Source organism: Lepus europaeus, chromosome 7, assembly GCF_033115175.1.
Source record: "Lepus europaeus isolate LE1 chromosome 7, mLepTim1.pri, whole genome shotgun sequence".
NCBI classification, from domain to species: domain Eukaryota; kingdom Metazoa; phylum Chordata; class Mammalia; order Lagomorpha; family Leporidae; genus Lepus; species Lepus europaeus.
In genome coordinates this window covers 62,252,759-62,320,574 of record NC_084833.1, presented here as the reverse complement: position 1 = coordinate 62,320,574, position 67,816 = coordinate 62,252,759, and the positions used below count along the sequence as shown (strand labels likewise).

At 63.1% G+C, this 67,816-nt stretch overlaps 1 protein-coding gene across 4 annotated transcripts; it reads left to right on the top strand.

The window, feature by feature from the left end:
* The first annotated feature begins 11,758 nt into the window (after nucleotides 1-11,758).
* PDE2A (phosphodiesterase 2A) lies at nucleotides 11,759-66,631 on the top strand. Of its 4 annotated transcripts, none has more exons than XM_062196665.1 (31): nucleotides 11,802-11,915; nucleotides 20,927-20,988; nucleotides 39,679-39,768; nucleotides 42,588-42,676; nucleotides 49,019-49,128; nucleotides 49,951-50,006; nucleotides 54,397-54,456; nucleotides 55,010-55,181; nucleotides 55,403-55,455; nucleotides 55,643-55,717; nucleotides 55,817-55,858; nucleotides 56,229-56,297; nucleotides 56,511-56,641; nucleotides 58,152-58,263; nucleotides 58,799-58,838; nucleotides 58,945-59,008; nucleotides 59,373-59,445; nucleotides 59,543-59,720; nucleotides 59,950-60,062; nucleotides 60,721-60,798; nucleotides 61,573-61,695; nucleotides 62,069-62,139; nucleotides 62,416-62,538; nucleotides 62,759-62,846; nucleotides 63,066-63,113; nucleotides 63,814-63,888; nucleotides 63,981-64,080; nucleotides 64,266-64,378; nucleotides 64,757-64,795; nucleotides 64,883-64,989; nucleotides 65,292-66,631. In XM_062196665.1, exons 1-31 carry the CDS (start codon nucleotides 11,897-11,899, stop codon nucleotides 65,500-65,502), a joined length of 2,784 nt encoding a protein of 927 aa, XP_062052649.1. In that variant the 5' UTR covers nucleotides 11,802-11,896; the 3' UTR covers nucleotides 65,503-66,631. The 4 variants fall into 4 exon arrangements, with proteins under 4 accessions (XP_062052646.1, XP_062052649.1, XP_062052648.1 ...); XM_062196664.1 differs by lacking the exon at nucleotides 11,802-11,915 and adding an exon at nucleotides 19,661-19,737 and having other exon boundaries at nucleotides 42,591-42,676; XM_062196663.1 differs by lacking the exon at nucleotides 11,802-11,915 and adding an exon at nucleotides 19,661-19,737.
* Nucleotides 66,632-67,816: the final 1,185 nt, after the last annotated feature.

Genomic DNA, 67,816 nt, shown 5'->3' with positions numbered 1-67,816 from the left:
ACAGCTGGATTGGACAGCTGTAGGACAAGCTGTAGGACAAGCCTCACGCTCCCCTCAGGGCTCTTCCTGGCCCTGGGCCCTGACGCTGAGCCTGCTGCCTTGGCAATTCTCCAGGTAGGAGGAGACCTTTGGCCCCATTGTCCAGATGCAGACACTGAGGTCTCAAGGGAGCAGGGACTGGCCCAGGTTTACGACAGGCCAGTGACTGGGCTGGGCCCAGCTGCCTGGCCCCCACCTTGTCTACACTTACCCGCCCAGCAGGCAGCTCCCCCCGCCCCCGCCTCTCTCCCGTCCTGCTGTGCAGCTTTGCTGGGCTGCCAGCCTTGATGGATGGTCCTGCAGCTCAGCCTCTCTCCCATTGCTCTCCGGATGCTGGGCTGTTAGCCTCTAATCACCAGCTCTGCCTGGTGGCCGCTGGAGCCATTCATCTCCCCCACACAGCCTCGGCCAGCACAGGTGGGCCTTGTGGGAAAAAGAGGATCAGCAGGTCGTTCCCCTCTGATGAGCTGAGGGTTCAGCTGCTGCCCCCACGCCAGGGGCCCTGTCACCCTTGCTGGGGTGCCAGGAATCCCTCCTGGGCCATCCAAGGGCACCGGTGCATGCACACATGCGCACTCACTCACTCGTGCACAGCACCACTCCTAAAGGCTTTGGTGGATGAATAGTATTGTGCCAGAGCTCTGCATGTGTGAGCTCAGTCCTCCTGTTCCTTGGGTACTGTTGGTACCCACTGTACAGATGTGGCAACTGAGGCTCAGAGAGGTGAGCTCATGTATCCAGGAGATGAAAGAGCTGAGGTTTGAACCCAGATCAGTATGGCTCACATTGTGTGTCAACAACTCCTGCTCCACCGACTCCTGTACGTGCATGGACACACAGGGTGTTGTATGTGTGCAGGTGCACTGCCCGTCCACCTGGCCCTCAGGAGCTGCGGAGGGGTGAAGGGTCACTGCTCAGTGTCCCCAAGCTGCCCTCAGACTTGCATCCCCTGGGGGGCTGCATGGGGGAGGCAGCAGCCTCCAGACAGTGGGAGGGGAGGCTGGGAGGCAGATCGATCCTGCCTTCAGCATTGCCTTCCAGGAACTAGGGCCCCGGGGAGCGTGGCGCGGCTGGTCGATTTTCTGGGCTGCAGCCCAGGCCCAGTGCTCGGGGGTGTGTGGGGTGAGCTGGTGTGCAGCAGCCCAACTTCCCTGTCTCCCCGCTCTGCCCCAGCTTGCCTGCCTTCTTGCACCTGCCAGCCCTGCACCTCCCACTGCTGCTCCACCATGGGGCTGCACATGCAGAGGATTGGACTCCTGGGTTGCTCCTCCTGCTCCTCCACCCGACCCCCACGGCAGATCTGGGGTGGGTGCCACAAGAGCCGCCCTGTGTGGATGGTGGGGGCTGGCAGGGAGGCCAGGAGCTGCTCCAGGGTGGGGTGGGGGCCGGCACTCAGCCCTCCGAGACCTCCACAGGCACGTTAATGGGATAATGAACGTAAAGTGCTTTGTGCCGCCAGGGGCATGCAGTAGGCGCTTAATTAGTCTTCGTCTTGCTCCTCCCATGGGAGTCTGGAGAGACCAATGCTGGTGGGGTTGGACGGGGCACTTCTGAGGGCACGTGGGCTCCTGGAGCTGCTGGCGGGTATGCTGACGTCGTTGGCAACCCCAGGGGTAGTTGGTGCAGAGCAGGTGGGGAAGGAGGGAGGGAGGGAGAGGTGTAGGGTGGGAGCTTGGGTGGTGAGGGGGGAGAGCAGCGCCTGATGGAGTCCATCCTGGCATGAGAAGAGGGGATGCCTGGAGGAGGGGTGGCTGAAGTGCGTCTTAAGGACACCCCAATATCTCCTCTATGAGGCCCCTGGCAGACCTCTATCCTGGCCGCCTCCACCCTGGGAGGCCCTCCAACTCAAGTTGGCCTCAAGGGAGCTGGGTTCAAGTCCTGGTTCAAGTGCATGCTGGCTGCTGGGGGTTTCCCCTTGGGTCCTTAGCTTTCAATTCAGAAATAGGTTTTAGTGAGAATGAAATGAGATGATGCCGAGGGGAGCCTGCCTGCCTGGCTCAGTCACAACCCAGAGATGGACAGCTGTGGTCCAACTCTCACCCAGGCCACCTGCTTCAGCCCTGGGTCACCAGTGTCCTAAGCCTGCTGTGGAGGAAGGAGGTGCAGACCCCAGGTCGGGAGCAGCAGTGCGGTCCAGTCTCAGGCTGTGTCATCAAATTCCATTTGGGAAGGGAGCCTCTGTGGGTGCCTCAGGTGGGGAGGCGTGGGGCGAGGCTCCTGCTGTTTCACATACTGTCTCATTGCTCGAACTTGGGCAAGACCTGTCGCCTGGGGGTAAGAGAGGCATGGGACCTCTGACCTCCTCTCTCTGTCTCTTTTTCAAAGGTTTCTTTGAAAGTCAGAATTATGGAGAGAAGAAGGAGAGAGAGAGAGAAAGAGAGAGAGAGAGAGAGAGAGAGAATCTACCACCTACTGGTTCACTCCCCAAATGACCAAAATGCTCCGGACTGGGCCAGGCTGAAGCCAGGAACCAGGAGCTTCTTCCAGGTCTCTCACATGGGTGCAGGGGCCCAAGCACTTGGGCCAGCCTCTGCTGCTTTCCCAGGCCCTAGCAGAGAGCTGGATGGGAAGTGGAGCAGCCACTGGGACCAGCGCCCATTTGGGATGCTGGCACTGCAGGTGGAGGCTTAGCCTACTGTGCACTGGTCCCTGACCGCAAGTCTCTGAGGTTCAATGCCTAGATGATTCTGGATTCCTGGGAGAGGCTGGGGTGGCTGTACAAGGCTGTCGATGCCCGTACTGTAATGGGCAGGCCAAGGACGGGCCAGGTCTGGGGCCAGCTCAGGACTCTGCTGGCCTTGCTGCCGTTGGTGTCGCCTTGCTGCCAGCTCGCTCCTCGCTGTCTGCTCCGTCTCCTGGTCCTCCACGCCCCACCTGCCTCTCCAAGTTCTCTCATTTATTACTGGCTCTGTACTGCCTCCCCGCTGCAGGCTTATCTCTTCCTGTCATGCGGCCATCCTTTTCTGTCATCCCCCTGCAGCTCTCCTCCACTCTCTGCAGCCCCCTCCCCCCGGGAGTCGGGAGTGGGTCTCTCCCTGCCACTTGGCTATGGTGTTTGCCCCTGGCTGGCTCTTGTCTGCTCTGCTTTCCTGCAAATCTCTCTTTCTCTCTCTGATGATGTCTCTGCCTCTCACTGTCTCTGGGCTCTCCTTTGTCTCTGCGTGTTTCTCTCTGCCCTTAGCTCTGACTCTTGTCTCTCGCGGTCTGCCTGGCCATGACCTCTCCGTCACCTTCCCCCCTTGGCAAGCACAGTCAGGGCAGCAGGTCCAGCCCTCCAGCCTGCCCTCCCTCTCCCTTGCTGGCTGCCTCAGCGGAAGCCCCCGACAGCGCCCTCCGCCCTGCACCAGGCCTTGTTGCTAGGCCTTGGGCTGACAGCACCTGGCTTCCATAGCGACAGGTGCTTAGAAACGGAACACCACATCTCCCAGTCCCAAGACTAGGCCGTCTGCGATGGCGACAATGGGAGCCTTTGTCATCCAAGCACCTTTCCATCAGTCAGGAGGTGAGGCTGGGCTCTAGGCTACCTGGAGCTAGGGGAGGCAGGAGAAGGGGGGACCATGGTCCCTGTGTTTGGATTCTGGGAAACGCTGGGATGGGACCCATGGCTCCAGGGTGGCCCTGAATCCAAGGAGGAGGCCCCAGACTCCTCACCCTGGAGTCAGCCTGCTGCAGGGGGCTGAGCCCGGGAGATGCACCAGGTGGGATTCCAGTTGCTCTTCTATCGTTTCCAGCTGTGTGGCTTTAGCCAAATAGCTCAGGGCCTTGGGCCTCAGTTTCATCAGCTGCAAAATAGGGTTAATAATCTCACGAAGATGTAAATGAAAGACTAGACCCGGAGGGCCTGGCACTTAGGAGGTGGTCCTGCGGGCCGCGCCCGCCCGTTCCCCTGTAAGATTTCACTGGCAGAGGAGAGGGGAGGGGAGGGGAGGGGAAGGGAGGGGAGGGGTCCTCAGGCGTGGGAACAGCATCCGCAGAGGTTGGACTGCACCACACCTGTGTGGGGCCCTTGGGGGAGGCGGAGTGGCCTGGCTGATGGCCTTGTGAGGCAGGGCCTGGTCCCCTAGGAGGACGCTCTTGCCAGTACCAGGGATGAGCTTGGCCAGCTCTCCAGCATTTAGGGCCCCCGGGCTGAGAAGCCACATTGGATGTCCCCTGCCCCTACCCTATCGTGGGCTTCAGCCCATTGGCATCCACTGGGCATCTCTGCCTGTCGGGCGTGCCCCGAGGGACCACACGGCCACACAGCCCAAATCCTGGGCTCATGGAGCCAGGAAGCTCCACGCTATCATTGCACAGATGTAGAAACTCATCCCGGAGCCCAGTGCGCCCCCCGTCAGGCCTGCAGGCCACTGGGGGAGATGGACCAGGAAGAGATGGCATTGCGGACAGCATGGGGGACAGCAGTCTCATGTGTCTTGGGCAGCCAGGAAAGGGCTCAATCTCTTGATGCCCAAGCCACCAGCCCTGGCGGCGCTGGACACTGAGTCCTGCTGGGTAAGGACAGGGAGCAGTGTCCCAGCGGCCCGGGGAGCCGCTCTGGCTTGCTCCTCACAGCCCCACAGCGGCTGATGTATTTAGAAGGGAGGCCCGGGGCTCGAGGCCTCAGGTCACAGGGTTGGAGAGGGCAGAGTTAGGCTGAGTCCTGCCCATGGCCCCTGCTCCATCCCCAGGGCTCCTCATTGCCCCCCTGACTCCCCCTGGGAGGGTGTGTCCCAGTCCTTAGGCTCCCCCAACCTGTGTTCTCATTCTGCTTCGATGCAGGCGATGCAGGCGCAGTGCTTGGCTGGAGGTCTCCTCCCACCCTGGTCTGTTATTCATAGAGGGGTGTGGAGATGGGGTGGGGATGGAGTCCCAGTGTCAGGGGACAGTTGGGTAATGTGTCCTGGGCTCCCGTGTTCTCAGGCCTTGGGACCTCACAGTCCCAGAACTTAGGAGCCACAGGTGCTTTTGGTGGGGCAATCTAATAGAAGCTGGTGCTTCTCAGAACCTTAAAGCCACAGCTGGGGGCCGCCCTGAATGGCAGTTCCCATTCGCATCGGGCAGTGGGCCTTCTGGCTTAGGTTTTCTTGCCTGGATATCCCGGAGGGGCTCAGCTCAGGCAGCCCTGGTGTGGGTGTTGGGGACCTGGCGTTGGTGACCGGTGGCAGCCCTGGAGCAGGTCCAGGGCGAGAGTAGCCGGCAGAGGAAAGCTGGGCAGCTTGTCCCGCTGCAGCTGGCCGGGCGGGGCTGTGCTGGGCCCTGAGCAGCACTCTAGGCCAGGACCAGTCTGCCCCATGGGTCCAGCCAGAGGTTTCAGAGGAAGCTCTCCACGTGGCACGCCTAGGGTGGAAGTCAGAGCTGCCCCCAGGTCCTTCCTATCGAAGGGCAGGAGGTGGCAGTGTGGGCAGGGAGGGGGCTTTGTATGGGCGGGGCAGGGGCATGGGGGTGAGATATGGACTGGGACTCAGTGAGGGGTGGGGGAGGGGGTTCAGTGACTGCTGGACTTGGCAAGGAGGGGATAGTCCTGGGGGTGGGAGGGCTGGGGGCTCCTTGGACGTTCCTGGAGAGTTGTCTGGGCTGTCTTGGCATTGCCCTGGGTTCTTGATATGGTGGGGGTGGGGGGAACCTGGGACCTAGAAGCGGCCTGCCTGTCCCTGGGGTAGGCTGAGTCCAGAGCACCGTTTCTCCCGCCTCTGTGCAAAGCTGGAAAGATTTGCAGAGCGGCAGAGAAGGCTGGGGTCTACCTCTCCTTTGGTTCGGCTTCCTTCCTGGTTTCCATGGCAATGAGTGGCTCAGAGGTGGACAGGGTGTTGATGTGGGAGGAGTCAGTGTCTGGCTGAGCCGCCCTAGACGGGAAAGAGTGGGCTGGGGAGGAAGTGAGCTCCCCATCCCCGGGAGCATGTAAGCAGGGCTGGATGTCCAGAGAGACTGCAGCAAGGGGTTCAGATGGAGGAGAGAAGGCAGTCTGCAGGCCTCTGCCCTGGGGACCGTCCCTCTTCCAGGCCCCCCTGAGCCTCTGAGGGGGTAACCAGGCCCTGGGCTGTGCCCCGGATCCCCTGCTCCTGCCATCTGTGCTGGACATGGGCGTGTACAGCTGACTCCGACCACGCCTCTGCCCCAGGGAGTCCAGTCTGATGGGGGAGGCACACAGGGAAACAAATACAGTCAGGTAGATCCTACACAAGGAAGTCTTTTGGGGTAATTCTGGGTCAGGATGAATTGTTAGATGCTGGGGACACAGCAGTGAGCAAAGCAGAGACAATTCTGTTCCCTGGGGCTGAGAGCATGGGGGTGGGGGGTGGAGGGAGTGACTCTGGGGTGAGGAGCAGTGTTGGAGCGGGGTGGGGGAGTGCGGCCAGAAGGTAGAGAGGGGGCAGCTGGACTGGGCTTCAGGGCCTGGAAGGCCCGGCCCAGGGCTCCTCTCACTTTATCCTGTGGGCAGTGGGGAGCCCTGTGGGTGTGGGTGTGGGCGAGGCAGGGTCAGGCAAGGGTTTATAGAAGATGACTCTGGCAGGTGTGGGCATGGACGAGAAGGTGCTGAAGTAGGTCCGCTCACCTGCGCCTCTGCGTGCAGGACAGTGAGACGGGTGCGTGTGCGTGCGCGTGCATGGGCGTGGGGCGTACCTGTAGCCAGGCTAGGATCCTGCATCTGGCTGTGTATGTAATCGTGTGGGCCTGGGGCAGACTTGTGCAGGGATCTCAGGGTCTGTGGCAAATGGGGAGCAGATATGGAGGCCCAGGCTTTGTCAAGGCTCGAGTCCCCTGGACCTCAGCCTCAGTGTAATCTGGCAGGTCCTGGGCTAGGGTCTTACCATTCCCTTCTTCCCGGGGGTCATGGGGCTGGCCATCTCCTGCCAGCCAAACGAATGTGGGTGTGCATAAGTGAAATGGAGCAGCCTGTGGCTGGCCCAGCCCACCACCTGTGCCCTTCCTGATTCCTAGTGGCTGCAGGCCCTGCCCACCCAGAGCCAACGAGCACACTGTCCCCAGCACCTGCCTGTGGTCAGATCCTCTTTTTGTGAGAGCCACTGCCATACCTGGAGCCGTAGCCCGTGGACACACACGGAGATGGACAGCGGTAGCACCTCTGTCAGGTGAATTTGGGCACACAAGTTTATATACTCACGCACTTGTGCACACATGCCTACATGTAAATGCACACACATGCCGTACCTGGACACTTGTGCACACACAGTGGCACCCACATACTGACATGAGTGCATCCACGCTCTCACACACACAATCTATGCACGCACACAAGTTCAGTTACAGTGTGAAGGTCTCCCATACCCTCACAAAGACACAATCCTACCCACCTGTGCCTACCCCTGCCCCCTCCCTCTCCTGCCCTCCCATCCGGCCTGCACACAGGCTGGGTGCAGAGCCTTCTGCGCATGCACACAGCTGCCGAGAGGCTGGCTCAGCCCTGCCCCGGGACACACCTGTGCTCGCTCTGGGCTGCAGCGTGGAGGACAGAGTCCAGACACGGGCAGAATCCACAAGATGGCAGCGTCCTCTCTGCGGATCGTCTGCAAATTGTCCCGTGGCAGAGCCCCTAGGATGGTGGGGCACCTCCTAATCCGTGCGCTCCACCCCAGGTCGTGGAGAGACCAGGGCACCCACACTCTTCCCCAAGGAGTCTCCCACACTGGGCTCTGGTCTTACTCAAGAGCTTTGAGCCTGGTGAACGGCAGGTGAGCTGCCTTCTGCTCAGCCAGGGCTGCTTGGATCTTGCCTGAGCCCGCAGAGAGCCAGGCCAGCTTCCCCAGCTTCTCTGGGGCCAGAGAGATCACCCAGGGAGGGTGGCTCGGGTTTGAACCTGGGCTTCCAAGGCTCTGGTCCATTCAGCAGGCAGGCTTCTGGAAGCAGGCAGGATATGTGGATTGGAGCAGATCTGGGGGTCTCTTGAGCCCCTGCTAGAACCCAGCCTGGGAGATGGCGAGAGGGAAACCACCGTGTGCTTCCCCACAACTCCCTGAGCTGGTCCGGGGTGCCCGGTGGGCACTGGGCAGGCTCCCTGAGCCAAGGCTGGGCATTGTGAGAAAGGAGGATCCTGGTGGCGGCTGCCTCTCCTTGGATGGCAGTTTTCTTCCTGTATCTTGAGAGAGCTGGTGCTTTTGACTTCTTTATGCTCAAGACCAGGCCTGGAGTTCAGTTCCCAGGGCGTATTTGCAACGTGAGTGGAGGAACAGACACACGGCACCGAAAGGCAGCCCGCCTTTGGAAGGGCGTTCAGAGGCTGAGCCAGGGCGAGGAGGTGAAGGGGAGCTCGAGGCTCTGGGCGCAGCGGACACTCAGGCCTGGCTGATGGCAGGGAGTCGGCAGGAGGAGGAGGAAGACCCAGTCACTGGGGGAGGAGCCTTGCGCGCCGGGGTGCTCAGAGGCTGGGAGCTCCCTGAGCGGCTGTGAACAAGGCCTGGGCTGCTGGGGGTGCCCTAGGCGCCTGGCTCACCCAGTACCCGCTCCTCCTTAGTGACAAGAGCACTGGAGTTAGAGTCCGAAGGCCTGGGCCCACTGGCCAGCTGCGTATTGCCGGGCAAGCGTCTGCACCTCTCCGAGCCTTATCTGCCTGCCTTGTAACGTGGGGCTACAGCCGCGCCTCCGGAGGCCCCTGGCCTGTCCAGGCTGTCATTATCATCACGAACAAGATAAGACCGGTTCCTGGACAGGACCCGAGGGCAAGCAGGCCCAGAATTCCAACCGACAGGCTTGGCTGAGTCACCTTTTCCCGAAATACCCGGGCTAGGGCAGCTGGGCCACTAGGCACAGGCCAAGTGGGTCCCAAGATGGGCGGGCAGAAGCGGTGGCTGCGGGAGCTGGCGTGGGCATTCCTGAGCTGCAGCTCCACGCACAGCTTGGGCCGGGCTTCCTGCTGTCAGACATGAGACCAGGGTTCACGGACTGAGCCGGGAGGCCTCTCGGACCCTGCCTTACCGGGGACGGAGGAAGGTCAGGGAAATCCAACGGTCCTTCCTTCCTTCATCGGAGAGGCAGGGTGGGACTGGAGGCACAGATCGGAGGCAGACAGCCTGGCTGGAGCCTTGGTGCCTCAGTTTTCCTTATTTGTGAAATGGGGCTGATAGGAGACCCTAGCTGTGATTGTTGAGGAGAAGACGAGGTATGAGGCACGGGGTGCTGCTCACGGTGTGCGAAGGGCCCCCAGCCCCAGCTGCGTGCACTCAGCCCTTAGGCGCCAGCTCCGACCCTCACCTGCGTGGGACCGAGCTCTTGGAGACGCAGCAGCAAGGTAGAGCCACGGGAACATTCGGGACCGTCTGAGAGGGAGGCTGGGGCATCAGGAGTTTTAAATGCTTCCAGGTGGTCCTCACGCAAACCAGCTCCGGGGTCACAGGGCGAGGAGGAGGTAGAGCGAGGGTGGGGCCCACGCCCCCACTGGGAGAGGTCATTGCCTCCTGGGAGGGGCTGGTTTTGCAGGGCTTGGCACCCCTGCCCCCCCAAGCTCCACAGGGAGGAACTGTCTAGTAGGGTGATGGTTCACAGAAGGGGACATTGAGGCAGAGAGGTTCAGGGGCCCGGCCAGAACCACGCAGTGGGTCTGTGCCAGAGGCAGCACTCAGAGCCTCTGCAGAAGCTTAAGTCTGGAGGACAGACACCGAGTGAGTCTCCCCAGGTGGGGACAGACAGAGAGCAGGCCCCCGGGAGCCCAGCCACTGAGCTGCAGGGGCAGAGGCTCAAGCGAGGGCTGAGAAGTAGCTCCTTGGGAGGTGAGTGCCATGCCACGGAGGCCCGGGGTTGGGGGGGAAGGGGGCGTGGTCGGCAGACGGGCCAGGCCAGGGGGCGGCCTCTGGGATGGACCCCCCGTCCCCCAAGAACCAGTAGCCTGGCAAGAGGCCATGACAGACACCGCCGGGCACTGAGCCCGTGACTCATGCTCAGGATTTGCCGAGTGCTTTGGGCACCAGGCACGGCGCTCAGACTTGGTTCTCACCACAGCCCTTATGTGGGCCATCTGCTGCCACGGAAGAGCAAACCGAGGTCTAAGGAGGAGAGAGGTCCTGTGTGGGGCCCGAGCCTTTACACCTCAGGCCACGCAGTGTTTTCCATAGCTAATGTAGCACTCCTGCTCTCGCCAGTCCCCGGGCCTCCAGGTGTGACTCCCAGGAAAGACCCAGAAAGGGCAGAGAGGACTAAGGTAGAAGCCCAGGAAGGCCTCCTGGAGGAGGAGCAGGCTGAAAGGGGGACTTTGGGGGCGGGGTGACCTGGACAACGGCCTGGATCTGAGTGGAGCAAAGAACCATAGAGTTAAGGACTGGTGGGGAGCAGGGAGAGTAGAGCCCACAAGGCAGGGCTAAGCAGCAGAGGGTGTGGCATGTCAGGCTGTGTTGGTGGCAAGGAGGAGAATGCCTGGAGAAGAAAGGTGGGAGAAGCCTGGCGTGGAAGGCCACCTCCTGCACTGTGGGGACGAACGGGACTCTGCCGAGCCTGTATGCCAGGTGCCTGGACTGTGTCCAGGACTGGGCGCAGTGACTCAACCTGGAGGAAATCGCTCCCCAGGGGGAAAGGGCTCAGATGAATCACCCAGTCGACTGGGGGGCTGGGGGCGCATTGACTCATCCTCCGAGAATTGGGGACGGGGGCAGGGGGCGCGCAGTGCAGCGAGAAGGATTCTGGTCAGACCACAGCGAGGGACACCGGGGGCTGGGGGAGCTTGGTTTCCTGTAGTCCCAGGAGGGAGATGGGAACTCTGAGGCTGGGGAGGGGGGATGAGACCAAGGTCAGGCGTTAGTAGCTGTCACAGCCCCGGCGAGACCCAGGCGCACCTTCCTGCCAGCCGCTCACAGGTCAAGGGGAGGCCAGAAAAGCCGGGCTGGCTCTGGCAGGGAGTGACCGGTCTCACCCCGAGCCCGGCTGCCCGCGATCGCAGCCGGGCTGCGCCGCCGCGATTGGACAGCAGGGGGCGCAGGAGCGTCACGGCTGCCGCAGGCGCTTGAGCGCAGAGGCCGCTCTGCGGACAAATGCGCTCTCAGCGCGCGGGTCCCACAGCGGAGCTGCGGGCCGCGCGGCCCTGGGGCTTGCCGCTCTCCGGCCTCTAGGGACGCCGACACAGATCTGCCCGCCCGGTGCCCGGAGCCCAGCGCTCCCCAGCCCCACTCCGGAGCGGCGCGCCCGTCCGTGTGCGCTCGTGTGTCGGTGCGCACGTGTCTCCCTTGCAGATTTGCTGGTGCTCAGGGCCTGTCCGTCTCCAAGTGACCTCTAAAATTCTCCCCGCCTTCCCGTACCCCTGCGGTGAGGAAACGGAGCAAGCCAGGGCTCCCGTACAGGGTCCGCGGCCTGCCCCATTCCCCCTTTCCCCTTCCCCTCCTCCGCCCCGCGCTCCGCCCCTCCCTGGCGCTGGTCTCGGCCCCGGGCCCCCGGGACTTCAAGTGGCGGTGTGGGACCGGATGTGATCAGACAGGTGGGGGGCTCTTAGAGGAGACCCCTGGAGGCCGGGTGGGCAACGGAGGGAGCGAAGGCTGAGAGCAGCTCCCGGGCCGGGGGTCCCCGGTCGCACATGAGTGGGAAGAAGCTGGGCAGAGCGGAGCTGAGGGAGGCGAGAGCTGGTGGGGCCGGTGGGGTCCCACGATCGCACTGGCCGAGAGGGTGCTGTCCACGGTTGCAGGAGGTAGGCGGGGCCGGGGCGGGCCAGGGGCGGGCCGGGGCGGGGCTGGGGCGGACCCTCGAGCGGACCCAGCTAGGCTGTCGCGCGGACGCGCTGACCGAGCGAGCGCAGCGGCCGGGCCGGCGGGCGGGCGGGCGGCCGGGCGGCGGCGAGCATGGTCCTGGTGCTGCACCACATCCTCATCGCTGTTGTCCAATTCCTCAGGCGGGGCCAGCAGGTCTTCCTCAAGCCGGACGAGCCGCCGCCGCCGCCGCAGCCATGCGCCGACAGCCTGCAGGTAGGGGGGCCCCCCCGCACTGGGCGCGAGGAGAACGGGGTGTCCTGCGAGCCAGGGCCAGTCCGCGGAGCGTGTGGCTACTGGCCGCTCGGTCCACCTGCCCCTGCTCCCTCCTCTGTTCCTAACCCAACTCCTGGGCCGGGACTGCAACCCCTATCCAGAGCCCTTCAGTCCGCAGTCGGATCCCAAAGCAGACTCTGAAGCCCTTCTGTCCCGGACTTCACCCCCAGCCCTGAGCTCCCAGTCCACCGGGACACCCCAGCCTGGAGCACCCTGCCCCCAGATGAGTGGGAGACCCCTAACCAAGCCTCTGAGCTCCACTGCGTGTTTGGGACCCCGGGAGCACCCAGACCACCTGAATCCCCAGTCCCCGGCATGGAAGCGCCTCTGAGCTGGGGCCTCACCCCAGTCTCCGCTGCTCCCCCACCCCGATTCCCACTCAAGCCTCTGGACTTCAGCGAGCGTGGAGCCTACCCGGCTCCTGACCCTTCTGCTCCTCAGGGATTCTGGCTCTCTGCCTCCCTCCCACAGAGGAGACCCCACCTAGAAGAGACCCCCTAGTCCTCTCCTGGGACCCCAGCTGCTCCCTGGGAGTTGGGGTCCCGCATCATTCTCTGCGAGCCTTCTCTGTTTCTCTCCAAGTCTTGAGCTCACTCGCTGTCTCCCTCTGATTTGCTCTCGCTTGTACCCAACCCTCTCCAGCCCATCTGTTTCCCTCCCTGGTTTCTCCAGGTCCCTCTCTCTCTCTCTCTCTGCTCAGGGGTCTCCCTCTGTGTCACCCCTTCCCCTTGTATCTGTCTTAGCCTTGAGGTGAGGAGAGGCAGCTCAGAGCAGACGAGAGCCCCAGGATCGCTGCCCCTCCTCATTCCCAGGCTTGGTGCTGTGGGCTCCGGGGGAGGGGGGGGTCTAAGCATGTGCTGTGCTGCCCTCAGGTGGCGCCCAGGGATCTCACAGAGGGGCACGGGCCTTGGGAACTGATAGCCCCCCACCTCCCCACTGTCTTGGTCCTGGCTCTGGTAGCTGGGGACTCAGGATGGGGGAGAGGATGGGGTCTGGCACCTGTCGGGGGAGGGAGAGTCCTGCCTCTGAGTGCCCTCGCGTGTGTACAGCAGAGCTGGGCTGTGCGTGTGGCCCCGTGTGGCGTGCCGTGGGGACTGTGGGGCGAGTGTGGGGATGTGGAGTCTCTGGCAGTGCGTGCTGAGTGGCTAGCCAGGCAGCGTTGTGGGTGAGCAGTGGTACTGGGCGTGTGACGACGGTGTGTGTGTGGTTGGATGGCAGCTTGCATGAGGGCTGTGTGTGCCCTGTGGCTGTTGCTGAGCGCTGTGTGTAGTCAGGAAAGGCCCCCGTGCGGTCAGGGTGGGGGAGTGCGGGGGTCTCGCTAGCTGTCTTGTCAGGAGCAGTTGGGGGCCTGAGTGAGTTTGCAGCCTGAGTGCCTGGCTTGGAGTCACTGTGATGCCTCCTGGGTTCACGTGGGGAGTAGATTAGGGGTGTGTGTGGGTGTTTGAGTGCCATGTATCTGTGTAGGGGGTGTCTGTGTGACTCTGGACAGGAAAGGGTGCAGCCAGAGCTGAGGGTGTGAGGCAAAGGACCTGTGGACCAAGTAGTGGCGGAGGAGGGTGTGGAGGCAGGGCTCAGGCAGGCTTGACTGTGCTAGGGGCTCTGTTCCCACAGCCCTGTGACATCCTGCTGTGATATTAGGTGTGCACATTATCCATGCAGGGTGTGTCTGCATGTGTCGCCATGTCTGGGTGGCGGTGTGTGTTGAATTTAATTGGATGCATGTGTCCGGGGCTGGGGAGGCGAGTGTGAGGGGTGTGAGATGCGTGGGGGGGGCCTGAGTGTGAGTACGGTGTGAAGTGTGGGTGTGTGATCTTTTCTCCCTGTGAGCTGTGTGTGTGCGCGCGCGAGGGGTGCACACGGAGCGAGGGCCGTGTGGGCTTGGGGCCGTAGTGTTGTGGGCGCTGTGGAGCATGCTTCTGGGGGCCGGGAGTGTGTGCCTAAGGTGCGAGGCTGGAGGAGCGAGATCTGCGATGCTTGGCAGGTGAGAGTGCAGCAGGTGCCCGTCGGTGTCTGTGGAGCGACGTGAGTGTGTGGGAGGGAGGCCCTGCCGTGCCTGCTTCCCTCCCCATGAGGTCCCTAGAGATGCCCCCCCCCCCCCCCCCCCGACTGCTCCTACCCTTTGCCCTTCATCCTGCTTGTCTTGACCAAAGCCTTTGTGTTGGGTTTCCTGCTGAGCAGGCGCTGGGCAGGCGGCGGGCGGGCGATGGCGCTGGCCGGGAACCTTTGTTCTTTTCCTCTTGCCTGTCTCGTGTTTGGGGCCGGGTTTGGAGGGACGGCAGAGGATGTGTGCGTCAGCAAGGTCACTGCGCTTACTACCCCCTCACCCCCGTCATGGCACTCTACAGAGGGCAGGGTCCTGGTGCACAGGAGGCCTGGGGCTGTCTCTGGTGCCGCCTCCTGGTGCTGCAGCAGCTTGGGCTGAGCTTGGAGTTGGGCAAGTTTGCTGGTCACGCAACCTCAGTCCTGTGGTGGCCCAGGGCCCTTCCTGGCTCCTGTCATTGTCAGGGGTGCTGAGCCGCCAGCCACCACTTCTGTGCGCTCACCTGGGCAGCGAGTCCTCAGTCTCTGCTGATCTTGACCCTGCACCTGATGAGAGTTCATACGGACAGCCCTGTCTGCTAGGGGGAGACCTGGGCGCACCGCTGGGCACCTCCTGGTCTGATGGGGGTGATTCCGGTCTGGGGGGGCGGTGCTCCAGGTGCTCCTCCTGGGAAGGCAACAGGACAGAGTCATCCTGCTTGTCATTGTCACCATCATCGTCATCATTTTGGGGCTGTTCTTTCCACATTCCAAGGTGCTTTCACAAATGTCTCATTCAACAGATGAACTCGTTCAGTTGTCTAAAAGCGTTCATTGAGCACCTGCTGTGTACCAGGCAGGCAGAGTTTGAATGCTGGGGTCAGAGTGGTGACCGAATCAGTCTGAGAGAGCCCACCTTCTGTGTCAGGCCCCAGCACGGCCCCTCCGTTCTGTGCACCTGGTTCTAAGGGGCTGGGTGTGTACATTCCCTGGTGCTGGGGTTTGGCTGCTGTGAGAGTGTGGGCCTGGGTGTCCCCTCTGCTCACCCCTTGTGTTCTGACTTGGGCTGCGTCAATCTGCAGAGGCCCTAGCTGGCCTCTAGGGAAACTGAGGCCCAGAGCAAGGAGAGGACTTCAGGCCTTGTCAGCTTCCTTTCACTGGCGTTCCCAGAGGCCGAGAGAGGGCGGGTGACTGGGCCCAGGTCTTGCAGCAAGTTGCCAGAGCCCGGACTAAGATCCAGCTTTCTTGGCCGTGAGGCTGGGCTCCGGCCCCAGCACCATGCTGGTCCCTGGCTGGCCTCCGTGCTGCCTGCTGCGGGTAAATGATTATTAATGACCCCCTTGGCAAAGAGACAGGAAACGCTTCCCAGCCACAGCTGGGGGCCTGCTCCCTTGCAGCCCCAGCCCTGCCCACCTGCCCTGGCCCTGGGGTCCTGCCGGTGTTGTCTGCCACCTGCCCTCCCCGCCTTCTCGCTCCTCCTGTTTGTCCACCACCCTGAGCTTGACCTGCCAGGGGCAAAGCACGAGAGGACGGAGCTTTCTTGCCCACGTCCCTGTCCCTCAGCTCCAACGGACTCCAACCTGACTCACCTCTGTACTTCCTGGTGCCAGATCAGCCAGAAGTAGCCCCTTCTCCAGGAAGCCTTCCCTGAATGCATGGCCAGTCCCTCCACTGCCACTGCCCTGAGTCTCCCTCATGGCAGGCTCAGTCCCACTCATGATTTGCTCTTGTGGCCATAGGGCTGGCCTGGGCACTTTCTCCGGCCTGTTCCCAATTGCCACCCAGGGATTGACATGGGAGGAGGCACTCAGACACCTCCTCCAGGAAGCCCCCAGCCCACCCTGTCTTTCCTCTGAGCACCCTGCTTTGCCTGTCCAAGCCGCATACTGCGTGGGGCCAGTGGACATCAGAGAGCACCCACTGTGTGCCCAGCAGGGAGGGTCGGGGGAGAGGAGCAAGTCCTGGGCCTCGAGATTCCCCACTAGGTCTCCCGCAGCTGTGCCACCTGCGGCAGGGAGCACAGGCCCCCGTGCAGGGCTGGGGCCAGGAGGGGCACAGGCAGAGTGTGTGGTGAGGGCAGCGATAAATTCGGGGCTTTGCTGGGACCTCCTCATTCATTCAGGGGCAAGTGGGGCAGCTTCCAGGAGGAAACAAGTCTAAGCTGAGAGCTCCAGGATGAGCCAGGAGAAAGTTCTGGATGAAGAGAGGGAAGCCTGCAGTCCCTGAACCCCGACTATCAGGGGCCCTGGCAGCAGGGGTGGGAGGAGGCAAGCGTCCAGAGGTGGGACTTCTGCAGGGGGAAGCGGCGCTGGGGGAGGAGTGTCGCAAGGAGCTCCCTGGGCCATGTGGTGGGGGCCACAGGGGAGGCTGGTGTGCTTCAGGCAAGGGGCGCCGGGTACTGGACAGGGAAATGGCTGAAGGGTGGTGGCGATGGTAGAGAAGGGAGCTGGAGGAGGCTGTGGCTGCCCAGGCTGTGTGGTGGGCGTTGCGCAGTCCGAGGCGCCACAGGGCTGAGCCCTGGTTCTGTCCCTCCCAGGACCAAGGGTCCCGGGATGTCTTCCCCTGAGGGCGTGAGCTCTGAGGCTGCACCTGGAGCAGGGGGGTAGGACGTGGCTCAGGGCTGCTGCACACTCACCTGTAGCTAGGGGAAGTGGAGATCCGCCCTGGACACGCGGCGCTCAGACTCCAAAAATCTCACACGACCCGTGAAGAAAGCTCAGATCCCAAAATGGCTGAGTGCTTTGCAAAACGAGCCGAAATGGAAGTTGATGAAAATGCGAAACATACGTGATCCTCCGGATGTAAATTGTAGCCTCAGCTGCTCCCTGAGCTATGGATCTGGCTCCCTTGAAACTGCTGCCTCCCATGTGGCTGCCCCCTGGGGCTCCGGGCCCTCCCTGCCAGGGCCCCTCCTCTGGGAAGCCTGCCCTCTGGCTGGTGGCTTCAGGAGACAGGCATTTTGCTTTTCCTCCCCCCCCCCCAAGGGAGCCAGCCATCCTGTGCACCCCCAATTCATGGGTGCCCCTGTTTGAGGGTGCAGGAGGTGGCAGGCAGGCAGGAAATGGGGCAGAGGGCCAGCAGCCAGAGCAAGGCGAAGCCAGGGCCGCAGGTACCAAACCCCTGCGTTTCAGAAGCTGGAGGTTGCGCGGTTCGCGGCATCCTTGTGTGCTGAGGTCGGGCCTGTGATCCCCGGGCGGGGCGCTGCTTCACTCCCACCTCTTGCCCAAGACCAGTTTCCCAGCTGCTCTCTCTCTGTCAGGGCAAAGGAGGAAGCTGAGGGTCAGTGTCGCCCAGGGTCACATGAGCTCCCGCTTGAGAGTCTGGGCTGGCACTGGGGCGGCTCCAGCCTCCTCGCCTCTCAGCCCCCCACCCCCGCCAGGCTGTGTGGGGGTGTGCTTGTGATGCCGGCACTCTGTGACTTTAAGATGCTGAGGCCCCCCGAGTGAATCCAGGGTTCTAGGATTCGATGATCTGATGATTCAATGATTCTAAATGGGGCTGCTGGGAAGAGCTGCAAGCACCTGCCCTGTTAATGTCAGCGTTCAGTTAATAAAAACCTAACAAGACGCAATGGAGACAGAGAACACGGCCTGGTGGGAGGGAGCCAAAGGAGAGCCGGCCCGGGTTAGGGGAGCGGAGACCCCCTGCGCCCAGTGGCTGCCTGTGCTCTGCTTGCCAGAGGTCTGCCCCTCCCTCAGCTGGCAGGGCCACGGGGTCATTTCCTCCAGCCCCCTGCCTCTGCTCCTCAGCCACTGCAGCCCATGGCAGAGAGGGGAGCGCCCTTTCCTCCCAGCCCGAGTCTGGGGCACAAGCGTCCACGGCAGAGGAAGGAGCGGCCTGCTCCCCCCTCCCCGCAGCGCCGGCCCGAGGGGGAAAACAGGACATGAACACTTCCTGGACACGGACATGGAAACACACGCACCCCTGCCTGTGCGAGCCCCAAGTACAAAGGGCTCTGACGAGGGCAGAGGCCGGGGCGGCAGCATGGGCTGAGGAGGGCAGGCCCGGCTCTCGCCCTGCGGGTGTTGGGAGGGAGGTCCCAGGCCCGGGCTCCGGGGCTCTGGGGCCGGCCTGGCGCAAGGCCAGCCCAGTTGTGTGGCATCTTCGTGCCTCTTGGGTCCTGCTCATGCCACTGCCCCTGACCAGGGCTGCAGAGGGGCCCGGTCTGCAGGGTGAGGGCCTTGGCCATCTGGGCATCCATCCTGGTAGCACAAGTCCAGGGGCTTGCCCAGCCTGGTGGGCTCGCAGACCCCACATCTTCCGGGGACCCTGGACACCTGGGGAGCAGGAGCGGGAGTGGCAGTCAGGCTCGGGGCGGAGCCCCTGGCGGGCACCCTCCATCTCTCTCCTCCCACAGGCCAGAAGGCAGGTGGGGTGGTGACAGCTGCTCTCTGTCCTCCACAAGGCTCCATTGTCTGCCCCCTTCTGTCTTGGCCTCAGGACAGGGTGCCAGCAGGGTATCCTGCCCCAGCTGCCCCACCCACGCTGTGCTCTCCTCTCTGCCTGTCCCATCTCTGGCTCTCTTCATTTCTAAGTCTTAGCTCAAAAGATTGTGAGATCACCAAGTCCAACGCTTTTCAACTTCAGATTAATCTTCAAACTAGCTCAGAGAAGGGAGGATCCTGCCTGGGACTGCACAGCAGGCTGCACAGAGCCCAGTGCCATCCACGCTCTCTCTTCCCCACTGGCTCTGGGGGTACACTGCCCTTGGCCTCCGGCTGCGGGTTTGAGCTCTGACCCAGGCTCTGCTGAGCACACCGGCACCCCCCAAAGCCTGGTGGGCTTCTCTCTCCTCAGCCCTTACACAGCCCAAGCTGCTCTCCCCTCCTCGTATGGCCCCAGACCCCTCTCTTCGCCACTGTCCCTGCTGCCTGGCTGACCCCTGGGACTCAGACCAGAGCTCAGGTCTCCGAGGCTGGGGTGTGCACCTGTGCACTGGACGCACAGATGTGCAAGTGCACATCCAAGGGCTGCCCGGGAACCTAGTGTCCCCATTTGTGAAGCCGCAGGTGCCTCCTCCAGGGAGCCTCCCAGGACCACTTGCCCCTTTGTGAGCCTTGGTTCCTCCTCTGTGACCCCTAGGGCAGGGCGGAGACGGGCCCCTCCTTCAGTGTCTCCAGGAGGGGCTCAGCTTCCTGTGGCTGGGTGGGGATAGCCCTGAGGTCCCCAGAGGATGGTGGGACAATGGAGAGGCGGTGACAGATGAGACATTGCGTCTTCCCCCCAGCAGGCTCCACCCTACCTGACCTCCCTGCTTGGTGTCTGGGGCACAGCCCTGGCCTGTGGGTCCCTGAGAGTGAGGGTCCTTGTCGGAGATGGGGTTGCCCCCGCAGCACGTGGACGGGTTGGTGCCTGCGGAGTGGGACGCGAGCTCGGCCTCTCTGGCCGCGGAGGGAGGTAGAGGGTGAGGCTGAGCCTGGGGGGAGATGGCCGAGCTGAGAGTGCCTAGCAGAGGCCTTGTCCTGTCTGCTTCGCCCGCACTTGGGGTCGGCGGGCGGGAACCGGAAGCTGCCTGGGGCTGAGGACGGCCCTGGACAACACGCTGGTGGGTGCAGGAGGCCTGCGGGCAGGGGGATCCCAGCACTGCCTCCTGGGGGAGGGAAGGCCCTGTCCTGTGCAGTTCAGTGGGGAGCCCATTGGGCAGCGGTGACAAAGGCGGCTCAGGCTCTGCGGACAAGAGGGATGGGCCAGGGGTCAGGCACTTATCTCGGACGCCGTCATTTCCTCCGCCGGACGTGGCCGGGTGAGTGGGGTCATCGCACAGAGGGAAGGAACAGGCCAGAGCCAATGCACACTGGGCCCATGGAGGAGGCAAGCGCGTGGGGGACCTTGGCACGCCCTGGGCTGCTGGCCGTCCCTTGCAGCCACACCTAGGCCATCGCCCTGCACACAGACCCCGTCACCCCGTGTGCCATGGGGCCCAGCTGCAGACACAGGACCCAGGGACATGCGGGATAACCAGACAGCAGGCCACTGCCACGCTGGGAGCAGCTACACGCCAGGTGCAGGCACTGTCAGCCGCGCGCATGCGCGCCAGGAGAGCAGAGATTCCAGTAGTTCATTGCAGGCGTCCAGGGCCAGGGCCAGAAGAGGGGGCCCCAGAAGGCACCTCAGAAGCCCCCAGTGTTGACTGTGCTCCCCCCAAGCCTGCTCAGTGTCTAAGGCTGTTTATTTCCTGCAGGGATGGGTGTCTCACCCCTCCCCCGCCCCATCCCCACCACACGCTTCCGAAGCTGCCAAATCAAATCAGGCCCTGCGCCCGCGCCAGGCTGGCATGGCGGCCAGCAGCTGACGGGCACAGAGCCAGGCTCAGAATATCCCACTGCCTGTCCCATGCCTGGGCATGCTGGCCGTGGGGGCGGGGAGGGGCAGCGGCTCGTGGGAGGCTGGGGTCTCTGATGCTGCCTGCGTGGGGGGCTCTGGAGGAGTCCAGCACAGGGTCCTGCTGAGACTGCCAGGCTGCCGTGCCTGGGCCCCCACTGCCAGCATTCCGGGAGCTGTGGCAATGGTGCTGGGGGTCCGATCCGAGCTGGGGGAATGGGGGTGGGGGCCTACACAGCCAGCCACGGGGCGGAGACCCACTGGTAGTCTGTGAGCTAACGCCTAGCCCGTGGTGGAGGCTCAGTGGCTGTGTGAGGTGGACCCTCTTTGTAACCAGGGAAGCTGAGGCTTCCAGAGCGGTAGTGGAGTCAGAAGTGTAAGTGTGTGTGGGGGGCTCAGAAGCGCTTAAGACCCTCTTGTTTCCACTCCGAGGCCTGGGCCGAAAGAAGCCAGCAGGGAGGCCTACGGGAAGCAGGGTACAACCAGGCAAGGCTCCCTGGAGGAGGAAGAGGCCGCCCATAGGCTCACTGGGGGCTGATGGGAGGGCAGCCGGGGTGGGGAAGGGGAGAGGGGCTGGCAGGCCTCAGCCCCTGGCTTTCCTGTCTCTGCAGCCAGCCAGGACCCCCTTGCACAGGAGCCAGAGCCCCCAGGGAGCAGAGCCGGCAGACTGGAGGTGAGAGCTCGGCTCAGTGGAGGGCGGCGTGGGGGGCCTCGAGGGTGGGGCGCAGGCTGGAGGTCCGCGGGGAGGATGGGAGGCTGGAGCGGCATCCCAGCCCCACCCCAGCCCCTGCTTATGCCTCTGGGGCATCTTCTCCCCCAGCCAAGCCCATCTTCCCCACCTCTTGCACCTGACCTGGTTTCCTCCCCACTCAGGGTCTTCTTCCACCTGCCCCCCTCACCTGGGCCATTTCAGACCCTCCCTGGTCCCCTGGCTGACAATTTCCTGTTTCCTGGCTCCCTCTCCACCTCCCCTCCCTGCCTCCTGCCTCCTGCCTGAGCCCAGGACCTGCCTGGCCACCCGCCGCTCACTGGCTGCCTGCTTTCCCTCGCCTGGTCTGCCGGGTCCTCACGGGGCTCCCCGAGGCTCTTTGTGAACTTGCTACTTTCCTGCTCAAAAGTTCCCCATGCTCCCCAACCCCTGCCCCCTGAAGCAGCGCCCCCCTTCCTGCTCCCCAAACTGCTCTCCCTGCCTCCTCCCCACACCCACTGCCTCCCCCCCCCCCCCCCCCAGCTTCCTCAATCCTGGGCTCTGCTCTAGCCTCCCCTCCTCCGGGCAGTCCCCGCTGCCCGCGTCACCACCGGACCAAGCTCGCTCACCCTCCCTCCTCTGAGCTCTCCTGCCCCACCGCCGCCAGATGCTGGGGACTTCTGCTTTTCCAGCACCCCCGAGCTATGCCACGAGCACCCCGTTTTCTCTACCATGTGCCTCTGTACTAATGTCTGGCTCTGCACCGTGAGCTCCTGGAGCCTGGGGACCCTGCCTGTTTCTTTCTCCAGTCGTACACTGGCAGAGCCCCGTCTCCAGCGCCTTCTCCTGCCTCTGGGACACCTCATAGGGATCTTCAGTGCTGGACGGGCCTTGAGGTGCAAAAAAGAGGGTGGGGGGTGGGTGTGGGAGATTGGCATGGGGTGTGCGTGCACGCACATCGGTGGAAGCGGCCCGCGGTGCGAGTCTGCCCCTGTGCCCGGCCACGTTGGGAGGAAGGGGAGGGCGCCTGCGCGGCGGCCCCACTCAATGCAGGAGCTGCAGCCCTGTGTGCTTGCTCAGGTCTTGCAGCCCTGGGGAGGTGTGGGCCTCGTTGTTCCCTTTTTACAGTGGGCGGAGCTGAGGCCCAGAGTGGGTGAGGCGGAGCTGAGGGTGGAGCCCGGATGTGTCTTGTGCTCAAGCCTCTCTCCTGCCCTAGGGTGAGATGGGAAGGAGGTGCCCATGCGGGGTCTGGTGCACAGGTGCCCTGGGAGGGGTAGGGCTGAGGCCGAGAGCGCGCCTCCCTGTAGGGTGGGCCCTGCGGCTGGGAGCTGGCATGCGGTGGGGTGGGGAGACGGGGCCTGGGAAGCCATTATTAATTTATTTATTGCCATGGCATTCCCCACGGGCTGGGGGCTCCCCCCAGAGCCGGGACAGATGGTGTTCCTGGGAACCGGCAGGCAGCATCGCAGCAGCCGTGGCCACCCACCAGGAGAGAAGGGATGTGTCATCTACTCGGGAGGGGCGGGGCTCTCAGAGCTGAGACCCTCATGGGCGTTGGGCGTTGGGCGGCTGGGGCTGAGCCCCCAGGGAAGGAGCTCCAAGCTCCCTGCGCTTGCCTCTGGGCACAGCCACCTCGGCCTCAGCTCCCCTGCGCTCTGCAAGTCCCAGTTCTGTCCCCGCCCAGCTTCAGCTCCCCCATGCTCTCCGCTTGTGGGTCTCGATCGATCCATCCCGGTCTCCTCCTGCTGCCTCCTTCCTCTGATTGAGGATCTTGGAGCAGGAGGCGCTCTGCTCTGAGCTCTGGCCTCCCCCTAATCCCACATCCGTCCCAGAGACGGCCCGCGTCTGCCTGGCCTCCCGGCTACGCCTGCTCTCTATCTGGTGCTGTCAGCACCCCGGGGAAGGGGTGGACTGCGCTTTGGGGCTCCCCAACATGGAGAGGACAGTGCAGGCTACAGGAACGGCTGGAGGTGGAGAGGGAACTGGGACTGGGGAGCCTGACCAGGGGCCCTCCTTTGGGGGCACCAGCTGGAGAGGCAAGATGACCTTGCACAGATCACAGGGTACGATCATCAGGGGTTCCAAGCCCCGCTTTACCTCTGTGACACGTGACCAGCCCAAGCGTGAGTTTCCTGTCAGGCCAGATAGGGCTGAGGACCTGTTGCTGCCGGGCCTCGTGAGGTGCCTGGCCCTCCCCTCCCCAGCTCCCTGGCAGGAGTCGGCCCCTCCCTGCTTCCCTCGAGTGTACAATCCTCAGAGCCAGGCTGAGCTGCAGGGCTGTGCCGAGGCTGCTGGAGGTTCTGTGGGCATGGCACGCGTCCCTGGCACTGGCTGGGAGGCAGCCAGGAGAGCAGAGCTGCCCACGCCCACCCCCACCCAGGAGCATCCGTCCAGCACACCCTGGTTGGATGGTCCCTGCCCCCATGCAAGCTGGCCGGCTTGGAGGAGGGGCTCTTGCGCCTCAGCCTGGGGTCCTCCTTCAGGGCCGGGCTCTGCCTTGTTACCACCCTGAAACCAGGGCTGAGGCTGTGGAAGTTAGTGAACTAAGCACACCAAGTCTGTATTGGCACTCAGGGCCCAAACAGGGCCCCAGGCGCGCCAGCTGGGGCAGAGGTAGGCACCGACAAGGAAACAGGTATGTGCACTAAGCCCCTGAGGGCACTGCACAGCCTGGCCCCTCTCTCACTGCCCTTGGCTTGGCTTCGTTCCCCTTGCCTGTTGCTTCACCTCTCCTGGGCCCACATGGGCCCTTGGCATAGGCCTGGTATACAGTAGGCACCCAATAAATGCTTCTGGAATGAATGAAAATGGCTCTGAGTAGAGTTGGGGTAGTTCCTCAAAGAGGGCACAGTTGCTTGGTTGGGGCAATCTTGGAGATTTTTTGGAGGAGGACGTCTTGGCACCTTGAAGGATGTGAATGAAGGGATCCGCTGGGCAGTGAGAAAAGTCCCCAGGGTCAGGTTCGGGCAGCAAAGGCCAGCCCAGGACTGGGAGCAAGCAGCCCGAGGAGCCTGGGCTGAGGCCTCTGCCCCGGAGGGGCTGCAGGAGGCTGCGACCCTCATCTCCGAGTTCTGGGCTGGAGAAGGCCCAGGTGCCAGTGATGTCGCCCAGCATGGTGGGACAGCCATGGGATGGGCAGCGGCCAGGGTGGCTGTGGGAGGTGGGACCGCGAGGGTGTGCAGGGGGAAGGAGCTGCCAAGCGGGCAGGTAGGCGGGACCCCTCTGTGTCGCCACGGGAGAAGCCTCGGTGCAGGCAGCCCTGGCTAAGGCCGGAAGCCGCTCTTCGGGCCTACATTTGAAATTCTCGAGTGACTACTCCCAAGTGGCAGCTGTGGCCCCCGCCGCCTAGGCCCACACGTCAGAGCCAGTGGCTGCGCTGATGCCCCCAGGCCCTCAGGGAGCCGCTGCCAACAAGTCGGCAGGAGCATCTGGCATCCGCGAGGGCCCCGAGGCCCTGCCATCTGTCTGTGCCCACCTGTCGGGCCACCTGGGCCTGGGGCGTGCAGGGACCCGGGGCCAGGGAGGCAGTCACAGCTGCCATGGCAGCCCGTCTCCGTCTGTCTGGCTGTCTGCCTGTGCACGCGCCTCACTGCGGACAAGGCTGACCGAGAGAGAGCACCGTTCCAGGCCCTGTCATCAGGTCTGAGGGAGGAGGCACTTCTACCCAAATAAAACAGAGTCCAGGAAGGGACCAGGCTTGTGGACGGGCCCCCAGCAGGCCCTGGAAAGTGCAGCCCCCTTGTGGGCCCGTGGTGAAGGCTCAGAGAGAGGCAGCGACTGGCTGAGGGTTGCACAGCAGCCCTGGGCCTGCACCAGCGCCAGCTGCTGTGGGCCCCTGGGGGCGGTCCCTGCAGCCGGCCCCTCCCTGGCCCGCCTGGCTCTGGGCTGTAAACACAGAGAGAACAAGTTCCGTTTCCCGGGAAATATTTATCTGGGGCCGTGTGGAGAGCGTGTGCACTGGCCTCCACGTGGCCTTCCTGTAGGGTGCGGGCCAGGGGCCTTGGCAGCTGTGGGGGCCGCTGTGGGGCCACAAGCAGGGCCAGGAAGCCTGGGGGGCAGGGCCAGGAAGCCCCTGCTTGGAGCCTAAGGCTGGCTACTGGCTTCAGGAGAGAGGAGAGAGCTCCGGCTCTGGGTCGGCACGGCCACTGCCCTCCTTGGTTCCTGGCTGCATCTCCTCCAGCCTGCTCTCCTGTCTGGTGCCCCTACCTGGAGGCCTTTCTTCCTCTTACCCCCTGTCCTCTTCCTCCAGGCAGTCCCCCCAGCTCTCTCTAGCCCCCTTTGCCCTCTGCCTTCCAACCTCCCTGCTCAGCTTCCGGGACACATGGGGCCCCACGGAGCCCATCGCGGGCCCCGGTTCAGGCAGGTTGGGCGGCTCCCTGCAGGCTGCCCAGCAGTCCTCTGGGAGACATGGGTCCCTAGGAGTGGGGCGAGGCCCAGAGGTCCCCTCCTCTGCCCTCCTCTGGGTGCCAGCAAAGCCTGGACCCTGGGGGCATCCAGGTAAACAGGGAGTACAGGGAGTGCCATGAGCCCTGCCAGAGTCGGGGTGGGGAGGCAGAGGGGACCCAGGGTTCCTGCCAGCCTGTGCTTGGGCTTGGGGCCCTCTGTCCCAGGCTGGGCCTGGCCTGCATTGGGGCCCTGATGACAGGAAATCCTTGAAGGGACAAGCCAGTGGCCGAGGACTGAGCACAACAACAGGAAGCAAACTTGACCCGGTGCCCCACGGGGTGGGGTGCCTATGAGACCCAGGGTGACGCTGAGGGTGACACCGAGACACTGACCATGAGACCCTGAGTGTGGTACCAAAAAGGTGAACCTCAGCTCGTGATGTGGGACAGCAAGTGTGAGACCACGACCGTGGGGTACTGTGTGGGGGGAGCATCCTGCGGTAGCAAGTGTGTGACCTTTTTGCACTGTGCACTATCACGTGTGTGACACCTGGGGGAGTGATGGGTGTGCAGAGGATGTGGCACCATGAGTGTGAAATACATGGACTCGAGCAAGTGACCCTGTGCGTGACAGATGTGCCCTGGGGCTTGTGGCTCGGGTGACTGGTCCTAAGTTGTGAAGCCGAGTGTATGTGATATGGAGAGCTGTGTGACATGTGGGGCCCCGAGCCTGCCCTCCCTGTGTGACAGTGTGAACCAGGAGCACATGCCACTGTGACGGTCACGGGAAGACACCGATGACCTCAGCCAGGGAGTCCCACGGTCTGACCGATGGTTCTGGAAGGTTGCTCTGGCTGTGTGGTGTGTGAGGGGGGATGAGTCTGGGGCTGCAGAGGGGAGGTGGGCAGAGCAGCAGGCGGCCTCCACAGCTGCCCAAGGAGGAGATGGGCGTGCCTAAGATAAGGGGATGGCAGGAGAGTCAGGGGGGTGCTGGGGAGGTGAAGTGACAGAGCCTGCTGATGGACGAGAGACGAGAGCGACAGGGGAAACAGGACGATGCCCTGGGTTTGGGTTTGAAAAAACCAAGCGATGGCTGGCAGGCGTGTCTGTGAAGGTGGTGGTAGGGCCAGGTGAGTGGGGCGTGGAGGACAGAAGAGACCTGCTTAAGAGTGGGCAGTGGAGGCCAGGCCGTGCCTACTTGTGGGGTCCACGGGCCTGGGGAGCTTGCTGAGCCATGGGCGTGGCTGGGCTGCCCTAGGGAGAGTGCCACGAGGGGAGCTGGGGGCGGGGGACTGAGCACGCACACTCCCTGTAGGCGGCCAAGACCAGGAACATGGAGCGGGGGTTCACAGGGAAGGGGGAGGGGCATGGGTGCTGCTGGGCTCACGGCGGGAGGTGGGGGGAGCACAGGCAAAGAAGGGGCGGGGTCGCTGGAGAGGGTGAAGGTCAAGGGAGATGAAATTTTCATTATGGAGTACTTCATTTAATAAATTAATTTTTTGAAGATTTATTTATTTGAAAGGCAAAGTTACGCAGTGAGGGGGGAGAGAGAGTGAGTGAGTGAGAGAGAGAGAGAGAGAAATCTTCCATTCTCTGGTTCACTCCCCAAATGGCCGCAGTGGCCAGGTTTGGGGTCAGACCGAGGCCAGGAGTCCGTAACTCCATCCAGGTCTCCCACGTAGATGCAGGGGTCCAAGTACTCGGGCCATCTTCTGCTGCCTGCCAAGGAGCTGGCTGGGAAGCCGAGCAGCTGGACTCCGGCCAGCGCTCTGATACGGGATGCTGGTGTTTCAAGCGTTGGCTTCACCTGCTGAGCCACAGCGCCTGCCTCTGTATTTTGTTGTTGTTGTTGTTGAGTTGGAGTTCTAATTCCTTAGCAGAAGTATGATTTGTAAATATTTTCTCCCGTGCCATAGGTTGTTCAGCAGAGATTTTAAAGCAAATCCCGGGTGGAATTTTTTCAAGGCTAGGAGCTCCTGGATTAGGCTGCAGTGTGACCGTGGGCCCGGAGCCAGTGTGGAACTGCATGTGTGGCACCATGTGAGGGGTGTGCAGCGGCCCTGGGGAGCGTGGTGTGCGGCACCAAGGGCGTGGGATGGACCACCATGTGTGGCCTCGTGACACTGATGTGCGATGTGGTGACACCTTGCAGTGTGACAGCATGTCTCTGGGCACATGGGACCTCCGTTGGGGAGGCGACAGTGACCGTGTCCCTGTGTGCCATCCTGGGGTCATGAGTGTGATACAGAGCAGGAGGCTGCCTGAGAGCAGGAGGGGTGAGGCCGTGCTGTGGGTGCCCGGGGTGTACGTGGTCCAGCCGTCAGCCAGAGCGGGGCCCTCCCACATGGGGAGAAGTGGCGCTGGGCCCCGGTGTGAGGGGGACTGGACCAGGAGCTCAGCAGGGTGGTGCTGCCAGGGCCCGTGGTGCGGGACCTGCCCACAGCGGCTCTTCTCAGCTCCAGGCCTCAGTTTCCTTGGTCTCCAGTGGGGCTGTTGGGAGGGTGACGGGAAGCAGCACTTGTACTGGCTGGCCCTTGCTGTGTGCACGCCAGGCCCCTGGGTGAGGGCAGCCCAGCTGGAAGGTGACCACATCCTCTCCTCTCGCACCCACAGCCCTCCTCCCCGACCCTGCTGTCGCTGTCTGCTCCTGTGGTCAGAAACCCGGCCTCCCCATCCCCGCTCTGCCAGCCTCACCTCTAGCCCGGGCTGCTGCTGCCTCGTTCAGTTAAGCAGCTGCAAGAGGCCCTATAATTTGGTCACTCGCCCTGGGAGGGGGTCTGGCCCCAGTGGGGAGGGTCTGCGATCAGGCCCAGTGCCCACGTGCTCATACTCCCTTCAGCGGCACACATGGTCCACGGCTCCATGTCCCCTCTCTTAGCTCCTGTGGCCTGGAAGCAGGAGCCTGGACTTCACTCGGGTCCCCGGGCGGGTCCCCGTTCCTCTCTGGGCCTTGGTGTCCCCTTCAGATCATGGCAGTTGGATGGGGCCTCAGAGCCTGTGGCCAGCCTGGCTCATCTCCGAGTCCCGCCTCTGGTCAGGCCCCATGATGGCTTCAGCAGGGCCTTCTCCTGGGCCACAGGAAAAAGGATGGGAGGGTGGGTCACCTGGCCGGGGCCCAAGGGAGCTGGGCGGTGTGGGTGTCGCCAGAGCGGCACCGGGAGCATGTCCAGCCTGGTCTGGGCCATGCACCTGACGGCTCACCTGCGAGATCCCTGCCTCTGCCAGGCAGGATGCGCCCACAGCGGCAAGTGGCACTGAGACCCCGCCCACCCTCCACGTCACCTCTGCTCAGAGGCCTTGGGTCAGTTCTTTCTAACTTGCACAAAGGCGGCCCCAGTCCCCCACTGAGCCAGCTTAGGCAAGACTGGCTCCGCTCCAGGTTAACCTTCCCAGCAGCTCTGGGGAGAGGGACTGTTTCACAGAGAAGGACACGGAGGCCAGGGAGAATGAGAGGCTTGTCCAGTATGTGTGGGGCGTGATGGGCAGAGGAGGTGGTGAGGGCGCACAGGGAGAAGTAGAGCCCTCAGGCACCGGCACTCTGAGCTACACGCTCACTTGCTCAATTGTAGACAAAACCAGCTAGCTCACTGCACACGCCAGCTCACGCCCACTGTACATACCAGGCTCATGCTCACTGCACACACCAGCTCACACTCACTGCACACACCAGCTCATGCCCACTGCACACACCAGCTTACACCCACTGCACACGCCAGCTCACGCCCACTGCACACACCAGCTCACACTCACTGCACACACCAGCTCACACCCACTGTACATACCAGCCTCACACCCACTGCACACACCAGGCTCACGCCCACTGCACACACCAGCTCACACCCACTGTACATACCAGCCTCACACCCACTGCACACACCAGGCTCATGCCCACTGCACACACCAGCTCACACTCACTGCACACACCAGCTCACGCCCACTGCACACGCCAGCTCACACCCACTGCACACACCAGCTCACGCCCACTGCACACGCCAGCCTCATGCTCACTGCACACACCAGCTCACACTCACTGCACACGCCAGCTCACGCCCACTGCACACACCAGCTCACGCTCACTGCACACGCCAGCTCACGCCCACTGCACACACCAGCTCACGCCCACTGTACATACCAGCCTCACACCCACTGCACACACCAGGCTCATGCCCACTGCACACACCAGCTCACACTCACTGCACACACCAGCTCACGCCCACTGCACACACCAGCTCACACTCACTGCACATGCCAGCCTCACGCTCACTGCACACATCAGCTCACACTCACTGCACACACCAGCCTCATGCTCACTGCACACGCCAGCCTCATGCTCACTGCACACACCAGCTCACACTCACTGCACACACCAGCTCACGCCCACTGCACACACCAGGCTCACACTCACTGCACACACCAGCTCACACTCACTGCACACACCAGCTCACACTGCACACACCAGCTCACGCCCACTGCACACACCAGCTCACACTGCACACACCAGCTCACGCTCACTGCACGCACCAGGCTCATGCCCACTGCACGCACCAGGTTTACACTCACTGTATGTGCCACATTCACGCAGACATTGCTACCCCAAATCACAGCTGCACAGACACAGCTGTGGGAACTGTCCCTCACCCTGTGTGTAACCCCACACAGACACGGACACGGGGCACTCGCGTTTCCATGCCCACACACGACCGCTCCCAGAAGCACATGTGCTTCCATACACACACCCACTCTTCTACTGACCCAAGGGGCACATCCACGGTGGTCACGGGTGGCCCAGGCCACACCATGAGGACGACGAACCGGCAGGCCACACTCGTGCCGAGGTCCTCTGCAGAGCCTGGAGGCTCTGCAAAATGAGCAAAACGGTCCACCGTGATGAGCGCGTCTAGGATTGGGTCATCAGAGAGCCACACAAAGTGAACGGAATTGGCATTTCCAAGATAAAGTTACCTTTGAATTGCATGGAGTGTCTAAGGGCTTTGGGGAGGGGGACAGGGTGCTCTGGGCCCCGCAGGGACTCACAGGCCCAGGAGTGCCCCCAGCACCCCCAGGCTGGCGCCCTGGCTCTCGGGGCAGGAGTGAGCAGGGAGAGCGGGAGCTGCAGACTGGGGGTTTGCTGTCTGGCTTCCTCCGCCCTCCAGAGGCAAACAGCTCTGGAGCCAGCCTGCCTGCCTGGCCTGGGGGTGGGGCAGGAGCCTGCCTCCGCCCCAGAGCCCATGGGTGGGCCTTGTCGAGAGACTGAGTCCCCTGGCCACCTCCCCAGGGGCTGTCCCTCCCCTCTCCTTGCAGGGGCTTCGTGTTCTCTTCTGAAAAATGGAGGCAGGGAGGAGGTGAGTGAGGGGCTTTCCCCTGGAGACCCAACTGGAGAGGTGGAGACCCTCGGCGTCTAGGGTCCAAAGCTGGCCAGGAGACATGGAGGAGGCAGCCAAGGGGCCCAGGCTCAGGGCAGGGCTTGGGCCCCAGAGCTTACGGGAGACACCTGCCCCCCAGCACTCACATCTGCTGGGCCTCCACAGCCCAGCCTCCTGCTTTCTCTGCCAAGGAGGGGGACAGAGGAGGGAGGAGGGGGCAATGAGAGTCAGGGGCCAGGCTGGAGGCTTCTTGGGGGGACTGGATGAAGTTTGGGCCTGGCACAGGAGAGGAGAGAAGATGACACAGGGCAGGAAGTGGGGGCACACAGGATGAAGGGGTGAAGGGAATGGGGCTGGGGTGTTGGGGAGAATCCAGAGCAGGTGCAGCCTGGAGGAGGAGCCCCCTCCCCAACACTGATGTGACCGTGGCTATGGCTCTGAGCTCTGTCCCGGGCACTGCTTTCCTAACATCTCCCAACAGCCAGGGGCTTGGCGCCCACTGGAGGGGGTGAGGTCGAGGAGCCTGGGTAGTCTTGGGAGGGAGGGGTGCGGTCACATTTAGTTTTCCCCAAGGTCCTAAGGTGGCAGGAGAGGCCCCTGTCCTGGGGAGCACAGTGGGTGGGAGCCCAGAGGCAGGGGCATGGCTGAGATGAACCCTGGCTAGATTCCTCACCCCAACCCCCAACAGAGAAGGGCTATTTTTAGAAACAATAACAGTGCTCACACAGTCTGGTAGGGGCAAGGGGGTGGCAGGCAGGAGTCGGCAGAGGGGCACCTGCCTCTGGCTTTGCCCTCATGGGGGGCCCTGGCCAGCCTGCCTCTCCAGTCCCTGTCCCCAGGGCCCGCTGCTGGCTCCCGGCCTGTCCTGCATTCTGAATTGGTCTCTGTTCCCTGCTCGCCTTCTCACTCTCCCATTTTCTTCCTCCCCCCGGGGATTTGCTGAACAGCTGGGCCGGGCCAAGCTTGGAGGATGGAGCCAAATACAGTCATGGGACGAGGCAGCCGGAGGCTGTTGGGGAATCGCACGCACCAGGAAGGGGCGGCCAGAGTGACAGCCCTGGGGAACCCAGCCCACTCTCCGCCGTGGCCCTTCCTCCCTGCCTCTGCCGGCCCACACTGACCTGTGCCAGGCGGTGCCATCAGCTCTGCCTGCTGTTGTGGACACAACGAAGAGACAAGAAACTCAGCCCCTGGCCTGGGCAGGGTGGTAGAGGAGCCCCAGAGACAAACAGTGCTCGGGTGGGAGGTGGCCTAACCTGGTCCTGAGTCCTGGGCTGGGGCATGGGCCTCCGGCCTCCAGGTGAGAACCTGGGCCAAGCCTTCCTGTCTCCTCTGGCCTTTATCTACGTCCAGCAAGCTGGGGATGAAGAACTGGGACCTTGTGGACTCTGGCCCTATGGGTATTCTGCAACTGACCACCCAGGAAGGCTTCCTGGAGGAGGTGACGTCACTCAGGACAGACAGTGCTGTTCTTGGGGAAGAGCTCGCCCCTCCTGATCCGCTGCCCCCAGCCTGGTCTGCACGAGGGGATGGTCTTATAGCACGAGGCATCTCCTAGCCTGCGGAGGGGCTTTGGGAAGGTCGCCAGGCGCTGTCCACCCGAGGCGCCCTCCTCCCTCAGCCTTCCTGTCTCATTCCATCACTGTGCTGTTGGGAGCTGACCTGGTCAGCGAGCACCTCCTGACCCCTGGGATGGGCTGTGTGATGCAGGGGCCCAGAGCTGCACAGGCCACAGGCCCTGCCCACCAAGATCTTGTGGCCTGACAGGCAGCTGGGGCGAGAGCGGCAGAGCAGCCAGGCAGGGCCAGGCCTGGGAGGGCCCCTGGGGCAGGGTCAGATTGGCCTGGAGAGAGAGCAACAAGAACATCTCCCCGAGGGAGGCCGCCATGCACCCATCCACCCATCCATCCACCCATCCGCCCATCCATTCATCCGCCCATCCATTCATCCATTCTTCATTCACTCACGCTCTCATTCACGCCATTTGTTGAGGGGCATCGATTCTGACGCCAGCCTGGCCGGTCGCTCAGCATCCTCCTCTTTGGCTCAGGCCTCTTGGAAGCGCCTGGACTCGCCTCGTGCAGCTGTTGACCCTGGGGAGAGGGGGGAGGCCATGCGAGGGGGCGGGGCTGAGGAAGCTCTGAAGGCCTCGTTTCAGGGCACCGAGCCGCAGCCCTTGCTTGCATGCTCCTGGGGACGGGGAGCTCACCCTCTTTCCTGCGAGACTCTGTGTGTGCATTCTTGCCACCTGCTCCTAGTGATTGCCCCACTGCACCTAACTCTGCTCTCGTGGGCCCCAGGCCAGGAGATGGAGACCGCTGGGGGTGCCGTGGGGTGGCAGTGGCGAGGGGGATGCCGGAGATATGCTTGGGAGGAAGTCTGTGGTGTCAGGAGGTTGTGAGTGACAGGCCTGGGAGCCTTGCTGGTTCCACCATGCCTTGAGGCCCCTGAAGGTGCGGAGCAGGGGGTTGGGAGCAGCTCTGAGCCTGTGCTGCTGCCTTGACCCCGAGTCGGCCTCCCGGGGCCATCTCCCCTCCCCTGCCTGACTCCAGACCCTGGGCGGGGGCTGGGCGTCCCAGCGGATCAGGCCCTCAGAGAACTCTGAGGTTCAGAAAACTCCTGCCTTGTTTTTCCCACGGCGGAGGGGCCCGAGACAATCCGGGGAGCATTCTGGAGGAGGCAAGAGCTAGGGTGGGAGCTGGGACTGGCTTAGACCAGGGGAGGGGCCCAGGAGGGGTGGCCGAGGACACCGGAAGGGCAGCGCGCAGCACGCAGGTCCATGGCCAGGGAGGCGCCGGACCGGGCTCAGGTGTACTCTACAGTGCACGTGTCTCCAGTGTGGCTTGGAGGCTGGAGACGCGGCCCTGTTGGAGTAACAACTGAAGCCGGAGGCTGCGGCGGGCACCGGAGGCAGGGGTGGGCGAGGGGGAAAGAGGAAGGAAAGAGAAGAGGAAGGAGGGCGAAGAGGAAGAGGAAGAGAGGAGGGCGGAGGCCGGGCCCCCGGCAGGCCCTAACCCCAGGGCTGGCCTCCTGAGCTGCCAGCGGCCCCTTCTGCATGCCCTTGTCCCGTGTCCCCTTCCTCGCCCTTCTCCTCTCCTGTGGGGCCCTCCCCAGGAGGCCCCCCCTGGAAAGGGGGTGGCACAGATGTCCTAGCCCGAGCGAGGCCTCGCCGCTGGAAAATGGGGGGGTGCACCTCCGGGCTTGGGGGAGGAGCAGAGACGACAAAAGGCAGTGGGTGCGGCTCAGGGGCAGGTGCTGGAAAGGCAGCTTCTCGGGCCTCACCCCACATTGGCTGACCGTGTGGGACCCCCTGGAGCCCACAGGTGACTCAGGGCACGTGGAGGGGAGGCCGGGGAGCCGCTGACGGCCCCCGTGGCCCCAGGAGCGGCTCAGGGAAGGTGCCGTAGATTCTGAGCAAGCGTAACAGTGGCGCTGCCTCTCTGACCCGCTTCCTCCCTCAGACCAGGCCGCCCAAGGCTCACCACGCCTCTGCCCTTGATTCCAGCGCAGCCTTGCTGAGCGGGGCCTGGGTATGCGAGATGCGAGCACTCCGAAGCAGCAGCGCTCTGAGTATTTAAGGCCTGTGCGAGCAGGTGGCAGGCGTGGGCGCATGGGGAGGGAGCGGGGAGGAGCCACCTTGTCCCTGTCCTGCTTCCTCAGCTCCTGTCTCCGCCAGGCTAGGCGGGCAGTTAGGGCTGTGACAGTCACAGCACAGGCTTGGGGTCTGAGCCCCCAGGAAGCCTCCTCTGGGGGAGTTCTGTGGTCGCCCCGGCAGAGCAGCTGTGCCCGCTGTGCCAGGCACGTGCCCGGCACAGAGATGGACAAGTTCCCCCTTGCTGTTGTGTTCCTGTTCTCTGGGAAGATGACAGAGCCTGTGCCTTGCCCACCAGAGCAGGAGGCTCCCACGAGGCGGGGGTGGCAGCTGCCCTCCACCCTCGGTTCCCCTGCCCTGGCTGCTTTCCTGGACCCTCCCCCCCGCCGGTTCTGTGGGTGTCCATTTTGGGTCAGGTGCTTTCTCCTTGAGGTCTCGAGCCGACTCAGCGGAGGCCTGGGGGAGGGGAGGGCAGGAGAGACCCGGGCAGAGTGGGATGGAGAGGAGATGGCAGCACGAGGCAGGCATGGAAAGGGGGGCTCCAAGGTCTGGGGGTCACCAAAAAAGGCCAGAAGGAGAAGAAGGCCGCGCGGGGACCTGGCCCACACAGACGTCGACACCATGTGAGTCGGGAGTACTGGGCACTCGAGTTTGAGGTTGTTCCCTTCCTGTCGGCCAGTGTTTGGGGCATGGCGTGGGGTCCAGGCCATGGGCTGGGGAGAACAGTAGGAGGCTTGGAGAGGTGGTGGGGAGGCAGAGAGCAGCCGGTGACAGCGACCCCATGCCTCAAAGGGGCAGCTGTCGCCGTGCTAGCGGCTGCGGGGGGATGAGGCCAAAGCCCTTGGGCTCGCGTGGTCTTGGACCCGAAGGCAGGAGACGTAATGGAGCAGACTCTCTCCCTGCCCCAGATGGGAGCAGAAGCTGATGCAGCCCCAGGCTGGGCCCTGACCTGGCTTCAGAGCAGCCCAGAGTCTGTTCTCGGTACCTGGGCTGAGAGACTCGTGTCTGGAAGTGGCGCTGGCTGTGGCGCTGGCGGCCCCCACCTCAGACCACAGAGGTGCACGTAGGGAGCTGGGGGGAGCAGGAAGTCTCAACCAATCCACCCACCTACCATCTACCATCCATCCAAATACCATCCATTCATCTACCCATCCACCATCTACCACCCACCCACCATCTACCATCCATCCAAATACCATCCACTCATCTACCCATCCACCATCTACCACCCACCCACCATCTACCATCCATCCAAATACCATCCACTCATCTACCCATCCACCCTCCATCTACCCATCTACTATCTACCACCCATCCAACTACCATCCACCCACCATCTACCCACCCACCATCTACCACCTTCCCACTACCCACCCACACACCATCTACCACCCATCCAAATACCATCCACTCATCTACCCATCCACCCACCATCTACCCACCTACTATCTACCACCCATCCAACTACCAGCCACCCACCCACCCACCATCGACCATCCGTCCAACTACCATCTACCCATTCACCCACCATCTACCATCTACCCACTATCTATCCATCCACCCACTACCCACCTACCATCCACCCATCCACCCATCATCCACCCATCCACCCACCATCTACTCACTTATTCATCCATCCACCTGCCCATATGTCCATGCACCGTCTATCCACTGAACGAAGCCACGAAGCCCTGGCTCTCTCTGCTGCAGAGCTGGAGGGACCCATTTTGCCAGTGAGGAAACTGAGAAGAGGAAAGGGGCCTGCCGCAGGCCACGCAGAGCCTCTGAAGTCAGTCAGAGCAGGACTGGAACTCACCGCTGTCTACACACCACGGGTTCTCCCCTGGGCTTGGGGAAATTCCCCAGTTGTTGTGCTGATTTTTATAATGATGTTTGTTCAAAGAAGCTTTGAGGGCAGGAAATGTGAGCTCCTGGGCTGCTGGGCTGTGTGTGTGCACACCTAAGTGTGTGCAGGTTTATGGCTGCGTCTGTGTGTGCACACGGATACAGGCAGAGCGGTGCGTGTGGCAATGTGCTCCTGCCTATCTGGGTGGCCTGGTTCCTCTTCCTTTTTTTAAGGTTTATTTTTTATTTATTTGAAAAGCAGAGTTGCAGAGAGAGAGAGAGGGAGACCCCACCCCCACATACACACACACGGAGTCATCTTCCATCTATTGGTTCACTTCCCAAATGACTGCAACAGCCAGGGATGGGCTGGGCAGAATCCTGGAGTCAGGAGCCTCATCTGGGTCTCCCACTTGGGTGCAGGGACCCAAGCAGTTGGGCCATCTTCCATTGCTTTCCCAGGCACATTAGCAGGCAGCTGGATCAGAAGTGGAGCATCTGGGTCTCGAACCCACGCCCATATGGGATGCAAGTGTCACAGGCAGTGGCTTTACCACTATTGGTCACAGTGCTGGCCCCTTCCTTTTAAGAGTCCAGGGGTTCTGGACCTGTCTTGAGCTCGGCCCTCCAGCTCAGGGCTTGCCCCATTACCGGTTCGCAGCAGCTCTCCCTCCCCAACCCCAATTCCCTCCTCCCTCCACTGAGGTGCCCAGGCTTCCCGGCTTTGGTCTCTGAGTGATCGCCTTCCCTGAGCTGGTGTGGTGCAGGCGAGGGCTCTCTGGGCGATGGAGAAGACTCGTGGAGGAGGTGGCACTGGAGTAGCCTTGAAGACCCTTTGCCCACGGCGGTTCCTGCTCCCACCACTCCTGACTCCTGGAGCAGACTGGACAGAGGGTGCGGGGCAGAGGGCCTCGGGCTGTGTCAGCCACATCCATGGCCAAGGCAGCGGCGCCCCCTCCCTGCAGCTGCCCTGACTCTCCCCGAGTTTCCTTTCCACTCCCCCCACTGCCGCTATCGTGCCCTGGGTCTGGAAAGTCACAGAAATCGGCTCAGCCCGGACAAGGGCAGACAGGCGCCCACCAATTCCAGCAAAGGACACACCAGGGCATCCCCCAATGGAAGCAAAGGGCAGGCTGAGGAACCCACCAATCGGAGCAAAGGACACGCTGCTCTCCCTAAGCCCCCTAGGGCGCCAGCCAGGGGTCTGGGCGATGCTGGTGTGGAGCAGAGCCAGGCCGGGGCTGGAGAGCCAGTCTTGCGGAAGGACCTCGCTGCGCCCTGACCAGCAGGATGTGGGTTCTCTCCGAGCCTCAGTCGCCTCATCTGTCAAATGGGGACACTTAGCTGTCTGGAGCCCGTGGCCTGTGTGGTGTCTCCCTCCACATCGCCTCGGCCCCTCCTCCCCGCTTCTCACAGCACACATGTGTCCTGTGTCCGATGCCTCTGAGGGCGAGGCATACCTCCAGGCAGGCGACCCCCCACCCAGCCCACACCAGCGCTCCTGCCCTTGGAGCCCCAGCCCCGTGACTGGGGTCTGGCAGATTTTGTTTTGCGGTGACTCAAGCCATTGGCTCCTCCTCCCCTCTCTGGTCTTCAGACTTGCCCTTGAAGGACCGCAGTGCATGCTGGGTGTATGGTTGGGACTGGAGCCCTTGCCTTGTGAGCCGGTGGGGAAGTGGCTGTTTGGGTGAGGACCTGTGTGTGGGCGTGCAGGCAGGTGCACCCGGAGGTCGTCTGAAGGCCCGTAAGGTTGCCCAAGAGGATATGGGGAGCTCCTATGGCTGGGTTGGCGCCCTGGGTGTGCGAACAGGAGGAGGCGTGCCTGAGGGTCCAAGGACAAGAGACCCACTCTGGTGGTGGAATTGTTTGGAATCAGCAGCTTGTGATGTGCGAGGGCACATTTCCCTCCGTGACTGAGATGGGTCTCCATCCTTGAGCAGTGGGAGGGATCTGGGGGAGGCTGGGGGTGAGAAAAGCAGTCCTGAGTGGGCCGTGGGGAGCAAGCCCCCGCTGCGCCCTCCTCCTGGCCGGGCAGGCAGCTGCGGCTGAGCAGCACCCAGAGTAGGGTTTCTGAAGCTCCATTCAGAGCCCAGGGCACTGCTCCCCTCTGCAGCCTCGCTGATGGGTGGGCGTTCAGCCCTTGCTCGCACACCCGCAGGGATGGAGAACTCGGGTCCTCCCTCTCTCTGGTGGCCCTGCTTGGAGGAAGGTCCTTTATTCCACCAGACCAAGGCCAGCCTCCGTGGAGTCCCAGGGCCCCAGGCTGTCCGAGGGACCCCCGAGTTCAGTGGCTCCCTCGGGAGGGGCTGAGTGATGGGAGTCAGAGACTGACAAGCCGGGTCCTGCTCTGCTTTGTGGGCCTCCTGGGCGGTCCAGCCCCCAGCATTTTAATATTTTGCCAGCCACGCTTACACCGTGTGCTCATGCTGAGCTTGCGTTGTGCTAAGACCCTAGCGCTCGTATCATCTTCCCACGAATGGGAGCCGAGCCCTGTCTCCTTCATCCCACACTGCGCTGCTTTGGTTCTTGAACTCAGCTCCAGCCACCCGCAGGGACGACATCAGAAAGGGCTTCCAAGGACGGGGGCGAGGGCCCCGCTGAGCGGCTGGCGTGAGTCACGATCCTGCCTTGGCCCTGCACCCCCTGTTCCGTTACCTTTCTCTTTGATCCCCGCGGCTCCGGCCAAGTTAATAGAGCGCGGAGCGGGGACCTTGGTTGTCTCCATTCCGGCTGCGCAAGGACGCGGCCTATTCCCGGAGCGAGAAGGCCAGGAGGCAGTCAAGGCCGACTTCTCCTGCAGCTCCTGTGGGGGCCAGGGCGGCCCATCTGTGCTCGTCCCGCCTCACGGTTCCTGCGCCTTTGGGCTCGGTTGCTGCCCTCAGCCCGGCCCCTCAGGGGGCTGCAGGATGAGGCTGGGGGAGACCCTCCTCCCCCTGGGGAGGGTGACATCAGCTGCGCCCAGGTGCATTCCCATGGTTTAGCGCTCAGTTGTTTGTCTTCGTGTCAGCCTGTAGGGGGCGGTAGCCCCAGTTGTCACAGTTTGCAGAGAGAAGACTTGAGTGGGGTTCCGGGACTCAGCCAAGACCCACACTGCCAGCACCGTGGAGCTAGGATTTGAACTTGGGGCTTCGTTTGCTTGTGGAGTTGTGTTTTAATCTGGAAGCTTGTATTCCCTCTACTATGCTAGAGTCGGCCTCGGCTAGAGGACGAGACACCTGGGGTGTAGCCCAGGCTGCGTGACTCCCGTGAGGTCTCTGTGAAGTCCCCGGCCCTTCTCCAAGCCTCAGTTTCCCCCTCTCTAGGTGAGAGGACTTGCGCATTCTTTGGCCTGAAGAAGGTTGGATTCTGAGATCCCAGGACCCTGAGCTGGGATTCAGGCGTCCGAGGCGCAGGCTCTGGCCCAAGCCAGGTGTTTGTGCTGAAGCCTGCTACACACACAGGGCTGCCTGCCGGCCTGGCCAAGGCCTCACCGCCCCCTCCTCTCTTCCAGGACGCTCTGCTGAGCCTGGGCTCTGTCATCGACCTCGCCGGTCTGCAGCATGCCATCAAGGAGGCCCTGTCCGCCGTGCTCCCCAGAGTGGTAGGTGCCCACCCTTGCCCCAGACCCCCACCCCTCCCTGATGCCTTCGCACAGCTCTGTGCCCTGCGTCACATAGGATCAAGGAGCAGGGACGAGGCAGGCTCCCCTGCCTGGAGGACTCTCTCAGGGAAGGGAAGGAGGAGTCTGGAAGAGCAGTCTCGGAGGGCTTTCTGGAAGAGGAAGGCCTAGGTTAAGACCACAGCATGAACTCGCATGGGAATCCTGCCGTGTCTGAGCCAGAAGGGGCTTAGACGTTCACTGGGAAAATCCCATCTCGGATCATGGAAGGGATTCCCCTGGGCCCTAGGCTAACAGTCAACTCGTGGCAGAGTCAGGTACAAGTGGGATCTGTGCAGCAGGAAAGATTGAGGCTAGATGTGAGGAAGGACTTTCTGATGCCAGGTCTGGGAGGTGCTGGAGCAGAGCTCAGCCTGGACAACTGGACGTGCACTGAGCTAAAGTGACCTGCGTGGAGACGCGATCTCCAGCAACCTGTAGAGTCTTCTCTGCCCCATTCGATGGGATGGCAGAATTGGGGCAGAAGGAGGGTGGTGGCCGTGGTCTCCAGGGGCCTCCGGGCTCACCTCGCCCCCTCTGTCTGTCCCAGGTCACTCTCCAACCTGCTTCGAGGGCCACCACTCATCCCTTAAGCAGGAGGGGCAAAAACCAGCCCTCAGGACCCAAGTTAGCACCAGAGCGAGAGGGAGGCAGGGGCTTCTGAGCCCAGGGAAAGGGCTCTGATCCAGCCTACAGGACATGGAAGGCTTCCTGGAGGAGGTGATGCCCAAACTCAGTCCAGATGGCCTTGAATGCCCTCTCCCACACTCTGAGCAGCAACCCAAGGCAGCCTGTGCTCCAGGGAACTCGGCCAGCTCAGAATGCGCCCTTCCCACCCTGCCGGGGCTCATTGTCCCTGAATCAACTTGATGGATGAACCACCGGAGGCCCAGAGAGGGAGGACCTCCTTCCCAAGGTCACACAGCACGACAGGGACAAACGGGACTTGGCACCTCAGCACCCCTATTTCCTCTGCGCAGCTCTGCCTTCCCAGACCTCCGAGAAGTTCAGAGCCAGGAGGCGGGCTAATGACGGAGCTTTATTGAGCGTGAAATTGGTAGGAAGTGGGGGGTGTGTTGGCTCCCAAAAATAAACCCTCTGGGAGAGAGATGAGGCAGGGGCAACATCTGGTGGGGGTGGGATGGGGACGGGGGAGGGGAGCCCATCTCCCCAGCAACCTTTGCTGCTGGCTGTGCCAGCACAGATACCCTCTGTCGGGTCCCCTGGAGCTCCCGAGCTGGGCAGCGGCGACAGCTGTGGCTCCCAGACGGTGGGAAGGTCTCCCCTGGCCCACTCAAGAGGCCTGCAGTGAGCGGGGAAAGCCCTGATTTGGGGCTGCCCTGGCTGGGACTGCGTGGGAGGCGGGGGTCAGCCTCGGAGCAGAGGGAGCCGAGCGGTCGCTACGCCCCAGGAGGGCGGGAGGCGGCGGGGAGCGATGGCACCTGGCTTCCTTTCTCATCAGCGCCCATTGTGGCGGCAGATGCTGCTGCTGTGCCTCCTCTCCCGTAGGCGCCGCTAATTTTAACCCAGAGGCCTGGGGGCGGGGCGTCCGGAAGTGCGGGGAGGCTCTGCCCCTCCCCCCACCCCCTCGGATTTTCCCACCCCTCTCTCTGCCAAGCAGGGTTCGCAGTGACCCAGTGAGCTCTTAACCTCCTTGGGCCAAATCCATCCCCAGGCCCCTTGCAGGCCACTGGGCTGCGGGGTTGGCTAGAATGACAAGGAGGGAGCAGGGCTGCAGGCCTGCCCGGGGTCGCCCCCTCAGGCATAGCACTGCACACTCACTGAGGGTGGGCCTTCAAGGTCTCTCTCTGTGTCACCTCCTCCAGTAGCCCTCCCTGATGCCCTCAGCAGAGGGGAGAGGCCCCCACCCCCACCCCAGACCAGGCTGGGCGATGCTGCCTGCACCTTGCCCGGCATCCCCTGGGGTCGCCAGTGCTGCTGGGAGGGAATGTGGGGTTTGCATCGGTCAGCTGCCGCTGCCTCCACGGAGGCCCCGAGCTGCTGTGGGCCCTTGGGGAGAGCGCGAGTCTTGAGAAGTTTCCAGCAAGAGCTTTGACCTCACTCTGGAGAGGGGTCTTTCCAGAACACAGACCTGCTCCTGTCTGTCCTAACTCCGCCCCGGCTCTGCCTAGAAGGCCCTTCCGGCTCAGCCCTGCTGCCCCCAGGCCCAGCCCCTGTGCCCCTTCCCACTACTGTCTGTTCCAGAAAGTGCAGTGCTCCTGACGCCCGTGAACCTGCCCGCACACCTGCTGTGTGGCCCAGGATCCAGTTCCATTCGCCAACCACTCACTGAGTGTCTAGTTCCCATTTGGTTATAGCTTAGAGGTCACTTCCTCCAGGAAGCCCTCCTTGACCCTCACCAAGGACAGATGCAATGGCCTGCTCTGTGCTCTTGTCGCTGGTCTGTGCTTCCTGGGCAGCTGTGGCTGTGCCCTGGTGTGACCCGGAGTAGGTGTCCCTTACTGGTTGCTGACTGCCTGAGACTGGGATCAGGCAAGAAACACCCCAGGCTGGGGGGTGATTTGTGTGCACCCCCAGCCTTTCAAGTGCTATTCCCAGCACCGTGGCTTTGAGCCTGCCTGCCCAGAACCCCGTCCAGTTCACAGGGGGGTTTGGCCAGCGCAGCTGGCGAGTACAGACAGACATGCCAGCAGCCGGAAGGCAGCCCAACCCCCACCCCCCAGGCTCTGGCTGGGACCCGGCTGTCCAGACCCTGTGTATGGGGCCCGTCTGCAGGGGCTCACGAGTGCCTCTTGTCCTAGGAGACCGTCTACACCTACCTGCTGGATGAGGAGTCCCGGCTGGTGTGTGAGGACCCCTGGCACGAGCTGCCCCAGGAGGGGAAAGTCCGGTGAGCTGTCCTCTGCACCCCAGTGCCCTCTTGCCAGGGGCTGCTCCTTGGCCAGCTTGGCCACAGAGAAGGGGCGAGGAAGGTCTTGTCCTGTGCTGGGGAGTGGGTGGGTGCAGGCTGCCTCCATGTCTGTGCCCCACCCCTGAGAGCAGAGTCCCAGAGCGCTGGCACTCCCGCGTCTGGCAGTCCCAGGCCTGGCACACTTTGGGGCTCCCTGGGGGGCCCAGCTTGGAATCAGGGATCGCAGTAGCTGAGGCTGGCCCCCACCTCTCCCGGGCTGTCTGCGGATGCGTTGCTCACCCGCCTGGGAGCCTACGTGGCCTCTGCGGCCTTCCCCGTGGGGGTGGTTGGATGCTCTCTGATGGCATGGTGGGGTGCCTTCCACTTCCTGTTCTGCCGCGGGGCTCCCTGGGGGGAGGTGGTGGAGGGGGGGCGACCATCCCCTCGCATCTCCGGCCAGCTCCCCTGGAACGAGATCAGTGACAACAGTGTACCACTGCCCCTCCCTGGCTGCCGTGTCCCACTTGTGAGACGCGACAGGGGGCTGCCAGGTCTCCCGGAATAAAAAAAAAATGCTGTCAAGTCTCCTGTTGGAGGGAACGGCCTGCAGGTTTGGGCTGCCCCTTCTTTGTTCTTTTATTTTCTTCTTGTTTGAGAGAGAGAGAGGAGAGAGAGGAGAGAGAGAGAGAGAGAGAGAGAGAGAGAGATTGAGATTCTATCCGTCTACTGGTTCACTCCCCAAATGCCAGGCCAAAGCCAGGAGCCCAGTACTGAACCTGGGACCTTAGCACTTGAGCCACCACCTGCCGGCCCAGGGTGCGCGTTAGCAGTAGGCTCCACTGTACTGGAGGCGGGCGCTCCCATATGGGCTGTGGGCGTCCCAAGCTGTGTAGCTGCTGAGCCAGTCCACTGCTCTGGGCTGCACTGGGTGGCTGGGCCGGTGCGCCCCTGGGTAGCCTGCTGCGTGGCAGGGTGGGTGGGTGCCTGCGATTCAGGCTCCTTGGAGGGGGCTTTGCCCTCTGCGGCGGCAGCCGCTCAGCATCCGCCCCTCAACCACTTCAAACCCTGCAGAACCTTCGGAAAAGGCACACAACACAGAAGCAATTAAAAGTGTATGTTCAGACACAGTTAGCCCAATGCTTGGTGGAGCCTGCTGGGAGCCCGGGGGTAGTGACAGAGAAGGCCGGGGCGGGCGAGAGGGGTGCGGGCAGTGTGGGCACGCGGGACACAGAGCTGGCCAGGAGTTCGGGCGGCTGCGGGTTTGGGCCGAAGCTTCAGGCCCGGCGCCTTCTTCTGCAGTCTGTGCCCCACCTGCCCAGCCTGGGTCAGGTAGGGAGCTCACACGTGCTGTCAGAGGTGGCTGGGCCCTACCCTCAGGTGCTCCCAGCACCACTGGGGCTCGAGACGGAGGCGTTGGAAGAGACAAGGGCTGGCAGGGCAGACAGACAGGCCCCATCCCTGCCTGCTGTGTCCCTCCCTGAGGTCCCCTCTGCCCAGGGCCCGGCACACAGCCAGCGCTCAGGGACTGCTAGCTGTGCCCTCTCCCCAGGCCTGACCGTGAGTCAATGGAGAACAAGGCTCCCTTCTGGCCTCAGTCTTTATTCTGTGAAACAGGGGATTGGTACAGGTTTCTTCCGATGGTGACCCCTGGGGCTCTGGCCCTGTGCTGTCCGCAGGCTGAACTGGAGCCAGAGGCTCTGGCAGTGCCCGGGCAGGGTGGGGGTGGGGTGCTCCTCCAGGAGAGCCTGGACGCTGGCAGGGCTCGCAAACAGCAGCAGGTGCAATGTGGCGTCTGGGTCATAAAGGCAGATAAGGCCCAGGGGGAAGGAGGGGTATGGGCTGAGGGTGGGTGGAGAGGGGTGTGGGTGGCAGGGAGGAGTGCCCCCGGCCCTGCCCCTTGCCACCCCGCAGCCCTCACACGCCATTCCATCGCCTGGGATCTGCCTCCCCTGCCTTCTGGTGCCTGCTTGGGCATTTGTTTGCTCCCTGCAAAGTCCTTGCCTGCTGCACGTCCTTCCCGGCCAGCTGCACGTGACTTAGCTGTCAGGGTGAGCCTCGCCCTCTTTGGGAAGCCTGCCCCCACTCGCCTGCCCATGCAGAGAGGCAGTGTTCAGACGGGGGTCTGGCCCACAGTGGCCTCCCCCACAGATGGATCTGTCCATGAGAAAAGCCTGGGCAGGGCTTGTGTTGTGGCACAGGGACACCCACATCCCATACAGGCACAGGTTCGAGTCCCGGATGCTCCACTTCTGATCCTGCTTCCTGCTAATGCACCTGGGAAAGCAGCGGAAGATGGCCCGAGTGCTGGGGCCCCTGCACCCATGTGGGAGACCTGGATGGAGTTCCAGGCTCCTGGCTTCAGCAGCCTGGTCCAGCCTGGGCCATTGAGGCCATTTGGGAAGTGTGCCAACAGAGAGAAGATTCTCTCTCTCTCTTCCTCTCTCTGTAATTCTGCCTTTCAAATAAATAAAAATAAATCTTAAAAAAAATATTAAGAAGAAGAGCCAGGACAAGTGGCTGTGGTAACAGCCTGTGCAGCCTCTCTGGGCCTCCACCCACCGGTCTGTGAAAAGATAGGGTTGGGCACCCCAATGTCCAGCTCCCTGGGACAGGGGAGGAATGAATCCTGGAAGGTTGCCTGGCCGGGGCCTCTCTGCCCTCAGTGGGTCCCCCAGGTCCAACTGCCAGCGAATTCCAGTCCCCGGCCCTTCCGCTTTCCTCTTGTGCCGTGTCCCCTGCCATGGGAGGGCTTGGATGTCCCACTGCTGGGGACAGAGAAACCCCAGCCTTTCCATTGCCCCCGAGGTGGTGGTCTCCCTCCACTGCCAGGCCCCAGGCACCCCGGCCCCTCTTCCTCGGAGCTGACCTGGCTCCGTCCACTGCAAGATCTGCCGTCCCTCCTGTTTGTCACTGACCTCCTGGGGAACTGGCTCCCCCCGTCTCTGCGGTCTCAGTCTGGGGGACGTGACCCCAGGTCTTGGCTTACGTCCTGATTTGTTTCTGAGAGGTGAAGGCCAGAGAGTGAGGGGCTCTGTGAGGGGTGCTCCGTGAGGGGGAGGGTTCAGTGAGGGGGGGCTCAGTGAGGGGGGCTTCATGAGAGGGGGGGCTCCTTGAGAGGGGTTCAATGAGGGGGGGCTCAGTGAGTGGTGGGGCCCGGTGAGGGACTCAGGGGTTCAGTGAGGGGCTCCGTGAGGGGGGCTCAGTGAGGGGCTCCGTGAGGGGGGCTCAGTGAGGGGCTCCGTGAGTGGAGGGGGCTGAAGCAGCGCATGGGGCGCTCAGTAAGGGTTAGCACATAGTGGAGGGCTGGGACTCCGTGGGGGCAGTGCCCAGTGGGGGGCTCTTGGGGGTGGGGCTGACTGAGGGTTCAGGGGCCCCACCAAAGCAGAGGGCCAGAGGGGGCTGCAGGGCTGCGGGGGGCGGGGCCTGGGTGCCTAGCTCGTTCTAGGCCGTTGGCCCTGCCAACTAAGAGCCTTTCCCCGCTATTTTTTCCATTAAGCAAATAGTTGTTAAAGGGACGGAACTGTCATAAAACCCACACCCGTTCCTCTCCCCACACTGAGCCCATCTGTCCTTATCTTCGGTGGGGTGGACGGTGACCACCCAGGCACCCAGGGTTGAGTCTGTAGCCTGGACAGCTGGCCTGGGGCTTGGGGTGCCCCCAGCCCCAGCAGGGGCCTGGAGGGAGGGCGTGCGAAGGGCTCTGAGCTGGGAGCAGCAGCAGAGCGCCTGGGCCCATGGCGGGTGTGCGTGCAGGCTGGGGGATCTGGAGGCTGGGAAGGGGCAGGGGAGCGGACCTGCCTGGGGCTGGGGGAGGTGCCCCTGGCTGGCAGGTGGGCCAGGGCCAGGGCAGTGCAGGTTCCAAAAGCTCCAGGGTAGGGCGTGCAGAATCCAGACTTCGGGAGCTCCAGTTGCTTGAGGGTGGGGTTGGGGTGGGGACCTGGGCCCCAAGGTTGATTGGTCCCAGCCCAGCCTCTCCCCTCCTGTCCAGGGCCATTAAGATGATGGGCCCCTCACTGAAGCCGGATTTCCGGTGTCAGATTCTCTCTCTAGTGAGACTGCGTGCCTTGCCACTTGCAGGGCGCATCTGAAGTCAAACCTGACCACCACCTTCCCCTGCTCACCTCCCTCCCAGGGCTCTCACTGTGCTTAGGGTGAAGCCCAGTGGCTCAGGGTCCCGGCGACCTGCCAGTGGCCAGACGCACGGTCTTCTCTCCTCTGAGCCTTTGCACAGGCAGTTCCCTCTGCCTGCACATCCTTTCCTCTCCGCCTCAATAACCTGGGCAATGTCCTTAGGGCTCATCTCGGGCATCTCCTTCTCTGGGAAGCCCTCCCTGACTGCCTGGTAAGGCTGGGACCTTTGTCAGAGCGCTCCTGTCTTGACTCAGGGAGGGTCCGTGCGGGTTTCCCTGGGACACTGGGCCCCTCAAGGCAGGCACTTGTCCGACTTCTCATCTCAGCTCTCAGTAGTGAACCCGATCCAGAGTGGTGCTGTAGTAGGAAAGACCTCGTTTCGAGTTCTCCCTGAAGGTGCTTGGTTTAGAAAATGTGTTCTTGCTCTGCAGTGGAGGCTGGATTTCAGAGACCCAGGCAGGAGGCTGGAGGCCTGGGGAGGACTGCTGCTGGGGTCAGGGGAGGGGTGTCACCATTTGGGCTGGGCAGCGGCTTGAGAAGAGAGAGCAGGTAACACTGTGAGAGATGGGGGTGGGGTGGGGAGGGCATGGGAGGCTCCAGGACGGTTTTAGACCAGCTCGAAGGGACCTGGTGCATGGCCGTGCTGTTTTGGGGGTAGGGGGTGGAGATGGTCAAGTCTGGATACCTTTGGGGTACCTTGGGGTCATCCAGGGGTGGCCTCCTGGTGGCCTCTGGCTATCTGGCTACCGAGCTCTCAAGTGAGCTCGGAGAGTCACAAGGCCATGAGCACTGGGTGGGGGTCTCGTGCAGGAGAAAGGCTGAGGCCAGCATGCTTCATCGGGGTCCTAGCCCCAGAGGCCTGGGCAGCCCCACCGGGCCCAGGGGTGGGAAGGTGCAGTCAGGTAGATGGGATGAGGCTGTGGGGCTCACTGGTCAGGGACGTGGGGACCAGCGCCACCTAGTGGTCTCCTGATTACCCGATTGTCCAAGGTCAAGCGGCTGGGTGGGTTCCCTGCCTCCAGGGAGCCCCAGCCTGCATCAGTCTTATCACCTGCTTCCTTCCCACCGTGATTGGCAGCTGGTGCAGCCCGTAGCTGGGCTCAAGAGTCTGGGTACAAGGGCTGAAGATGAGAGACACTGCTGGTTCTCGTAGCTTCGGGGCTGGTCGAAGGGGACGGGAGGTAAAGGGTCTGGCTCCGAATGCTGCTCTTTGGTCCTGGATTTCTCCCGTGGCTGGGACCTGATGCCGCGACTTGCAGGCCACCCTCCCTTTCCTCATTTGACTTTTGCCGGTAACTCCTGGTGATCCTGCCAGGCACGCCCCAGAACCCCAGCCCTACACGCTCCTTTCCTGTCCGAGCCAGGCAGTTCCCATAAACACAGTGAAGTGGAGGGAGCCCGGGAGACGGAGAACACAGGACAGTGAATCACCAGGGAGTGACATCTGGTGAAAAAAATCAAGTACTTTATGAAGCAGGAAGAACCAGAGACCCAGGAGAAGGATGGCCCGTGGCGGGGGGCGGGGGGGGGGGGGCAGAGGAAAACTTGGTCTTTTGCCACCAGCCTGGCCCCTGCTCAGCACTGGACCCCACAGGGAGGGTGTTAGCATAGTGGCTAGACCTACCTTGGTGCTAACAGCCTGCGTTCAAACCCTGGCTATGCCGCTTGGCAGCTGTGTGAGCGTGGGTGCTGACGATACTATGGAACCTGAGCCCAGCCCCATAAGGAGCCAGGACCGTGCAAGGCTCTTAGGAAATGCTTGGCGAGCTGCGGTTACCATGACGACCTGTGGCGGTCCCCCTCCAGGCTCAGCACCCACAGCCACTCTGCAGTTGGGTCCTAGGATGGCGAGGGTTAGGGCTCCCCACTCCCCCGGGAGGCTCAGAGATGTGAGGACACTTGCCCGAAACCAAACAGCAGCAGCAGGACTCGACCCAGGCAGCCTGGCTCTGGGTTTGGCCGTCACTTTGCTCTCACCCTTGCCTGGGGATCTGTGCGGGGCCCCGGCCTGTGCCTCTCGCCTGGCAAGAGGCACCCGAGGCCAGACTGAAGCTGCCCACCTTGCCACACGGAAGTCGCCGTCCTCACTGCTTTCATCTCACGGGTCGGGATCCTCACGCAGGTGCAGAGCCCAGGCTGCCTTGCGCCCCCAGGCTAGGGCCTGCGTCTCTGATCCAGAGGCTGAGTGGTGGGGTCTCGTCCTCGTTTCAGAGAGGCTGTGGTCTCCCAGAAGCGGCTGAGCTGCAATGGGCTGGGGTCCTCTGACCTGCCAGGGAAGCCCTTGGCCAGGCTGGTGGCGCCGCTGGCTCCTGACACCCAAGGTAAGGGCTGGGAGCGGGGCAGGGGCAGGGGAGGCCATGCCCCCACTCCCCACGTCATGTCTGTCTTCCACCCATCTTCATAGCAGGCCTCCCCTTTTCTCTGCCCCGTGTCTCTGGCAAGCCCGTCCATCTAACGCCGTCTCTCTCGTGCCACTGACCGCTCTGTGCCTTGTGTCCTGACTGTCAAATGGAGACTACAGGACGTGCCATGAAGGGGCATTGCGAGGTGCACGAGCGAGGAGGCTTGTTAATGGCCTGGCACGTGCGAGGGCTCAGCGGCCGATGGTGTGGCTCTGACGTGCTTGTGCCTACTGCTGGACAGGGGCTGTGGCTGCCACGCCCTCTCTGTCACCGTCTCTCTGTCCCCTGCTCTCCATGCCCCTGCCCGCCATGTCTCTCTCTGCCTCGTGTCTCAGTCTCTCTAGGTCTCTGTCCTCTGTCTCGATGTGGAAAATGCACCAGACTGGGAGTCAGGAGACCTGACTTGCTGTGTGATCTTGGGCAAGTCACTTCCCGTCCTGGGCCTCAGTTCCCCGTCTGGAGACTAGGGGTGCTCGGCCTCGCCTGCCTCCCTCCCTCCCAGGGTTGCCGGGAGGCTCACAGGGAAGCGGTCGAGCGAGAGGGCTCCGCCCTGTGCAGGGGTCTTTCCTGTGGCTGTTTGTGTTGTGGCCTCAGAACCCTTCTCCAGGGTCTCTGGGTCTCCCTGTGTCTCTGTCCCGGCCTCTCTCTGTCTGCGTCTTTGTCTCCCTCCCTGGGGCTGGGTCCCTGGTGTCTCCGAGCCTCGGGGCTCAGCAGGACGCCCTCACTGGCCTCTCCCCGTAGTGCTGGTCCTACCGCTGCTGGACAAGGAGGCCGGGGCTGTGGCAGCCGTCATCTTGGTAAGAGCCTGCTGGGGCGTGGGGCGGGAGCAGGGGAGATGGCCTGCCTCTGGGGTGGGTGCGTGGGTGGAGGGGAGGGAAAGGGGCGTCTCCCACTTCCACCCCTGGCTGGCTGCTGGGATGGGCAGGCCAAAGCCGCTGGCCCAGTCAGCAGGCTTCTGAGTGATGCTGAAGCCCATTGGAGCTGGAAAAGCCCAGCCCTGACCTTGGATCCTTGGGGTCCTCCCAGGTATGCTGGGGGCAGCGTCCAAGAAGGCAGGAACAGAGTGAGGGGGGATGGGCCTGAGTGCCACTGAGGTGTGCAAACCCAGCAGGGGGCTTGGAGGCATCGCATCCCAGCACATCCAGCACCGAGGCTGGCAGTATGAGGAACTGGGGGGCCTTCCTGGAGCCCGAGGATCATAGGGGTGGCCTCCATAGGGAGTTGGGGGTACATGGTCAGGAAGATCTGGGCCAGGGCTCCCCCAGGCTCCTGCTGCACTTGCCATGGGGACTCAGGAGCTGGGGAGCCTTGGGGGGCAGGTTCTGCGGTTCCGCTGCCTCTTGTGCACCGAGGTGGGAGTTCTGAATCCTTGTGCCCTCCTACGAGTGGAGAGTAGGGCCCCAGAGCTCCCTCACTGCCTCTGTCAAGGAGCCCGTACCCCCATGGGGGGCAGGCTTGGGGACAGAGACGGATGGGCCCTGGTGTGCCAGCAACTCCCGCCGAGCTCATTAAAACGGAATGAAAGGTCTCCCGGGCACCTGGCCTTTCCCAGCTGCTGGTGGGGAGGGCGCTCGGCTTGGTCTCCTCGCCCTGTCTGCCTGACGGAGGGAGCCGAGGCCCCTGCTTGGTTTCTCCCCACCCCCAGCTTCTGTTCCTGCAGGGAACGGATCTGCCGTGGGCACACAGGTCTCAGTGGGCCACCACCCCCTCCATGTTATCTGCTGCTCGGGACCAGGGCTCTGCGTACTGTGCATGGGGCAGGGGGAGGCAGTGGCTCAGTTGCCCGCCTCCTTCTCTGTTGACAGAAAGGGGTCTGGGGCTGCCAGGCCCCTGGGAAGCCCTTCCTATGGGCTGGCAGGGGTAGAGCTCCCACGAGACAAGACACTGGAAGGTTGTTCCTCTGTGGGTAGGGCCACTTGTTCACCTGGGCTCAGGTGGGGCCGGGAGTCCAGGCTCCAGCCTTCCCCTGGGGGAGGAAAGGCCAGTGCGTGTGTGGGCCTGTGCCTGTGTGTTGTGTGAATGTATTTCCTGTGTGTGCACATATGTGCACGTGTGTATACATGTGCATGTGAGAGTGTGCATGTGTGTGCATGTGTGTGTGCATGTGAGTGTGTTTTGGGGAAGGGAGGTGGGGTCAGATCACTACACCAACGCGCCCAGCAGCACCTGCTCTGGGCCTACCCCAGGCTGGGTGCTGGGAAAACACTTCCGCTTCTGGGGCCTCTCAGACCAGGGAAGGCAGTCCTTGGGCCATCGCAGGCCCAGTGACATCAGTGCTGCCAGCAAGTGCTCTGGTGGCAGAGGCAGGAACAGCACAGGGCACCCCAGAGTGGCGACAGCGTTGTGGGGGGCTTTGGGGCGAGGGCCGGGCAACCACTAGAGGAGAGGGGGAGGGGAGCAAAGGCGGGGAGGGGAGTGTGTGATGCCGGAAGAGCATGCCGAGGGGGGTCACGCTGTCGCCAAGGTGCTGCCAGAAGTTCCCAGAGGAGCTCTGGGAAGGGTCTGAATTCTTCCCCTCCTCTTGCGTCAAGCCTGCCCCTTGGCACCCACAGAGAAACTCCTCGGCCAGGGAGCCCTCTCCCCCGGCACGTGCATCTCCCTGACACTCCCTGGGCCTGTGTGACACATCCGCCAGAGGTGGCACAGGCACCCCAGTCCTCCCCGCTGCCATCGGGTCCGGGGGCAGAGCGGGCAGAGGGCAGCGGAAGCGCCACCAGGCGGGGCTCTAGGAGGGCCGTCACCAGCTCCTTGTTCAACGAGCACCAGTCCCTTTGCTGCGCCTCTGCTCTAGGACCCAGTGGTCACACATCCTTGCTTCCGCCCACCCACCCAAGCCCCAGCCATCATCTGAAAACCTGCTTCTCCATGCCCACGAGGTGCCAGCTACCGCGTGCTAGGTGCTGGCAGCATAGAAGCGACCAAGACAGACCAGCCAGGCCCCGTTTTCACAGACCACACTGTTGGGAGGGTGGTCAACAGGGGAGCAAACAATGGCAAGTGCCATCCAGGCAGCCAGGGAGCCTGTGAGGGGGAGTACAGGGCAGTGAGCTGAGCGCCATCCATGGAGCACGTTGTCCAGGTGCGGGGCTGGTGGCCGAGTGCTGGGCCTTTGCAGCTCCAGGCGCCTTGATTGCAGCTCCTTTGTTGGAAAGGCTTCGGCTCTGCTCTTTAATTCTGTGATAATAAGTCCCTTTGAGGAGTGGGCGGCCCTTGGTCCCTGGCATTTGACGCTTGACTGGTGCCCACTCTTCCTCCAGCTGTGCCAGCCACCGCTCCTTGCATCAGGATGGGCTATGCGTGCCATTAGCCATTGAGGCTGGGGCAGTGACACCCCGCTGGACTCTTAACCCTCTCAACAGCCCCAGTGCCCAGGGCTCAGTGCTTCCCACCGGGCCCCAGACGCCCGTCCTGATTAGCAGGAGCGTGGGTGAGCAAAAAGCCGTGTGTGCGGGTGTGGGAGGGGCTGTGTGTCTGCGGTGGGGCCGTGTATGAACTCGAGTTTCCTGAGCTTTGCCTCTAGACGTGCGAGCCAGTGGATGTGTGTGTGTGGCCTCCATGCGCGAGTGAGGTGTGTGTGCACGGGTGGGAGGTGGTGGTGGCTGAGGCTCTCCATGCGTGTGTGTGCGTGACTGTGCACGAGCTGGGGGGTGTGCCAAGACAGCCCAGAGTGTGTGCTGGGGAGAGAGGACCCCATGGTTCCCTCCACTCCTTTAGCCTTTGCAAGCTCCCAGCTCTGGACCTGGGACACAGCTGTTTTGGCAGCCCAGGAGCTTGGTGTCCCCACAACCCTAGAGGGGTCCCAACCGTCCCTTTTCCTAAGGGACCCCAATGTGTGGCAGTCACAGATGGAGCCCTGCCCTGGGCTTAAGCTTCCACAGCCTCTTTGGCAGCCCAGGTCTCTTCCTATGTCCACTCCTGCTCCCTCCAGTTCACCCTGCACCCCGCAGACTATAGGTGTTAGATGCTAAAGTCTGCCATGGCTCCCCAGTACTCTCCGGCTACCGTCCAATTTCTTGGTGCAGCACTCAAGGCCCTCCCTCTGTGGCATCGTGGGCACCAGCCCAGCCTGGTTCTCCGCCCGCCCCCAACACCCAGCAGCACAGCTCCTGCCTGCCAGGCCCCTCCCTCGCCATACTTCGGAGCCAATTCTGGAAGCCTCCCAGATGGCCTCCTCCTCCGAGCCCCCACGAGCTGCCTGCCCAGTCTGCCCTCTCCTCCTTCCTCAGGTGTGGGGTCCCACGCTCCCCGAGCCACGCCCCCAACTCGTTCCACCCCAGTGAGACCTCAGGCTTCCTTCTCCATCTGCTCTAGTTGCTGCTGAGCCAGAGGGAACACCAGGGAGGGGATCCCGGCGCTGGCATGGTGGGGAGCCCTGCAGCCCTGTGCGTGGCGAGCGGCCCTGAGCAGGCCTGCCCGGGAAGCTGGTGCCATACGCACGCGCGAGCTTTGCTGGCCAGGCCTGTGTGGGCCCTCGGCTGCCATTCCTCCCTCAATCACCAAGCAGTGGGGGAGGGAACTTCACAGAGCCCTGGCGACAGCTCAGGGAATCCGGAGAGCGACAGGTTGATGGGGGTGGGGCGGAGTAGCAAGAGTGGAGCTATGGGCAGAGTGAGGCAGGAGTCAACTCTGCCACTTCCTGCTCTGTGACCTTGGGCTAGTCACTCAGCCTTTCTGGGCCTCGGCCCATGTGCAAGGTGGAAGCCGGCAACTCACAGGGGTGAGGAAGGCAAAGCACTCAGCAGATCCAGCTGCTGCCTCCCCACGGCCTTGCACAGGCTGTTGGACTTCTTTTATTCCAGACTTGGGGCAGTTCAGACCTTTACTCAGAAAGGGAGCAGCTAGGAGGCCGAGGCTCTCACCACTGACTCTGTAATCAGGGCCCAGCGGGCTGGGAGATGGAGGGAAGTCCAAGGCGCCCCCCCCACCCCCTGCCATGACACACCTGGACCGTGCTGTTGACAGGACAGTGAATGAAAGGCAGAAAAAGGAGTTTCACTTGGTGGGATCAGTCCTAGAAGGCTTCCTGCAGGAGGGGGCTTTTTCTAGGAGCCACTTTCATGGTCAGAAGGATGGGCTTGTCATTGGGACCCACACGGTAGGGTGTGTATGTGCTGGCAGGGTCCCTGTACACGGGGTCGCGGGGCCAGGCGCTGGGAGAGGGCACAGTAGCTTCTCCCGTCCCTCCAGGTGCACTGTGGCCAGCTGAGTGACAGCGAGGAGTGGAGCCTGCAGGCAGTGGAGAAGCATGTGAGTGGGGGAGGGCCGTGGGAGGCCGGGGGCTGCTGAAGCCGCTGGCAGCAGCCAGGGTGGGACGGTGACCTGGTCAGGGAGTGGACAGACCTGGGCCCCAGTGCCGGCTACACGGCCTCTGAGCTGTGACCTCCAGAGAGTGACTAAACCCGGCTGAGCCTCAATTTCACATCTGAAACAGGGTGACAACGGCACCCAGCCGCCTGGGGTAGCGGAGAGGGAAGACGGCCCAAACCTTGCAGACAGGTTGGAAGAACTAATGCTACCGAGCCTTGTTCTATGATTTTGTGACTTTAGCAAGGACTACCACTCCCTGTGGGGAAACAGAGAAATCAGATCGGGGCCTGTCTTGGAAGATTCCGGGAGCTAGGGTGGAGGCAGAGCTGGGGCTTAGCTGTTCAGGGCCGAGAGATGCCGCAGCGCAGCGGGAGCCGGCAGGAGGGAGGAGCGCCCAGGGCTGTGTTCAGGACCAGGACTGGGCGATGGACACGCGGCTGCGAGAACGGCCAGGGTGGGGCAAGTGATGCAAGGCCCTCCTGGCCCCCCCCAGACCCTGGTGGCTCTGCGGAGGATGCGGGCCCTGCAGCAGCGCGGGCTCGGCCAGGCCCCCGGAACCGGAGCCGGAGCCGGAGCGGTCCAGAACACCCCGGTGGAGGCGGCAGAAGACCAGCAGGGCGGGGCAGCCTACACCGACCACGACCGGAAGATCCTGCACCTGTGCGGTGAGGGCCCTGCCGCGGCGGACCCACCCGAGGGGGTGGGGCGAGGTTGAGCCTGGGGGAGGGGCCAGCGGGTGGGCGGAGCTTGAGCGTGTTCTCTGCCCCGCTGAGACCCCGGGAGGCTAGGCCGGAGCCCTGGAGGAAGCGCGCGTGGATGGCGCTACGGGGACCGGGCCTCCCGGCCGGCCGGGGGAACACCTTCTGACTCGCGCTCCGTCTTGCAGGGGAGCTCTACGATCCGGACGCCGCTTCCCTGCAGCTCAAAGTCCTTCAATACGTGAGTCCCCGGCCCTCCCGCCCGCCTCCCTGCCGTTTCTGCAGGGGCCGGCGGGCAGCTTCCCCACGGGCCGCCCGTCCCCTTCTCCTCCTCCTCCCCATGAAGAGCCTCCGAGAGGCGAGGGGAGAGTGGAGGTGACCCCAGAGCCGCGACAGCCCCTCACCCTGGCCCTCCCTCCCCCCCGTAGCTGCAGCAGGAGACCCAGGCAGCTCACTGCTGCCTCCTGCTGGTGTCGGAGGACAACCTCCAGCTCTCCTGCAAGGTGAGGGCCCCGGTCCACTGAGGGGTGGGCCGGAGACCAGGGTGTCGGAGGGAAAAGCCTTGCCTTGCCTTTAACCGGCCCGGCCCCTCCGTCCCTCAGGTCATCGGTGATAAAGTGCTGGGGGAAGAAATCAGCTTCCCGGTGAGTCCTGCAATGGCTGTGGTTGGAGTGGGCAGGGGCTTTAAGGCCGGCTGGGCACTCCAGGGGTCTGCCCTGGACGGGATCCTCTGGACTCTCTTGGAATCTGATGGAATTATCTGGATCTTGGGTTCCAAGGGGTCCCAGCCGCTCGTGCTCAGTCTGGGTTAGGAGAACTCTCTTACCGCAGGAGGAGGGAGTGCCTCTGAGATCAGTGAGGGTCCTGGGAGCCCTTTCTTCTCTCGCCGCTCACCCCACCCGCCCTTTGGACTAACTGCAGAGTTGCTTGGGACTTGCAGACTTGGCGTGAGAATGGGTTGGGCTGAGACCCCCGGACACTGGGGCCCTGACTCAGCCTCTGCTCGCTCCTCAGTTGACGACAGGCCGCCTGGGCCAGGTGGTGCAAGACAAGAAGTCCATCCAGCTGGAGGACCTCCCCTCTGTAAGCCATGGCTCCGGGACAGGGCACACTCTGCTGCCCAGCCCCCAGAGCCAGGGAGTCTGGGACAGGGCAGCCTAGGGATGGGGAAGGGACTTCTACCACCTCATCCCCATGCTGAGTCCTCTGAGCTGCCTGGTGTAGAATGGGGGGTGGGGGTATGGGGGTGCATGCCCCGCCCCCGCCTTCTCTGCCCTGACTGCCTCCCCTCTGCAGGAGGATGTGCAGCAGCTGCAAAGCATGTTGGGCTGTGAGGTGCAGACCATGCTCTGTGTCCCTGTCATCAGCCGGGCCACTGACCAGGTGGTGGCCTTGGCCTGCACCTTCAACAAGCTGGGAGGAGCCTTGTAAGTCCCGGTGGAGTGAATGCGGGTCAGGAGCTGCTTGGCTGAGTCTGAGTGTGGGGAGAGGCTGGGGGGGAACCGGGTGTGAAGGCCTGGAGCTCCTGCAGCAGCGGGAGGAGACTGGAGAGGGGTCACAGGCCCAGGCCGAGACCCAGGAGCCCGGGAGCCATAGGTTTGAGCAGCAGGGGCTGTCGGCCTGTGGTGCTGCAGGCAGTCGGGTGGCCTGGGATAGTGAAGGCAGGGCCAGGCAGAGCCAGCTGAGGCAGGGACATTGTGGCATTTGGAAGTGGCAGGTGCTTGGTGGTGGGAATGGTAGACCGCTTGGTGAGCTTACACCGAACATGTCATGTGTGCGTTCCAGTGCGGGCTGTTTGGCCTTGGGAAGGCCTTTGGGGAGGGGAGTGCAGAGTGTGTTGGGGGGGAGTCCCATGGGGGGCTGAGACCTCTGGTGGCTGTCTCTGGGATGGCCCCTGACCTGGAGGAGAGGTTGTATCCTAGGAAACCCAGGTGGAGTCAGCTCTGTTAGGGAGGGTTGACGGCCGAGCACCTGTCGGAGCTCAGCAAAGCAGCCAGAAAGCAGGGGCTCCCGAGTCCCCTCGATGGGCGTGGGATGGCGCTGCTGGCAGGGCTGGGGTGGACTCAGTAAGACGCCTAGCAACTGCCTCCCTGTTTCCAGGCTTGGCCATGAGGTGGGGTGGCTCTGTCCTGGCCCTGCCTTCAAGGGCTGGAGTTCATTTTCAGGGCTAGCAGGAGGAAGGCCCAGAGAACGAGGCGCTGTGAAAGAGCCCAGGTTTCTCTGAGAAAGGCGAGGATCCGGGTGTGGTCCAGCTGAGAGACGCCCAAGGGGAGCCACGAGGGAAGGGGGCCAGGCCGAGCACCCGGTGCATAGACCTGGGGCATGGCTTCGGGGTCTAGACCTGAATGACTGAGCAGCAAGTGCGAATGGGGGGCTGCCTGGCAGGGAGGCAGCCAGAGAGGGAAATCTGGGGGCAGAGGCAGGCCCCCGGCTCCCCCCCCCCCCCGGTCTCCCCAGCCCCAAGCAGCTTTCTGGTGGCAGGTCAGTTGGTGGCCAGGCCGAATGACCTCAGCAGGACTGGGGGCCGAGCTTGTCAGGTGGGTGCTGGCTCCAGACCACTCCAGCCCTACTTTGAGATTTGTGCAGCCACCAGAGCAGACCCAGACAGGGACAGCAGAGCCGTGACAGGCAGGGCAGTGCCACAGCCCCTTCCTGAGGCTGGGGGGGGGGGGCGGGTGGATGGTACTAGCGGAAGAGCAGGCCACCCCGCTGTAGTCTGAGGAGGGCAGCTTTGAGAAGCAGCAGTCTAAGGAGGAAAACACATTTTGGCCTGAGAAGCCCTGGAGCTCTGAGCGGAAGCTTAGCAGCTAAGAGGGGGGAGTTAGAATCAGCTGGTGGGTATCCCAGTGGGCTCCCTGGAGGAATGGAAGTTAGGAGATGGAGAGAGAAGCCCACCTCTCCCTCTCTCCCCAGTGACCCCCCATGCCCCACCCGCAGGTTCACAGAGCAGGATGAGCAGGTGATCCAACACTGCTTCCACTACACGGGCACAGTGCTCACCAGCACCCTAGCCTTCCAGAAGGAGCAGAAGCTCAAGTGCGAGTGCCAGGTGAGCCACCTGCCCCGCGCCTCCCTCGGGGACCCGCTTGCCAGCTCTCAGCTCCACAAGGGAAAGGACCTTCTGGGCCCATCGAAGCCCTGCCCTATGGTAACCTGAAAGCCTCCCAGGAGGGAGGGCCATAGTTCCTGGGCCCCCAGCCACTGGCTACAGGCACTATGTCTTATCGCCCTCTAGTGTTAAGTATGAGCACTACAGCAAGGGCTGGGCGGCTGGAGCTGGTGGTGGACTTCCAAAAATTCATGGAAAATGGAATTGTTTATTGTGGTGCAAAACATAGAAATCCATACCAAGACTTTTCATAGTATGCATTTCCATGAACCTTTTGAATACCTCTATATGCTCACATTTTAATTTTTTGGCACCAAGACAGCCTTTTAATTCCATTTTCCATGAATTTTTGGAAGGACTCCTATCTGAGAGGTAGGAGATTCTGCCCCCCCCCCCCCCCCCGCTTAGTGGCCAGGTGATGTAATCAGACACTGCCATTTCCAGCCACCTGTAACCCTCACTTCTCCCCTTCTAGGCTCTTCTTCAAGTGGCTAAGAACCTCTTCACTCACCTGGGTGAGTGCTCCCTGCCCCTCCATGCCTGGTTGCAGGGGTGGGTGTGGGGCCGGCCTGGGCACTCCAGCCTGGTCTCACCACTGCCCCGTGCTTGTGCCTCCTGCAGACGACGTCTCTGTCCTGCTCCAGGAGATCATCACGGAGGCCAGGAACCTCAGCAATGCTGAGATGTGAGTGGATCCACGCAGGCGTGGGGTGAGGGGACCCCAGCCTCTGGCCTCATCACCTCCTTCCCCCCTGCCTTCTTGGGGGACCCTGCCACCTCGGGCGTGAGCCTTTCTTTCCTGCCGTCTCCCTGTGTGCACCACTCAGAGCAGAGCCAAAGCTGACTTTGCTTGCCCTGGGTGCCCGGTTCCGGACACGGGCCTGGCACGTAGTAGGGGATACCCACCTCAAATCGTTTGAATGGATGAGTGCGCGGTCGGTCAGCTCTGAGGACAGGGCTCCGATCCAGCCTCAGATCGGAAGTGGGAGGTGGCGGGAGGGGTTGTCGGCGCCCGGCCAACCCCCACCCCCACCTCCGCTTCTCCACAGCTGCTCAGTGTTCCTGCTGGATCAGAACGAGCTGGTGGCCAAGGTGTTCGACGGGGGCGTGGTGGATGACGAGGTGAGGGCGTGTGTCGCGCGGGCTGCGCGGGAGTCCGCAGAGGGCGCTGGGGAGCTGCGCCACCAACTTCCTCTCTGCTCCTCCCCGGCCCCGGCAGAGCTACGAGATCCGGATCCCGGCAGACCAGGGCATCGCGGGCCACGTGGCGACCACGGGCCAGATCCTGAACATCCCAGACGCCTATGCCCACCCGCTCTTCTACCGCGGCGTGGACGACAGCACCGGCTTCCGCACGCGCAACATCCTCTGCTTCCCCATCAAGAACGAGAACCAGGGTGCGGACTTGCGGCCAAGGGGTGGAGGGGCGGGGCCCTGGAGGAGTGGGGCAAGGCTGAGCGGGGCGTGGCCCCAGATGGGCGTGGCCCCGGTGGGGCGTGGTGGGGGGCTGGGCTGAGCGGGTCCAGGCTTAGCACATCCGAGCAACCCTTCCGCGCCGCCTGGGGCTGGAGGATGGTCCCTGCCAGACCCGTCCAGCGGTTGTTCGTTGCCCTGCCCCTTCCTCAGAGGTCATCGGTGTGGCTGAGCTGGTGAACAAGATCAATGGGCCTTGGTTCAGCAAGTTCGATGAGGACCTGGCCACGGCATTCTCCATCTACTGCGGCATCAGCATCGCGCATGTGAGGGGGGCTCAGGGGATGGCCGGGACCCTCTGTTCTGCCCTGTCCTGTGAGTCTGTTCCCCTGGGCTGGGACCTGGGGCGCTGCCGCTGGGGGCTGTGCTGCCTTCCGGGCCTGCTGGCCCTCTCTGGGCTCAGTTTCCCATCTGAAGAATGGGGGTGCTGTTTCCTGCCCTGTCCACTCAGTGTCCCAGGACCGTGGGGAACCCCAGCTGCAAAAGCAGCCTCCTTCTCCGAAAGCAGCCCCCACCGAAGCTCCTGGTCAGCTTCCTTTTGGAAAACGTCGGGTCTTTGTGTCCTGGCCTGCTGGCAGCTCTGGCCAGGGAATCCAGCCCAGGGTCCCTGCCCCCATCCCCTAGCCTCCGCTCCTCTTTCCCTGCCGTGGGCCTGAGGATCCACTGCTGAAGACTGGTCAGGTTCCGGAGGGCTGCAGAGAGCCGGAGCAAATGTTAAGAGGGCTGGGAAGGCGCAATGGGGAGTCCGGGCAACGAGGGAGGGTGGGAGGGGGCTGTACTCTGGGATGGAGCTTGGAGGGCCAGACTGGGGCCAGAACAAGGGACAGGAAGGGGGTTTCCATCGGCCCCCTCGTCCAGTCCTGGACATCGCTAAGGAGTCACAGCCAGCTTGCCTGAGCCCCACCTCCCTCTCTTTCCCCCCAGTCGCTCCTATACAAAAAAGTGAATGAAGCCCAGTACCGCAGCCACCTGGCCAACGAGATGATGATGTACCACATGAAGGTGAGGCTTGCCCTCCTTCCTGTCCTCCTCAGGGTCTCGGCCCCCACCCGCTCTCTGACTGTCCACACCGCCCCCCCCCCCCAGGATGAGGAGGTAAGCCAGGCAACACCTAGCAGCTGGCCCTCTGCCGCTCCACCCCCAGGCCAGGGAAGTTTGCCTCTGCCACATGTTCCCCGTGTCTGGGGTGCATGCCCCACCTGGCAGTTGCTGATGGCAGGGGAGCTTCCCTGGCCGCGGCCGTCCTGCTGCGCAGGCAGGCAGTCCTCACCGCTGATACTCAGTGCCATCCCCAGACCTGGGACAGATACGCTGCCCCGGGCCTTCCTTAGCCCAGAGTATGTGACGTCATGGGATGCTTCCTCTCAGCCGTGTGCAAAGAAAGGGTCCCAGCCCCCGTGGTTGGATCCAAGCTGCCATGGGAAGGATTGAGGGGAGAACCGGGACAATGCCTGCATGAAGCAACGCGAGAGTTAGAGGCTGCCATGCTTTGGGGATGTCACAGATAAAGGGTGGGCACAGGTGGGGAGGCACGGTAGGTGCCCTGCAGAGGGGTTGGGGATGTAGGGGGCATCTCCTGCCTGGTGGCTGCCCAGGGAGTAGGTGCGGTGCACTCTGGGTGAGGGACCTCTCCCCTGTGGTTGTGGGGGGCATCTCCTGCCCGGTGGCCGCCCAGGGAGTAGGTGTGGTGCACTCTGGGTGAGGGGCCCCTCCCCTGTGGGAATTGGAGTGAGGGGGAAGTGGCTGTCCTCTGAGGCCCTGGCCGGTCCCCTCCAGGTCTCCGACGACGAATACACCAAACTTCTCCACGACGGCATCCAGCCTGTGGCCTCCATTGACTCCAACTTCGCCAACTTCACCTACACCCCTCGCTCGCTGCCAGAAGACGACACTTCCATGGTGAGCCCGCCTCCCTCTGCCCAACCAGGGAGGCAGGGGCCAGGGGGCCAGGGGGCCAGGGGCTTGGGGTGGATGTCAGAGTCATCAAGGAAAGCCGGGGCACCAGGGTGGAGGGGGCCCTGGGGCCGTGGCGCCAGGGCCTGGCTGCACCATCACCAAGGGCGGGTCCAGGCACCTGACCTCAGGGTCTGTACCCTCTGTTTGTTAAAGGGATTTTTGTGAGCTGGGTTCCCAAGTTCTTAGTGCTTAGATCGCTTAGCTTTCTGCACCTCCATGGCTCTGGGAGTGCATGGTCTGAGGAATTTGGAGGTTAAGACTCATGAATGCATGGCTTCAGACAGGCCCCCTGTGACCTCCCTTCTGCCCACCGCAGGCCATCCTGAGCATGCTACAGGACATGAATTTCATCAACAACTACAAAATCGACTGCCCCACGCTGGCCCGGTGTGTGCCCCAGCCCCTGCCCCGCCCCGTCTCTGCCGCCCTCTGCCTTCTGCTCTCGCCTCCACCGTGTCTCACCGCTGGGGAGGGGTCCCTCTGATGCCGGCTAGGCCAGGCCTGGTCTTGTGGGGAGTGGGATGGGTCCGTGAACGAGAGGCAATTCCCAGCCCCGGAGATGGTGAAGAAAGAAGGGCAAGAAGTGGGGTGAGGCAGAGCCTGCAGGGCTTCCTGGAGGCGGGAGGCTGAGGCCCCCACCGTGCTGCGCTCTGCCGGCCACAGGTTCTGTTTGATGGTGAAGAAGGGCTACCGGGATCCCCCCTACCACAACTGGATGCACGCCTTTTCCGTCTCGCACTTCTGCTACCTGCTCTACAAGAACCTGGAGCTCACCAACTACCTCGAGTGAGTGCCTGCGGGCCTCGTACAGTCAGCCCAGGTCCCAGGCGGCACTTGCTGGTGCTCACACGGCCAGTGAGTGCTGGGCCTGATGTAGCCTGGGACTGCCGGACTCCAAACCAGGGCGCCTTGCCAGGAGGGGGAGCCAGGCGGCCCAGCTTCCTGGGCAGGGGGCTCCTGGCCCACCCCCGGCACTGGGGGCTGACCTCTTTCTCCACCCAACCAGGGACATCGAGATCTTTGCCTTGTTTATCTCCTGCATGTGTCATGACCTGGACCACAGAGGCACGAACAACTCCTTCCAGGTGGCCTCGGTGAGACCCTGTCCCGCTCAGTGGCGGGAAGGGGGGACGCTCCCCGGGGTGGGAGCAGAGGTGGGAGCCATGAGCCCAGGAGCCAGATTTAGAGACAGCGGGAGGTCCTCCCTCAGAGGAGAGGGGAGGGGCAGGAGGGAACAGCAGGGCTGAGCCCCTGTCAGAGGGTACCGGGCTCCGAACGTGGGGAGTGATGGGAGCTTCCTTGGGCTTTTCCAGAAATCTGTGCTGGCTGCACTCTACAGCTCCGAGGGCTCAGTCATGGAGGTACCAACCCCCACCCCCACCCCGGGTGGCCCCCTGCCCCCAAACTTGGGATGGGCTCCGTTCCCGAAACACTCAGCTCTGCCTTAGATGGTTTGGTTTGGGTCTGCCCACCCCACCTAGGGGGCTCCCTGGGGCAGGCGGGAGGTCTGAGACATCTCTGGGCCCCCTGCACTTGCCATGGAGTTGGGGGCCAGGTTTCCAAAGTCACCTGGCTTCACCCACAACCCCCTGCAAAGGCTGCTCCTGCTCACCATCCCCACCCCCACCCCCACCCCACCCCCGGAGACAAGGCACTGTATCCTGGGACGCCTGGTGGCAGCACTGGCTCTGCCCTCTGTCCCTCTGAGGCGTCTACTGCTCCTTCTCCAAGTGACAGCCCTTCAGGCCGGGAGACAGGGCCCTGCCCTCGCCTGTCACCGCCTTCCCTTGTTGGCAAATGAGCGTTTTCTGCATGAATTAGTGTCTAGGGCGCCAGGGACTATTTCACAGTTCCTCCTGCTGTCGACACCCTCGGAGCCTACCTCGGTGGGCCCCTCTGAGTGACAGCTGAGGAGTCTCAGGCTCGGAGCTGGCCAGGGCATGGAGGGACCTGGGCCCTCTCACTCCCCTTTCTAGCTGCTCTGCCGAGCCAGGGGGCTGGGGTCGGGGAGAGGGGAGCGCCTGTGCCCCAGCCGGGCCCCCAAAACTCCTGTCCCTGCAGAGGCACCACTTTGCCCAGGCCATCGCCATCCTCAACACCCACGGCTGCAACATCTTCGACCACTTCTCCCGGAAGGTGATGGGGCCAGGTGTGGGGATGCGGGGAGGGCACTGGGAGTGCACCCGGGGTGGGAGGAGGCCGTGACGCCCCTGCCCCACCCGCCACAGGACTATCAGCGCATGCTGGACCTGATGCGTGACATCATCTTGGCCACAGACCTGGCCCACCATCTCCGCATCTTCAAGGACCTGCAGAAGATGGCCGAAGGTGGCCGCTGCCAGCCCTGGCCTCAGGGCTGGGGAGGGACCCTGGGGGGGAGGGTTCGGGCCCATCCCCCTCCAGCATCCACCACCCACCCCTCTGGGAAGGGAGGCCACTCCGGGCCCCTGGGCTCCCATCTGGAGCGCTTGGTTTGCTGGGTCTCCTCCTTGACCCCCTGCTTCCCCCGACAGTGGGCTATGACCGAACCAACAAGCAGCACCACAGACTCCTCCTCTGCCTCCTGATGACCTCCTGCGACCTCTCTGACCAGACCAAGGGCTGGAAGACCACGAGGAAGATCGCCGTACGTGCCCCACCTCCCCGCCCTGCTCGGTGTGGCCCCCTGCAGCCTGGGTGCCCTTTCTGGGCTGCGCTCAGCTGGGCCGTGTTTTGGGGAGACAGAGACCTAGACAATCTCAGGGAGACAGGCAGAGAGACGCAGAGAGCCGTGCAGGCTTACGCGGGGCCACACAGCACATCCCTGGCTGCTGGCAGGTGGCCAGAGGCTGGCCACTGCTCCCTGTCTGGGACCATCGCGCTCCCAGGCTGGGGCTGATGAGAACAGGCCCTGAGGAAGGGGAGAGTCACTGGGCCTCCGTCAGCTCCCCTGGGAATGGGCTGCCGGAGGCACACGCGTGGGTGGCTTCTACCCACAGGCTGTGCTGACACTGTTGCCTTTCAGGAGCTGATCTACAAAGAATTCTTCTCCCAGGGAGACTTGGTACGTGTGGGGTAGCCTCAGGGTGACCAGGTTGGGCCTGGGTTTCTGATGGACACGAGGGGCAGGCCTGGTGACTTGTGTCCATAGGAGAAGGCCATGGGCAACAGGCCCATGGAGATGATGGACCGAGAGAAGGCCTACATCCCTGAGCTGCAGATCAGCTTCATGGAGCACATCGCAATGCCCATCTACAAGTGAGTGATGGCTCAGGCCAGCCTGGGGACTCTGCCTGAAGGGCTGGGGCTGGCTGGGCAGGGCCAGCTCTGGACGTCACGGCACCGGGCCACCACCTGCCCCTGGGCGCAGCCGCCTCCTGCTTTGCCCCTGCACGGGCCCTTGACTTCCCCCTCAGTGCCCAGTGGAATGAGATGCTCGTGCTTTCTGTGCGGGCAGTCCTGCGCCCCGCGTTCCTGGGCATGCTCTGTGCAGGCTGTGGCCCCAGTCCCTCCCCTGCCCACAGTCCCATCTCTGACCTCTGCCCTCCACCCCGCCCCAGGCTGCTGCAGGACCTGTTCCCCAAGGCAGCAGAGCTGTATGAGCGCGTGGCCTCGAACCGTGAGCACTGGACCAAGGTGTCCCACAAGTTCACCATCCGCGGCCTCCCCAGCAACAACTCGCTGGACTTCCTGGACGAGGAGTACGAGGTGCCTGGGCTGGACGGCACCAGGGCCCCCGTCAACGGCTGCTGTAGCCTTGACACCGAGTGATGCCCTCCAGGGCGCCCCTCTGCCTGGTTCTCGCCCCACAGCCCCTCACTGGCCTGGCCAGAGGCACCGGGAACCAGAGCCATGGTCCTGGGTTCCAGACTGGGACCTCACGTGTGACGCTGGGCGGGCCCTGGCCTCCCTGGGCCTCGCTTTCTCATCCGTAGAACGGAAGCAAGGCTTCCGTCCTTGCCAGGACTCCGCGATCCGTCCTGCGAGAGTGCAGGGCTGCCCTGGGAGCACCAGGCCCCTCTCTGGCCCCCCCGGGCAAGTCCTCCCCAGGCCACTTCCTCCAGGCAGCCTGGGTGGTTCTCTGTGTGCCCTTTTCCCATCACTCGATCTGTGCCCTTTCTCCCTGGGGGTCTCCAGGGTCCTCCAGGAAGGGGAAGGTGGGAAACAGAGGGTGGGGCTCGCTCTGCTGGAGGACTTGAGTTAGCCATGGGGCGGAGGTGCCCCCTGAGGGCCCCCACGAGACTTCTGATGGGGTTTGGGACCTGGGGGATACCGGGGCCCCAGGAGGAAGCTGCCAGAGGGGCAGCTCCGTGCTCTGGGGGCTCAGGAAGACAGCAGAGTGGGAGTGACATGGCAGAAGGGTCCCTCGCTGGTCAGCTATGCTGCCGCCGGCTGTGTGACCCTGGGCCAGTCCCTCCCCCTGTCTGGGTGACAGAAGAGGGTAAGACAGGCCATTCCCGAAGGTCCTTTTAGATCCAAGTGTCCACAACTCTGGGGTCCCAGCAGAAGCTGCGAGTGTCTCTGCCACCCGTGGGCACAGAGAGCCCACCCCTGAGTCCCTCAGTGGCCCCTGAGTGTCCCCCCCTTGGCCTGAGCCTCCCTGACTCCTGCAGCCAGAGAGGGGCCTGGCTCAGCCCTGGCAGGGTTTCCTTCCTCTTCAAGGCCATATCCGCCCGTGCCCGGGGGCTGGGGAGACCCCACAGGGCCGGGCGGCCTCCGTCAGCCGGGCCGCTGGCTTCTCTCTTCTCTGTTTTGTCCTGTGCGTGTCGTGGGGTGGGGGAGGGGCCACCTGCCTTACCTATTCTGAGTTGCCTTTAGAGATGCGTTTTTCTAGGACTCTGTGCAACTGTCGTATGTGGTCCCGTGGGCTGACCGCTTTGTACATGAGAATAAATCTATTTCTTTCTACCAGCCCTCCCCCACTGCGCTGTTTGGAGACTGTGCGTGCCGGGGAGGACAGAACCGGAAGAGGCCAATGCCCTTGGGAACTCCCTGGCCAAGGAAGTCCCTGGCCTGGTGCCCAGCCCTTTTTCTGAGGAATCATAGATCCCCCCAGGGGTACTCTCTGGGGCCACCGTGGGTGGGGTGGTGGCAGATGAGGTGGCCGGGGATGGAGCAGTGAGAGGACATGTTGACTAGCAGAGACTTTGGACTGGAGGTTGAAGCTGTCAGAGAGGCTGCCTGGAGGCGGTGGCCTAGAACTCGTCCTAGTGTGCTGGCCTGCCCTGTCGACACATGTCCACGCAGCCAGGGCCTGGGCCTGGGCCTCTGAACCTCTCCACCCCAGACGTACCTGGCTGGTGTCAGGAGTTAGTGTCCTGCCTTCCTGGCAGTGAGAATGTTTGCCTCTGTGCGGAGAGAGGGGAGCTTCCCCAGAAGGGGCAGGTGGGACAGCCCGACGGGCGAGGTCCCAGGCCCTGTGCCCACCTGCCTGCACCCCTCCTGCCTCCTCTCCCTGCGCACTTCTCTCTGGCCAGTACAGGTCGATAAGTGAAGGTGGGCACTGGGGTCTCCTTTCTTGTGGGGAAGGCAGGCAGAGAGGAGACGGACAGGGCCCTACAGCCCAGCAGTGTCCCTGGGATGCCAGTTGTGCCTCGCGCCTGCCTGTGCCCTGCCCACCAGCCTGCTGGGGCTTAGAGCTCACTTCTCCGGCTGCATGGTCTCAGGCCCCTGCCCTGCCGAGCCCTGCCTTGAGCACCCCCAAGCTGTCTGCAACCTCTCTCAGCACAGCCCCCAGGCCTGGCCAGGGGCCCCCAGCAGGGCTAGGGTCAGGTCCTGATTCAAAGCTGACAGGAGATAGCTATTCTGATGGTGCCCAGCCAACACCGGGGTCAGTATGGGCTGGTGTAGCTGCTCTTCTGCCTGTGACCCCCTCAGTCTGAACTTGCACGTGGGTGCGCATGCGTGTCTCTGGGTGTCCTTCGTCCTCAAGCCTTAGGGCAAATAGGAAGTACACCTGGTGTAAACCCTAGGGGCTTTGCTGCCCCCCCCCCCCCCCCGCATAGGCTGCTTGCCCCCAGCTCTGCGTTCCTTTGAGGCCCGTGTGTCACATCCCTCCTTGTCATCAAATTGAGTGAACGACCCA

Excerpts from the sequence above, each read along its gene's own strand:
- PDE2A (XM_062196662.1), top strand. The coding sequence starts at position 11,793 with ATGGTCCTGGTGCTGCACCACATCCTCATCGCTGTTGTCCAATTCCTC. Across the intron at positions 11,916-39,678 it reads CATGCGCCGACAGCCTGCAG|GACGCTCTGCTGAGCCTGGG; the intron begins GTAGGGGGGCCC and ends CCTCTCTTCCAG. Across the intron at positions 50,007-54,396 it reads CTGTGGCAGCCGTCATCTTG|GTGCACTGTGGCCAGCTGAG; the intron begins GTAAGAGCCTGC and ends CCGTCCCTCCAG.